Raw genomic sequence first — 72,089 nt, forward strand, 5'->3', positions numbered from 1 at the left:
CTTTTTCATCTTTACGTTCCTTACGACCGGATGTTCTGTGTTTTGAGAATTAGGTGACAGAATTTCCTGAATTCCAGTCGAAGGTTTCACACATTGCTCCTTCTCTCGTTTGCCTTAACATGGAATTTATTTTCTGTATACAAAATGGATCTACCTCGCGAGTAAAGAATATCTATCGTGAAATTCAGCTGCTTGTAAGAGAAGTCTTCAAAAGACTACAAGTTGGCAAAACACCTTGCTCAGATCTCCTTTTGAAAATTTTGCGAAATCCAAAACTCTTTCTTTCCTCGTATTTTAGTAACTTGCAATTCTTCGACGCCTTTATCATCTTTTGATTACAATCTACACTGCCAGGAACACAGGGCCGCCGGAGCCAGGGGGGCCACGGGGGCACAGGCCCCCCCCCTGTTTGCAAAAAGTACAAAAAGTGCCCCTTTTTGATAAATAAATTGCGTGTTTTTTCAATGCCAGATATTCTGCCTTAAGAAACTAAGTAAAATAACGTAATTCTGGGCGTTGTTGGAGGACCATTCACTGAATTTCCTTGAATTTTTATTTGGTCTTGATGCAAAAAACTCAAGCTCCTGTGACGAATGATATCAACTGTGAAGGACACTGCCGTTTTCGCGAAAAAATGTCCTTAGTATCTCTTCAGCAACAAACGTATTTGTGAAAGTTATGCATCAAGCCCCCGGTGGACACAGTCAGTTGGTGCAATGTATATCGTGTGTGTTCCTGAAGGTAGAAACTGGACCCCTACCTCTGATTCTGGGTTAAGTAAAATGTACCCTATTCTGCGACTTTGTCAAAAATTGTGAAACTCTTTTCACTGAGTTTTTTAAAGCTTAAGCAGGAATTTTTTATACCAATTCATGTTAGAACCATTCCTTTTCTTAAACTTATGTCTAGGCAAGTTAAAAGCAGAGTTCACTAAATTTGATTTTAACAACAATCCCTTATGATTCTTTATATATATTAACAAAATCAGACAGCTGTAAAGCTATAACTGCAACATATTGCTTACTTCACAAAATTGTGTTAGATGTTTTTATGAAAACATGAGAAAGTTGTGTCCCTGCAACGAGTAAATGCTAGCAGTAAAGGGTTTTTAAACAAAGACCTAAATTTTTTATCTAGGATTAGAACAACATACAAGACTAGATGCTGAATTTGTTGTACTTCAATATAATTCCTGCCCTTTTGTGTTTTCCCAGACTGATTAAAAAAGCAATCCTATTTTCAAGATTCTATGTTCCAGAATTCTAGTTTACAGACCACACTTTCTCAGAGTTTTTTCGGAACTCACATGTACTACGTTTGACCAACTGACTGAGCCCACCGGGATCAAGTCTAAGGAGAATTGAAAACTTGTTTTGTTCATAAGACTGATGAGATGAACCTAATCAATGTTGCAAATTGAATTTTCTATGGCAGTGAAAAATATGTCCGCACCTTCAGCCGATTGCGTAAAGATCACTTAAACATAAAAATTTGTAGCTTTTAAAAAATATTCCATGGAGACGAATAAATGTATGTGTTTAAGTGGCGATGGGAAGGCGCGAATACCAAGGGGGACTAGATTGTATATGAAAGTAAATAATTTAAAATCATTATTGGAATGGGCTTTCGATTATCAAAGAGACTGAAACTTTGCTTTGAAAGGAAGAGGGACTGGAATTGGCTTTGAAGTATGACTAAGAATTCGAAAATTTCATTCAGTTCATAATTTGGATTGGATTCGTTGGTATTTGTTGAGTATAATTCGATGAGAAAGAACGATGTGTGCCTGCTACTTACCCGGGGCCAAATTCACCTACAATGAATATTATAAGGGAAACAAGTACAGCTTATTGTAATAAAGGTATAAATCATAGATGGAAGAAGATTTACACTCTAAAAAAAACTTGAAGGCCATGGGATTGGAAGCTATACAAATAATCATGATCAAGAGTGCGTGGTCCCTAAATGGAGTAAATAGCCATGTCTGCTTTCAGCGAAGATAGTTCTCACTATGTCCAGAATGTGTCATTATTTTTATAAATTTCTAAATTACCATGAAATCTGTACCATTTTTGGTACTTACCAATGTTTTGGAAAAATATATTCGTGCCCTTTTTTTCGTTTTGGCCCTCCATTTCTGGACTGTAAATACAAAGTTTCTGTTATAATTCTTACTGTATCAATTTCTTTTTTTTTCTTGCTTCTCAATTTTGCCAATGAATGAAATAACTGTGATGATAAGCATTGTGAACAAACAGAGATTAACATGAAGCCAAGTTTGAAGTTTCAAATCTAACTTTGATAGCACAAAGCTGCATTTTCTCAAGAATGTCCTCAACCGTTGGCATTGGGAAATTTCTCTTAAAACTGCTTGGCTTGCACATCTCATGTCAAAAAGTTTTCATTTTGGCTTTAGTGCAAAAACTTCCAATAATGGCCAAATTACCTAGTTTTAAACTTTCCATATAGACTCTGTCCTTTACTTACAAACCATTTGCGTGTTTGTAACTAAGATAAAGCAAGAATAGGTAAAAAAACATCCAGACCGTTGCGACCGTTGCAGTTGCGACCGTTGCAGTTGCGACCGTTGCAGTTGCGACCGTTGCAGTTGCCACTGTTGCAGTTGCGATCGTTGCAGTTGCCACCGTTGCAGTTGCCACCGTTACAGTTGCGACTTTCAGAATTAGGAGAAGTGTTTTTGTCAGATTTTTGTAATTTTCACACCTCAGTTTTATAATCACTTTCAATGCTTACGGAATATTCAGCTTGTTATTTCTGACATCTGTCAAAGGTTTAGCAATGCAGTTTTATCTTCTGCAACTTCTGTTTGGTTAAATCAATGGTCAATAGCGATCGACATTCATTGCGAGGGACCTCAGAGGGGGGAGGTGTTGAGGAGGACGGGGTAATTAATTTTTGACGGGGACGTGCCATTTTGATTAAAAAAATTTGACCCATAATTTTGCACATGTCCCCGTACCTTCAAACAAGGCAACCTCCAAGGGAGGGACAGCGGGGATCAGCAAATTGAAGAAATCTTTTCAATTTCAGCCATTGAAACAAGCAATTTTAAAACGGACGAGACAGTGGCTAATATACAATATGGCTTAATATACAATATGGCTAATAAACATGGCTAATAAACAATATGGCTAATATACAATATGGCTTAATATACAATATGGCTAATAAACAATATGGCTAATAAACAATATGGCTAATATACAATATGGCTAATAAACAATATGGCTAATAAACAATATGGCTAATATACAATATGGCTTAATATACAATATGGCTAATATACAATATGGCTAATATACAATATGGCTAATATACAATATGGCTTAATATACAATATGGCTAATAAACAATATGGCTAATATACAATATGGCTAATAAACAATATGGCTAATAAACAATATGGCTAATATACAATATGGCTTAATATACAATATGGCTAATATACAATATGGCTAATATACAATATGGCTAATATACAATATGGCTAATAAACAATATGGGTAATATACAATATGTCTTATTATACAATACGGCTAATATACAATATGGCTAATATAAAATATGGCTAATATACAATATGGCTTAATATACAATATGGCTAATAAACAATATGGCTAATATACAATATGGCTAATAAACAATATGGCTAATAAACAATATGGCTAATATACAATATGGCTTAATATACAATATGGCTAATATACAATATGGCTAATATACAATATGGCTAATAAACAATATGGCTAATATACAATATGGCTTAATATACAATATGGCTAATATACAATATGGCTAATATACAATATGGCTAATATACAATATGGCTTAATATACAATATGGCTAATATACAATATGGCTAATATACAATATGGCTAATATACAATATGGCTTAATATACAATATGGCTAATAAACAATATGGCTAATATACAATATGGCTTAATATACAATATGGCTAATATACAATATGGCTAATATACAATATGGCTAATATACAATATTACTAATATACAATATGGCTAATAAACAATATAGCTAATATACAATATGGCTAATATACAATATTACTAATATACAATATGGCTAATATACAATATTACTAATATACAATATGGCTAATAAACAATATGGCTAATATACAATATGGCTAATATACAATATTACTAATATACAATATGGCTAATATACAATATGGCTTAATATACAATATGGCTAATAAACAATATAGCTAATATACAATATGGCTTAATATACAATATGGCTAATATACAATATGGCTAATATACAATATGGCTAATATACAATATTACTAATATACAATATGGCTAATAAACAATATAGCTAATATACAATATGGCTAATATACAATATTACTAATATACAATATGGCTAATATACAATATGGCTTAATATACAATATGGCTAATAAACAATATAGCTAATATACAATATGGCTAATATACAATATTACTAATATACAATATGGCTAATATACAATATTACTAATATACAATCCTAAAAAAATGTCCAACTGAAACCATAATAAGCACAAAATGTTCTTATAGGTAGAAAGCATCCCTATCTCCATATGGTTAAATATGGAAGTCACTTTTCCTTGTACTTAGGCCTGTATTCCCTGCTATTTACTTTATTTTGGTTTGGTTACATTTAAGTAATAGTTTATGCTTGCTATATTTAAATTCAATTTGTATTACTTATAAAGTCACCATCTTGAAAATCCTAAAGCTTTCTACGTTAGCGGGCATGAAACGGGATTAATGCCCAAAATAGCTGGAGGCGTTCCCTAAGCAAGGCAATTTTGTCTAATTGCAGAGAATATCGTAATCATTCTCATTGTTTTGGTAAATTGGAAGTTTAGACGGATAAACTGCAAATCATATCATTCAAAGCAATCGGTTCCGGGAGAGAAGGCGGCGAGAACGGTAATAGACAAAATGATAAAAAAGAATCCTGATGTCACTGACATCAATTCACTAAGATCAGAAGCAAGTTTGCAAGACCGACTCAAGGTAAGTTATTTCAATGGATTTGTTTTTTACACCTGCAACAAAGATAAGGAAAAGACGCAAAGCAATTTTTCTAGATTATTAGATCAGTGAATAATTGCAGACTATCTGAGAATTTCAAAACATTATTCCTGCTTCTTCCTTCTCTTTTAGCAGAGATGTTTTGTAACAACAATCCTTTTTATAAATTGGAAAACCAAAAAGTAAAAAAAATTTTTCAACCTCTTTTCAGTCCGTCCCTTCTTTTTCATTCTATGGCATTTCTATAAGTCTCAAGCAGGGACGCCGGAGAAGGGGCACGAGAGCTCAACCACCCCTGTTGCCTTCTGAAAGAAGGGGCAAGGGGGCCAGAGTGCCCTTTTCATTAATGTGCCCATGAAACCGGTAAATTTCAATAACCTGAGAGATTCACATGAATTTTTGATTGCAGTGCTTAATTCATGACGACATTTCTCAAAACTTGTAAAAAATATTTTTATGCCAAAAGTTAGCCAATTTTTAAGATACCTACAGAAGATCAAAATAAAATGGCAGTTACGAAAGAATTATTAGAAGCTGACAGCTATCTTTCAAATGCCCTTTTATTCAAGCTTGCCCCCTTGCCTTTCGGTCGTTCCAACGTCCCTGGCCCAAAGGGCTCTCCTTTATTCAAAAACCAATTGAACAGCATCAATTTGTTTCTTTGACATCCTATAATTTCTAAACCAGCTCTTCCCGCACTTGCCCGTTGTTGATTAATTGAAAATACAATTACAATTTTATTAGACAGTTTTTTTTAATGGCATGTGCATTGAAAAGGTCAAGTGTTTATATTGCAAATCCATTTGCGTAATAATCGTTGTGGCTTGATCTTTAAACCTCAATTTCATTGCATGTAAGCATCCCAAAAATCGCGAGTATTCGCTATCATGCTATTTTTAGCAAGCAAATTGCAGCATTGTGTTTACCGTTTCCGCTGCCTCAGATTTCTGGTAATTGGCCACTGATAGCAGAAGTGCCTCTATTTGTTTATATCTCTATTACTTATTATATTCTATTTCAGATTAGATCAGTTGAGTTTATTATTCTAAAATTCACACAACATACAATTTATGCTTCATTGATATACTTCAGTGGCGGCTCCAGCCCAGGATAAGAGGAAGGGACAAAAGGGGGTCAACGACCACGCCCTTCTCCTGTGAGAAGCATTTTCTTCCTTGGGAAACATCCCTTGTCTCCCAAAAACTGTCATTTAATTTACCGTTGGAAATGAACACTATTGCCTGACATTTAACTTCAGAGTTTTGAAATTAGAAATTTCACGTGTGTAAAAACGATGAAAAGTCCTCTAATGAAGTGCTACTGGTAAAAACTTTCAAAAGCTACATTGTCATGAGATCTAATACAACAAACTGTTCCAGGTACAAATATTTTGCAAATGCTTTTGAGGAGATACAAAGTTCTTATCGATAGACCAGGTTTAATATTATGGACAATAAGATCAGCTTCCTCGATTTGATGGCAAAGTGTTTTCGAAGAGTTGATAAGTCAATTCTGTTGGAAGGAAATATCTCTATCGTTGCCTGCGTGCAGACTTGACTTTCCGTTGCGAAGGAAAACCAATATGGAACTTGTAATATAGCTCTCCTTCGAAACGGAAAGTAAAGTCTACACGCAGGCTATCTTTATGGCTGCTTATTAAAAAAGGTTTTATAGCACTGTAGACAGGATCAATAAACTAAGGACGGTAATCTACAAAATTACTGAAAACTGATAATGATACTTGGAAAAAAAGGTTATGGCTTCACACCAAAATCAGGTTCTGATGATCTAGATTAAGTACACATCCCCGAAATTTTCTCATCGGTTTTGCAAGAACCTCAAGGACCAACTTTCTGAAAAAGTGGGGGGACTAGTCTTGCCAATTACCCCACTCCTCCTCCATGTGGCTGTGCCACAGTTACATTTATTTAATACTATTTTATGTATTTACAACAGTTAAAGATATAAATGTATTAAAAACAATAACATAACAAAATGATAAAAATTGTGTGGAAACTGGTAAATTTTCGAAAATTTAATTTATGTAGTGATAAAAAATAGCCCCTTCAAAATAAAAAGCCTCTTTGAACCTACCCTGGATAACAGCAACAAAAAATCAGAACTAACGGCAACAAAAAAAATTATTTTCGGTTCATATATTTCTGTTCCTTCGGCTTTTAGTCTTCAACAACCTTGCTTTGATTTTCGCATCTGTTGCTTCATTTATCATTGCTTCAAACAATTTCTCTCTTTCTTTTTCTCGAACTTTATCTACTCACAAAGGGAAAGATAGGCCATTTGGATCCATTGCACAATTCAGTTCAACTACGCTCAACCCGGTCAGAACCCGATGAAACCTTAAAAGCAAAAAAATTAAGAAATTATTAAATCGTTATAAAACTGAGGGCAACGAAAATTTTTAAAATCCAAGAATATGATTGCCCTGTTGGCTTAGAACTTAAGACACAAGCGATAAAATAAATATAAATCTAAATACTGTTATACTACACTTTAACTACAGTGCAACCAAGTATATATAAAATAACTCACGGCCCTTTTCAACTCGACTTGTCGCAGAAAGGAGCAGAGAGACAACGACTTCTTTCGTCAGCACTTTGAACAAACAACAAGATGCTTCTCCCAAAAATCCTTCCTCTTAAAACTACAACAGCGTATTTATAGATACAAGCATTTTACAAGTATTAATAACATCCAATCAGCTAAATACACACAAGATCTACAACCAAAAGAAACATAGATCATTAACAGCGAAGTTATCCGAAAATAAAGTGTTTGTCAAATATTTAAATTATAGCCTACAATAGTTCGAGTTCAAAATGTCAAAGTTCAGAAATTAACATTTTTCGATTTGGTGTACAACAATACAGCATCAGACCGGATTCGAATCTCTTGACGTGATAAAAAAGGTCACGAACATTTCATAACATAGCATAATTTCGTAACAGTAGAAACATCTTCTGTAATAGTTCCTAACGTTAACTAAAATTTCTTCCTAGCATGAAAATTAAATATAAAGAACCCCAAATTTGAAATTTATGACATCATAATTAAGAAACTCTTAAGAAACAATGAGTATTGAGATTTCCAGAACATTAAGAAACTGGAGTATTCAACATCGACCTTTGTTTCCTATAAAAAACTAATTGTATTGATTTTCCAGCATTAGACATAGCACCATATCATGAGGAAATTTTTGCTAAAATTTTCCTGCATATCCGTAATCTCAGTTTCACTTCTTCGCTTTCACAGGTCCTTTCCTTAATATAATTTAAAATTTCTGGTTCCAAAGGAAATATGTCCAAACAAGAACTCACTGAATAGGTTTATGAATAAAAGAGGAGAATCTCGGTGTATTGCATAAACAAACTTTATGCAAACATTCTAAAGCAATATTCGACAGTTTTCATTGCCAGAGGCTACTTCAAAAAATATAAGTATAAGTAAAATTTTAATAAATTATACTTCAATTGTTTATTATTGATTTATTATGCGAGTTTTCTTTATGATCGGCTTAAGTTCGGCTTGGTTACGCGAATGCAAACGTAATTGCATGACCCACCTTTGCGATTGTTTCAGTACTTTTGTACTGTTAATATTCTTGGGAAACGACAACTGGTGAAATGTGAAAAAGATGCTTTTAATGTACCTGCTTTTAAGAAGTCGTATAGATTTCATGTTCTAGAGATAATTTCTAGAGGACTGTATATATTTTGACATAAATGTGAGATGAATAGTTAAATAGTTTCATCACTCTTGACATACAACGGGCTGACAAAATCACCTTCGATTGAAGTGAATGGTAAGGAGTCTCCCACTCTAAAGCTTGGTAAGTCCGCAGTTTTAGGATTTCCATAGAAAATAATTACTTTTGCAAAGAGTACACTTGCCGATAACTTTCTTGACAACTTTACGTCCCTTTACTTCCAAGAAGTGACTACATAGTTCTAAAGAGTTTCATTATTCTACAGTGAAAGAAATGCTTGTGACAATCATGTATCAGTAACTTTGTAAGGTGACTTTTTTAAGAAGTAGTGCGGGGAATTTGCTTTTGAAAGGTATATCTGCGTTATCAAGACGACCTTGGCAAACGAATAATTCCGACTTCACCTTTGTAAATGCCCAGTTGCCGCTCAAACTGCTTGTTCTCTAGTTTAAAAAATTTGCTTTAAACTTCTTCGACCCAAAACGATTATGCCTTCACCATGTCTTCAGTTGATAGCTCTCTATCGGATTTCTGACATTTCTGTCAGCAGTTATGAAGGAAACGAATTACATACGTAGTAACGCGATTAAGACGTATAATGAAGCTGGAATTTTCCAACTTGATTTAATTTCTCAAAGAATATTTTTTGTTCTGATCAGCTAGCAAAAAGGTGTTTAACTGCTCATTTGAGACGTTATTATTGCGTTTTTCTTCTTCCCATTCCTTCAGCATCTCACCTTGAAGACCAATGTAAGGCCAATTTTCGAGATCTTCATTTAACCATTCTGCACCTGACCACCAAAGATCATTCGTTTGTGACATCGTGTTTGCGAGTAGGAACGTCTACAGGATTCCCCCGGGGCAGTGTGACCAGAAGTTAGGATTGACTGATTTTCTAATGTCTTGCACACGGTTTTCAACAAGCATGTTCCTTCTCCCAAACTGTGGTTATGAAGCATTTGTATGTGAAAACCGCGACCAAGATGGCGGAAAATGAACAAACTGAAATTAGTTCTGCAAAAAATTTAATGACTGGAATAGGTGAAGACGAAGAACTTCAGCTATTCTGCAAAATTTACCGAATTAATAGCGACCATTAAAGGAACAGTTGACGATTGGAGAAAGAAAGATGATTTAGGGAGGAAGTCGAATTGTTTTTCCCAAATCCATGCAAATGAAAGCGGTAGTGTTGAAAAGAAGAGTTGGGAGACAGGAAATCAACAGGTTCCTTCCAAAGACCGGATACAACTTTTGTTTGGGGAGGGCAGCCCTGAAAAGTCAGTGTAGCAACAGCCATATTTTACAAAATAAAAGTATATTACTCAAGCAACTCAAGTTTTTGGGGGAGCAAAGGCCCCCCGGCCCCTCCCCCCCGGTATCTCGGTCCTTGGTTCCTTCTACAATATCGAATGACTGCACGCTGTACAACGAAAGTAACAGCACCCTGTTAATAGCTCTTCAAACGAAAAATCGAAACAAATTCGCAAATCTATAGAAAGGAAGAAAACAGTCAATAGACATCGTTTTGCAATATAAAATGAAAAGAATAATCAAGGGTAGCCTAAACGTTATGCAGATAAACGACGAAATAAGAAGCAAAGTACAATTCAAGTTGGCGATACTTTTTTTGTACGACAGCCAAGAAGATAGCCTCGCTCTCCAACAGAACACCATACGTCGCTATTAGCAGATATGGTAGTAAAGTTGTTGCGGAAAATAACAGGAAGCACATTATAACAAGAAATGTTTCTCATTCCAAATGGTTTACTGGTGAGAATAATTATGAAGATACGTTTGTAACAATCAGTGATTCGGACATAGATGGAAGCCAGATCCACAGAAAAGATGCAGAGCAAAGACCAAGTGTAAAGAAATGATGCAAGAGATATAAACAGAGGGAGGCTGGTTAGACTAAGGCGACCCCCAGATCGTTACGGAGCCTTCGAACATTATTGGAAAAACGGACCAATTCCTTCAAAAAGGGGAAGAAGTTTCAATATTCATCACACGCTTCAACCTATTGTTTTGTTAAATTACGTAAAATCATGCTGTTATGTTTCGGTTATGTTTTAAGATTGCATCCGCTGTGTATAGGTCGTATCTATTTTCAGGTATTTCTTCGATCCGACATAAAAACGTATCGCTTACGTTCTCAAAACTTCATATTTACCTACCATGAATCCGGTATGATACAATATTTTTGACATGGGTGCATAACACACGCTCAGGCTATCATTTTCAAGGTTTTTTATTCGTTCGTCTCCGCCATATTGCGTCTGTGATATTATTTCCTTCATTATATTTGTTACTAAGAGCAACGCATTTGAATATGAGAAGTTTGATCAAAGTGAGCGATGTCAGAAATGTTTGCTATAATTCAGGAGCCATAAATGTGCCAATATTGCTAAATAAAGCAGCCATTGATTTAGAACATTAATTTTGAGAATTTTCTGTCATTTTGGTGCGGTTTTGAGAAGCTTAAGTTTGAGCTGAATAAAAAACTGATAATATTTTTCACACAGTTTCAAAGAACATTTTAACTATTTAAAATGTAAGCTGGTTGAGCAGCTAATGCCGATGCAAACCCCCTCTAAAACCTCTTTTTTTTACAAAAAAACAAACGCGTAGAGCCATGGAATGGCATGAGCCTAAAGGCCGGTGCTAAAAACAAGTAACAGTTCACTTCCATTTTGGCATACGCTACAACGCTGTGGTGATTATTGATCAAGGAGCAGCTTTCATTGAATCGAAACAGACAATTCTGGTGAATAATTCTGGAATCTGGTTCCTTCACAGCAGCCATCCATAAACACATTCTTCATCTCTCTTTATCTTTAAAGTTGTCAGTGTTTGTTCCCAACTGCTTCACCAATCCAGTGCTTTTTAATAATAAACACATTGTCAGTTTTTGCAGCAGGTGAAAATGTTCAAAAACAGAACATAAAGCTTTGCTAGTTGCCTTCTTTCTTCAGTAGCAGAAGCCAAGCCAACGAGTCACTGCTTCTCCGACAATTGGTTCTGCATTAACAGTATCTTTCAAAAGAATTATTGGGCAAGTGTGTGCTGAATATCAGGTATGTCTCTTAATTGTGTATGACATTTTATCGTTTGTTCTTGATTCATTGAAGTTAACTGCTTAACAGAAACTCGCAAGTTCGCTATCGACAGTCTGCCGACAAAAAATAGATAAATCATTTAATATTTTTTGTATTTGATAAATACATTTTATTTCCTCTATGCATTCGATCAAAAACGTTTGAGAACTTAATCAGACCGTATTTGCTTTGCTAAAGATTTTCAACCCGCGCTGTGATTTTTTGAGTAATTTTCTAATGACCATGAGATTCATTGGTAATCGGATAAGGGACCTTGATTTAGTTGAAAGTTTGAGTCTTTCTTCTCATGCGTAAAATTTTGTAACCAAATGTCCCGTATGCCGGGGCCAAATCTCTAGATCCCGTTGACACAATTCTACACCGTTATGGTTTATCACTGGAGGTCTTTCGAGAAACGATTGCAAAAAAGTACGAAAAAAGGACTTCAACCAGTTTTTCTAATATTTCTCTGCTAAGCAAAGATGACGCAATATCAACTCCTGTGTGGCAGTCATTTTGCCCAGGTAGTCACTTGGTAATACGAATGCATCTAGTTGGATGATCCGTCAAATTGTGCTTTTGTTGCAGTGGGATCGATCCGCGCACAGCGTTCTTTGTATATACTTAACTCCGTTGCTGGGTCCTTAGACTACGGCAGACGGAAAGTTGTGGCTTCATCTTCTCTAGCACCTAAGATTAGACTGGTAGATTCTTTAATCCGGGATCATACAACTTCTTGCTGTTCATTTCAGTAAGACCCCGTTTACACTGTCCCGGGACAATTTTTTACCGTTACGGTTCGCAAGTGTTTACACTGTCGCGGTTCCAAATTGTTCCGTTTAGCCGTTCCGTTTACACTGTACCGGTACGACCTTAATTTAATGGTAGAACATTGTTTAGAAGAAGCTGTATTTAGTCAACCAAGGCTTTTATTTTGCCGCTGAAGTCAACAATCGAATTTTCATTGTGAGTTAAAATGGAGCGGAAGGCCGATTAAAACTTTACTTGGACGAAATAAAAGGTGGCTTTAATTTTCAGTGTTATTTTAGACTACAAAACTGCCAAGTCCAATCAAGGCTTGGACTGGGAAACACTACAAGCCTTTTCTGTGGTCGTCTTTTCTTCAGAATTTCCTTTTCTTCAGAATTTGAGAACGTAGTTACGCCACAATCAAAGCCTCGATTACCTGAAACAGCCATACAAAAGACCTCTTTGTGAATCCGTGACAAAATCGTCTCGGATAGGTGTTTACACTGTCCCGTTCAAAAACGGAACCGTGACGGTACAAAATTCGTTCGCTTTCAAAGCAGGGTCCAAACTGTTCCGGATAGCAGAGCAAAATCGTCACGGTTCCACAGTGCTAGTGTAAACGCAAGGGCGAACCGCGACAGTTTTGTCACGGTTCCAAACTTGCACGGGACAGTGTAAACGGGGTCTATATCTCTTTTTTCTCAAATTCATGCTGTTTAAGTGCATTTGCGGCGCGCTTAGAAGGCAAAATTTAAATACAATACGGACATTGGCAGATTGCATATCCTGACCTACTGTGTTCAAAGGCTTATGAAAACTAGTTTGAATATGAAGTTTTTACTCAAGATTTATCCAGACATGTAAGCAACTACTTTGTGTGGGACAGTCTGCGTGTAAGAGGGATTTTTTTGCTCGTCAAAACGATGTGTCTGAAAAAATGGTAGGCCGTGGAATCTTGTTGTTTCCAGAAATGCTGCCAGGTCTGAATCATTCTTAAATCATCGCTTTCTTATTAACAATATTTACTGTTCATAAATCTGGGCTTCCACAGACATGTCTCTGTGTTGTTCCTTAGGTTAACGGGCCTCTCCAGCCAAAAAAAATTTTTTTTATTGACTTAAAGGTTAGCATCTGGTGCGTGCATTATGGCAAAGTTTAGAAGTTTATATCTCTTCAGATATTCGTGTTTATTGCTAGTAAAGGAAGATTATCAAAACCCATTACTGTTATGGAATCCCTATAGACGCTATGGTTTTATTATATAGGATAGTATACCGGACTAGCCGAGGTGAAGGTTGATGTTATGTTCAAGAAATATACAAAGAGTTTCTTTCCCGATTTTTACACTTACCTTGCGGGCCTGGCCCACGGTAAATTCACCAAGTTACATCAATCACTTGTTGAAGCAGCACAAGAAAGTTTTTAAAGGTGTCGGAAATTTGAAAAATTTTAAGTTTTTTATCATTATTATAATAAATCCTGCAATCAACACCAGTCATCCAGGCACAACGTCGTATCCCTTTCCACATACGAAAAAAAAGTCGAGGAAGAACTAAAGCGACTCGAGGAAGTTGACATAATCGAAAAAGTGGAAGGAGCCACACAATGGGTAAGTCCTTTGGTGATTACCCCGAAGAAAAACAGCGAAGAAATAAAAATATGCGTGGACATGCGTTTACCCAACACCTCAATTTTACGCACAAGACACCCTATGCCAACGACAGATGAACTGATTGCTGATTTAAACGGTGCGTGTAATTTTTCTAAACTTGATTTGAAACAAGGATACCATCAGCTGACACTGGCAGAAGAGTCGAGAAATCTAACAACATTCACAACACACAAGGGACTCAGGAGATACAAAAGACTTTGTTTTGGAGTAAACTCAGCTGCAGAAATTTTCCAGAATACCATTTCTCACACTATTCAAGATGTCAGCAATACCAAAAACATGTTTGATGATGTAATTATCTGGGGAAAGACCCTTGAGGAGCACAATACTGCATTAGAAAAAGTATTGCAACGATTCGAGGAAAAGGGAATCACCCTCAATGAAGGGAAATGCCGTTTCAACAAAACACGTCTTCAATTCTACGGCCTAGTCTACAGCAAAAAAGGAGTTAGTCCTAATCCAAGTCTTGTACAAGATTTTGCCAATACACAACCACCAAAGAATGTTAGTGAAGTCTGTAGTCTACTAGGAATGTCTCAATACTGCGCAAAATTTATTCAAGACTATGCATCAATCACAGAGCCCCTGCGAAGTCTGACACAGAAAATTGCACAATTTCAATGGGGGAAAGACCAACAAGAAGCATTCGAGAAAATAAGGAAAGCTCCATTATCGGATCCAGTTATGGCCTACTTTGATATTGCCAAGCACACAGCAGTCACTACAGATGCCAGTCCATACGGAATTAGTGCAATACTGTCTCAAACATCGACACCGGAAGCGACAGATCACAAAATCGTAGCATATGTATCAAGATCGTTGACACCTGTCGAACAGCGTTATTCTCAGACTGAACGAGAAGCACTAGGACGAACGTCTACGTCATACAACAGACACTACGTCGCAAAGCTATAGAACTTGCTCATAAACCAGGACATTCAGGGACACATAAGACGAAAATGTTACTGCGTGAGAAAGTATGGTTCCCATATATCGATAAAACACATGGGCTCCGACAAAGGTTGAAAAGTGGGGGGGGGGGGGGCAAGGGAAAATCTAACACCCATAACAAAAGATTTTGAAAAAAACTTTATTGTTTTGCAAAAAAGTGGGGGGGGCCAAGGCCCCCCGGCCCCCCCTTCGACGGAGGCCCTGAAATAGTGAAAGTATTCGTAGATCAATGCACTGCTTGCCAAGCAACGGGACATGAAAACAGCAAGGAACCGATGCAGTCAACAGACCTACCACCAGCACCATGGCACACGGTCAAAGCGAATTTCTTTGGACCAGTACCATCCAAAGAATACTTGCTGTGTGTCATTGACACATGAAAACTGTGGGAATTGAATTCAAACCAAGAACACTACTATGGCAGGGGCGCAGTGGCTGGGGGGCAGGGGGTGGCAGCCGCCCTCCCCTGGCAAAAGTTTTGTCGGATAGTCGGGAAATCCAACGTTTGTCGGAAAATTTGAAATATCAGGAATTTAAAATGACAAAACGTAATTTTTCCATCGATCCTGTCTAAAAGGTCGCATATTTGCTCAACCCTTCTTACTTATTTTCATTAGAGTATATATCGGAATCTTCGCATTGCTGAAATTTGTAAAGGAAATTAACGCTTCGTCTCAGTTATTTTATAAACTACCATTTCCGACAGCTAAAGTTCAACTCAGTGCATTTCAAAATGAATTCGCTGGTGTTGTAGAAGACGCAAAATGTTATTATTTTCAAATTTTGTCGAGCGATGAATACGTAGAAAGAAAAGGATGCCAGGGGAAAATTGCATGGATGAATTAGAGGGAAATAGGGAATCCGTATACCATCGTGATAGTAGATACAGCTATCAGCTCAATGAATACAAGATTCACGTCTCATAAGGCAATTTTGACAGATTTTGCCTTGCTCAACCCTGAATATTTTCAAAAACAATTGAAAGGCAGTTGTATGCAGTGTCATTCAAAAAGGTTGCGAAGAATTACGGCCTGGATTACGAAAAATTGAGAGATGAATACAGCTCTTTTGTCAATAATTACCGTAAATTTAGGAAAGTTAGAGAGAAGAGCAGCCCTCAGCCGGCTGCAGGAGATTCAGTTCTTCAGTTGATGATAAGTACAACCTGCAAAGTGCCTTTCCACAGCTGGTCCTTCTTTACAAAGTTCTCGTCACTTTGCCAATAAGTTCAACAAATTATGAAAGAGCTTTTTCAAAGCTGAGGATTGTAAAAAATCGGCTACGGTCAACAATGGAACAAGACCGCCTTTCCTCTCTGATGACAATCAACGTCGAAAGTGATATTTTACAGTCGATAGACTATGGTGACATCATCGATTTGTATGCTGCCACACCTCTTTTGAGAAAGATGCTGTTTGAGTAACAGTTTATAGAAGTATCATTTAAGGGAAAACTAATCTTTTGGCCGCGTTATATCTATTTAAGGTTAAGCATAAATAAATGCAAAGTAATTATGATGCGATTTAAAATTTGCCAAAAAAAACTTTTTGCTATAAACAGCTATAAACACCAACGTGATAGTTTATTGTCTAGTATCGCGAGAAGACTTGTAGGGTGTAAATTTATAACTAGCTGCAGTTTTGTTCATAGCGATATATATTTGGTAAGTTTTGTTAGAATAAAGGCTATTGTTGAACTTGAAGGTGTATAACGAACGATCCATTCGTTAACGATTTCCAGATCCATTCGTGATATTGTAGTATCAAGTGTTGCAGTATATGCAGCAAGGGTAGTCAAGGAATGTATTGAGAAAAAATTTGTCGGAAAAATCATAGTTTTATCGGAAAATTTTCAGCTTCCACCCCCCCTCCCCCCCAAAAAAAAGTTAACTCCCACTGCGCCCCTGCACTATGGCCTAGACAGAATGCAGAAGTAGAATCTTTCAATCGACCTCACAAGAAACTACTTCAAACGTCTAAAATTGAAGGAAACAATTGGAGAAAGGAACTGCACTTATTTCTGTTAAAATATAGGTCAACACCACACTGCACAACCCAAGTTGCACCCGCTGAACTTCTGTTCAATCGTGTGATCAGAACGAAAATTCCTGCCATAGGAATCACGTCAAAAAACCATCCAACAAACACAAGCGTGTCAAACAAAATGATAGAGATAGCAAGGCAAAAGCCAAAGTCTACTATGACAAACGTCAGCACATAAAACCGTCCGGCATCAAAGAAGGAGATCTCGTACTCGTCAAACAAGCGAGAAAGAACAAACTGACAAGTAAATTCGATCCGAAACCATATCGCGTCATTGACATCAGAGGAACTAAAGTAATCGCTGAAAGATCTGACCATAGGATAACTCGAAACATTTCATTTTTCAAAAAGTTTTATAACTCCTTTGAGTCACAAATCGATTCAGAAACTGATGATGATGATGATGATACAGTTCAAACAGACACTGAACCTGAAGCCGATATTGTACGTCGATATCCAAGGAGACCAAGCATGATGCCTATGTACTATGGTCAAGTTATCACACATTGAAAACTACTTTATTAATAAACTGCTGAATATATAACCGATGTTAGTAATTTTGATTTCCGAAGAAGAGGAGAGATGTTGTGGACTCCCTATGGACGCTATTGTTTTATTATATAGGATAGTATACCGGACTAGCCGAGGTGAAGGTTGATGTTATGTTCAAGAGATATACAAAAAGATTCTTTCCCGATTTTTACACTTACCTTGCGGGCCAACATAAGATATAATAAATTACATTGCAAAAATTCTTCATCTGGTTCATTCCTATACCTTATTTTTTTAACATTTGATTTACTTACTTTTTGAGTATTTTCTTTGATAACTTGGCCTCCGACGAATGGGACGGCCGAGTGGCCATGCCCTCCCACTTCCCTCCAAAACAATAGAGCTTTGTTCAAAACCTCCTGCCAGGGCTGTTAAAGTTTCCGTTAGCTCCCCCTCCTCTCCTTTTTCAACCTGTGTCGATGCCCATGGGTAATTTATTTAAATAGAATTTGCAAACAATCTTTTGGTGGCACAAAACTTACATTTTTGACCTATGTTCTAACATTTTATGCTCTGAAGAGTAGTTGACTAGAATCTTTAGTATGACCCAAAATGTTTGCTTTTTTCAAACCCATTTTGAAATAGAATCGGCAATTTTTCAATAATCAGTAACACGCCCACACTTCAACATCAAATATAGTTAGGAAAATATTTTTACAGCCCGTTGTAGACCATCTATTGTTTGATACTGAAGTCATTAGCATGTATAACTGCCTTTAAGAAAATTCCACTTTACCAATAGACTTCAAGGTAAAAGACAATTTGTTGGAAAACATGCCTTCGTGTCAGGTCATTTTCTTTCGCAAGTGATGTTCCATGAAACCACTTTTATGCTTCAAAAAAGGTTAAAACAAAAGCTTTGCGGAAAGTCACTCATTAAAAAAGCAACAGATAAACCAGGCATTAATAATTAACAAATCATTGAATAGTAATAACCTCCAAGAGCGCATGGGGTCATTCAAAAAGTAGGTTTCTCAGAGAGAGGGAGGTGTCAGCTATAAACAGACAAAGGGGTTTGAGTGGCTATCAATCTTAATTGTTACTTTCACTCCAAAGTAACCAATTATCTATATCAGGGAAATCACTCATAAATACATGGAATGTAAAAAGGAGCTTTGGGTGAGCTGTAAGCATGGAAATGTTTGTAATGCTTTTTGAAGATGCCATGGGCAATATGGAGTATGGGAATAAAAGCTTCATTAGGTCTGGGCAAACTAATTCTTAGAATGACCCCAAGTGACATTGCTACTTAAAATAGCTTAAACAGTTAACAAGTGAATGGCAAAACTAAATGCTTTAGATGACTGTTTTAGTGTTTTATCGTTTCTTTAAAGGTTGGTTATCAACAATGTACCATGAAGGCTTGCGTTTTTGTTGTTGTGCTCCTACAGTGTTGCCTGTAACAGGAACTACTGATCTCTGCATTCGTATAATGTTGTCATTGTACCCAAATTGATATAATGAAGGGTTATCATTTCTTCTGCCCAAACCTCTTTGTCTACCAAAATACTCCTCAAGTATTCTAAGCATTGCAAAGTGCCGATTTTGAGATATCATCGTAGTTTCAGCTCCTAATCAGTTGAGTTTAAAAGTGCTGTAGAACGCCGTGCTAACTTCGCACAATTTAATTTTTCAGCCCCCGTAAAAGATCACTTGTAGCCTTGAAGGGAATATTTTCCCACTTACAAGCATACAAGCATTGTCATCGTGACCAATTCACATTGCCTTAATTTAAATATCTAAGCATTGTAAAGTGCCGATTTTGAGATATCATCGTAGTTTCAGCTCCTAATCAACTGTGTTTGCATTTGCCTTGGAACGCTGCGCTATCTTCGCACAATTTAGTTTTGCACTGTGTATGACAAAAATGTTATGGCTAGTGGATATAATTCAGGAACTATTTATGTCTCACCTTGTAAATTTCATTAACATTGTTCACAGAGTATTATTTTATTCCTGTTTACTGGCACTGACAGTTTCATCTTTGCCTCCCAGATTTTACTGGGCACGTGTTAGGTATTGAAGAACCTGTAAATGTGCACATAAGCCCGCGATACTGTGACCAGCGGCAGACATTTTTCCTATCTGTTCTCCTCAAGGACATCTTGATTAAATTTCTCTGTCAACACAAATTCAAAACCACTTTGCAGCAGAAATTGTGTAGCTTTAATGACAGAATGAACAGTTGTTAAGCAGTTTGGCAAATCCTCTCCTTCGATGGTTCAGGAAACGTGTCCCATGAATTTTGGAAAATTCATAGTGAGTTATGTTAAGTGCATTACAAGATTTTTTATTTCTGCTTTTAGCTCACCAGAATTCTTTAACAGTGACCACATGTTTTTATAAAAATCATCAACTTTTTTGAAAGGCTTAAAGCCTTTTACAACATCCTTTAAGGCAAGCTCAAGTCGGTGGTTAGCACAGTGGGTGGTTACAAGCCATTCCCTCTCATTTTTCATTTGGGTCAGAACTCCGGAATATACCCCAACATTGACATTTGCGCCATCTGCAGTTGCACACATAACCTTGGTCCTGTTGTCCGCCAGTGGTACAGGACCATCTTGAACTTTACCACCATCACCCTCACAAAAAATGCCATCAATGGCAGCTTTAATGGAATCAGCGTTTGCTCCACCCAAATCTGACATTTCGAGCAACGACATCACAAAATACACTGGGATGCCATTCTTTGCTGTCCTGACAAGAACAAGTTCCTTTTCATCCTTTGTTTTTCTTGCTTGTGAGCCATCCGAAAGTATGGACATAAAATGGCTGCTTGCAATGATTGCTGCGCATTTTTCTTTTATCGCTCCGGCAATGCAGTGAATAAATTCACGGGCAGCATGTCCTCCATCTTTGCCTTTAACCAACCTGACTCCATTTGAACGTTGGTATTTTACAAGCACTTTGAAATGCTTGTGCGGCATTGAAGGTGTTACATTTCATATGCAGTCCTCATCATTTTTGTGAAAGCTTTTCTCCCAGAGTCATTCAACGACTCTCGAATGTCAGGCTGAACAGGTCGCTTGGATGTGTCCAGCCGTTGCTCTGGGTTTTGGCGATTGTCAAGCATCAATGCAACTTATGTGCTTCTCCAAGGAAATGGCGATCCACCTGTAGAAAAGTTTTATTACATTTATTTAAAAATATTTTTATTAGAAACTAATTAAACTTTTGGAACTTTTGGAACTAAAATAAGGTCAGAATCAAGAAACTTCTGCTCTGAGATAACATAGATACTAAACACAAGAAACTCGTTTATAATAAACACATTGATAGAAACTCGTTTATAAAAATATGATAAAATATCGTTATGATAAAACTCGCAGACATCAAACAACAATAAAATCGAAATAAAGTCTTTAGAACGATTATCAAATGTGTCAAACCTATCGATTATGAGTGCCAACTAGCTGTTTTGAAACAATTCGATCCCCAAAACAGCTTGATCCTTAGCGCAGTCTTGAATTTATTTGTATTTACCTGATACTTTGTCATAACTTCGGTACCATCCGCAAAAGCTCTAACGGCCGAAACAGCTGCCCCTTTGATTGTTGGATGACTGACAATCTGATCTCTGTACTTCGAGCACAATTTACACCATATCCGTGTCTCATTTTGCTTGGAGTCGAAAATCTCAATCTTATGTCCGATGATTTCGCTTTTTCCCCATTTTAAGAAAGTGTGCAGTTCCTTGATGGTTTCCTTACTTTTCTTCACTGTCGAAGCCATATTGGTACGGTAAGATACACTGTTCTTGAAGAAATCAACTCAAAAATGATAACGGCATCAGAATACACAATAGTTATGAACTGAATTCAAAGCTGTAAGGAAACTGACTCACGGAAAAAGGAAACTGCAAAATCACAATATTTGTGAAGTTCAGTGAACTTAGTTCACACTTGTCGTGATTTGCATTAACAATCGGAAAGGCGGCGACTATCCTGCTTCTTAAGCCAATAGGCTCTTTGCAGCTAGGCGTCGCGTGCTTGGTTACCGCATAGAAACGCCTTACTGGAAAGCATGAGATCCAGTGGCCTTTACGTAAACAATACGATCACACGTTTTCTTCGTGAATATTCTTAGTTTATTCGTAGTTTTTGAAGATGTACCAGCACATTTTATCCATTTTAAAATATAACATAGTCTTTTTAGGCTTTTTACTGCTTTTTTGGCGTTTTCCCGTTGAATTTTTTTCGTCACTGAGTAATAGGTAAATCACCACAAGCTTCAATAGAAGGTTATGGAACAAACCAAGGGCGGACTGGCCGGTCGGGCTACCGGGCGATTGCCCGGTGGGCCCTCCCAAAATTATTGTAACTTTTCTTCATTTTACTATGAAATGGCAACTTGTATTGTTTGCTAGGGGTCCTCTTTTCTTGCCATGAGACGTAGACTCTCTCAAGATAGGTGGATGCCCTACGTAAACACGAGTATTTTTTCTTGGCCCAGAGCTTACTGTTCCTAATACTTAATGGTACGATACTTAATGGAAGTTCCAAAATCGGAAAAAACTTCTCTTCGGGACCTCAGTTTCAATATTTGCACAGACATGACAGATTTTTGACTCAATTTCTTGAAAGGTAGATTACTTTGATGCTAACCAGTAAGATTTGAGAATACACATCAAAAACGCGGAGGGCTCAGTCCCCTTCCTTGTTTGTGCTTCGATCAGACAGCTGAGACAAAATGTTTGCTCCATTACATGTCTGCCATTGTAAACTGAACAAGAACAGGAGACGAGATGCAGCTGGAACACTGCGATGCATTACAAGCTTTACACTCATAAAAAATGTAGACGTGGAGTTTAAATGTAGATTTTGACATCTAAACAAAGAATGGAATGACTCTCTACTTTTGAAGAATTCCTACTGAGAACATTTAGTTAATGTCTTCTATAGACAAGACAGTGTTTTTTAGTTGTTGCATTTAGAAATTTGTTTAAAGACGTGTGCCGGAAATGTTGCGCTTGTCGCTAAAAGTTGAGATTATGATTTTGGTTTGTCGGTAATTGTGAAAAAAAGTTTGAGGAGAATGGCTTTACTCGAACACATTTCACCGGTCAAAAACAGTCAAAACTGCCACAAATAAGGGTGCAAGGAAGATTTCCTGCTCATTCGTGAAGGAAATCTTCGCAGAACATTCTTAAGACGTTGCTTGTTTTTGTTGGAATTCAAGCTTTTTTCCATTTCTTTCTATTTTTGCCCGACTTTGTTTTTTTCAGTCCAGATTCTAAGGTTTACAGAACAATCTCTACACTACCTTTCTTTCCTAGAAAAAGAGCTGTATAGAACCACGGCAGAGCCCTATTCAGTTACTGCCGCAGGGAAAGCATAATGGGGGATCGGGTGGGTAACAACCTCACCTGCCAATTCCTAAGAGGGACAAAGGGAGCAAATATGCCCTTTTCAAAAAAGTGCCCTTGACATTAGCCCTTTCTAATCACTAAAGAAATAAATATGAAAGCCCTATTAATGACAAAATTTCTCAAAACCTGTAAAAACATCTCTTATAAGAGCAGTTAACTCATTTACAAGATACCTATACGAACCAAAATGAAAATACAGTTACAACCGAATCAATAGAAGCTGGGAATTTTTCAGAAGCCTTTTTACTGAAGCCTGCCCCCTTGCCCTTTGGCCATTCTGGGGTCCATTTACTGCTGCCTGATTTTTGCGGGTTTTGGTTAGACTGTAACTTTTCTGCTATTTAATTTTTTCACTGATGTAATTTCTACTAGATTTGGTCTAACTTTTGAGCAGTTTTTTTATTTGTATTTTTATATATTATTGCATGGTAACTGTTAACTAGCTCTTAATTGAAAATAAAATGAAGAATAATTGAAAAACACCATTGTCAATAGAAAAATCTTTTCATCATTTTCAAGGACCCAGAGTGATTAATTTGCAATAATCTTTAGTTGAGGACATTCTCCTGAATCAAAAAGGTTATTGGAATAATGATTTCCGGCAAAAAAAACAAAACGGATTTGATAATGCAAAATTCAACTGCTTCCCTATTTGACCCCGAAACTGCGAAGGAGAGCTCTCTGTAAACAAGGGCCTAAATTTATGAGATGCATTGACTTGATATGAGTTTATTAAGTGATATACCTTGATTTCTAACATGCTAAATGGTGTTAACAATAGATTGGATGATTTTACGTGCTGAAATGAGGTTAGTTCCCTGTTTCATTTGACCCCAAACGGCAATTTCCCTATTTGACCCCGAGCGCGTCGATCACTCAGCTTATTTATTTTGAGAAATCTTGTAACCTTGGTGCAGGGTGTTTGAAATTTGGATTGATATGAAGAGAGTGTGTATTTTTCTTTGCGATTACTACCTTTTGCTTTGTCTATCTATCTCCCGTAGCTACGGAGGAGCCAAGCCTCAAGCTAACGTAGAAGCAAAACATTGTGATTTATACTGCTAAAATTACCGTAGTTGAATTGAAAAAGCATCTAAAAGGTAGTTTAAAGCATGCCGAATCCGATTTTGAGATATCGGTCCAATTTTTGGAGTTATTAACCATTTCCCTATACGACCCCGATTGCCCTATTTGACCCCGTTCCCTATTTGACCCCGAGCGCTACCAACACGATTGAAATTTAAAGTTAACATTGATTTATTGACTCAATAGTAAGCTCAATATCTTCTTTCTGGTAATGTTTCTCAAAATGTAAATATTCCCAGATTCGATTTGAAGTTTGAAATCGCTGTCGACTGCTTTGTACTTCTTGACAATGTTCAAAGTCTCGCTTCTCCAATTTATGAAATCTTGCGATTTTCGCTGTGAAACTCGAAAAAGTCCAACTCCTCCGTAGGAATGTCGACAAGAATTCCACAACCTGGGATTGCACAATTTGAACCGACCATAGTTCTCAAAATATCACCAACATCTTCGCAATACGCTCAAAACTCAACAACAATCCCTCTATTCCAATTTTGCCGCGTCCCCTTCCTTAGATCACGTGAATGCAATAAACACGAACAAAGAGTTTGAACAATAGGCTTCCAGACCAGAGTTTTTTCTACTGACTATGTTACAATCATACAGATGTACTGACATATGGAACTCAGTTACAAACGAAATAAAATGCTCAACAACTTTAGAAATATTCAAGAAAAATATCGGAATTTTCATCGTTCAATGGTACTTGTGATATTTGCAAGGAATACGTGTGCAACATCAGTTATACTTGATTTTCATTATATTTAGCATTGGTAATTTAAATTAGTTGGATTTAACTAGCACTCAAAACACTTTGCCCCCCTCCCTAAAGGTGGTAGAGAGGGGGGCAAAGTGTTTTATGATAAACTTTCAAGCGTCAGAATAGGAAGAACGTTTAACAACGAGGAGTGAGTTTGAGAAGGTGTAAGCGATGCGAAGAAGCTGACTCTAGGATAATCTTAACTGAAAAAAAAGAAAGCTGTGTAAAAATAGAAGAAAACAAGCAACGTCTTAAAATTTCCTGCAAAGATTTCCTTCTCGAATGAGCATGTAGAAAAGGCTACAGCTTTAGCTTTCTTTCCTTGCACCCTTATTTGTGGCTAAAGATGACAGTTTTTGACCGGTGAAATGTGTTCGAGTAAAGCCAATTGCCTCAAACTTTCCCAGTAATTCTATGAAATGACGTCCCTGATGATAAATTTTTCACAACTACCAGCAAACCAAGACCATAATCTCAAATTTGCCCCTAAATGTTATTTTTAGAATGGGGTGTGTTAAACAACTAGTTTTGTCTGTCGTGCATCGTGTTTGTGGTTCGTTATTGTTAATGAGAATGTCTTTCGATGTCTGAGTCAGTCATTTTGTTTTTCATCGTGCCATCTCTATTTTAGTTGTTATTAGTCCATTTGCCGTTAATTTGTGTCATTAGGGTTTTGTGTGCGTCACTCATGTTGTTAAAATCGTATGTTCTTTCAGTGCAAGTCCAGTCGAGTCGTAGTTGTCGTTTAATTCAGTCGGTAGAGTGTAGACGTGATTTTAGATGTTCGTATAGCCGTTGTTATTTCGATAAGTTTGAAACATACCAGTTTTGCCGAAGTGAGCCGTTTAGTCGTTGTGGAATTAGATAACACTATTAGAACCGACGAGCCAAAAAATCAGAACACGCTTATCAAATTTTGTACTTTCTTTTACCAGTGGCGGATTTAGGGGGCAACAAGGGGCAGTTGCCCCTCCCTCGACGAGTTGAAGCAAGTATGGCACCCCTTTTTTGGAAATTGTGCGCCCCTTTTGAAGAATGAGAATCAGGTGAAAAAGTTTCTGAGACCAGTAAGTTAATTTGCTTCAAGGATTACTTCAAAGTTATCTTGTTTTTTCCGAAAATGGATCTGAAATTGTTGTATACAGCGTTATCGCGTCTTAAATTTTTGAACATTTTTCAGCGCCCCCACAACCAACTGCCCCTCCTTCAAGTTTGCTCTGGATCCGCCCCTGTCTTTTACTGCCGAATCTGCGAACACAAGCCTGTAAAACCCTCGTAAATTCAGTGGTTTTACAGGTGTTTGGAACCAGTCCATTTAAGGAGCATTCATCATAACTCAACACAAAAAAAGATACAGAGCTAAAAGTTGGTAGAAATGAATTTCTAATAAAAATAAAGATTTGGGAATTTTTCGCAGATGCTCTTAGTTTTATGCCGCGTCATAAAATTTTCGATGTTTTTGCTTACCCTTGGAAGTAAAATGAGCCTTAATACAAAAATTTAATACGCATGTGCCATGGCCCCAAAACGGGGGTACTCATTTCACACTCAAGAACTTGCTGCATCTAATCTCCCCAACAAGAACGCAATTGATCAAGAAAAATCGCAGCAGATCGTTGCAGCAGTGATTCTGCGATTGCAGATCATTCCCGATCAGAAGAAACATTTTTTTTAGAAATAGATTGAAAACGATCCTTGGCCCCCTTAGAATTTCAAAGCGCATTTTTTCAAAGAGTCATGATTAATTGTATTAAAAAGCCAGCATTGTTGCGTGTGAAAATTTGTAAAAATATCTGTTATTGGCCATATTGCACCCTAGATTGACTTTCGCTTCTGCCTTTTGTTATTGCAACTGGCATTTTCCCAAGCTACGATGTCTACTATTTTTGGCTTCAGATAAAGACAAATGCCGAAAGTGGAGCCCCAACTGTTTGATCGATTTGGGATGAACTTTAACGTTCAGTCTTGTCGGTTATAGAAGAAGCTTTGATGCAAAACAAACAACCTACCTGCAAAACATTAAGCCTGCATAATACGAGAATTAACTGATTTATCCCTCTTTAAACGATAGAAAAATAGGAGTAAATACAATGCCGATTCTTATTTGCCTGGCTGACGGCAGCCTCGCTCCGCATTGAGAAAAATCGTAGATTTTGAAAGAAAAGCATCAACGCATAATAATGAAAGTTTTTTCTTGGCTATATCTATCGAAAAATTATTGGGGTATAACCGGATATTTCACTTGCTGGATTTACCGTCATCAAACCGGGAAAAAAACAATTTTAGCCAGGCTACACTGGTTGCTAGGAATCTGGATCGCAAGGACTTAAGCATTTGGCCATAAAGATCTACCATCTATTGCCTTTAGTAAACCAAAGCCTAGAAAAAAACAGGTAATATTCATGAATTGATTCAACTTAATATTTTCTTATATATCTGACACTTTGTATCCTTGATTGGGTCTGATTTAAGTGTTCGATTTAACTGACTCAAGTCATTGTCAATAGCCTGCTTGTAAACTGGTTTGCAATTGCCTGGGTTATTTCCAGCATCCTAAATCTAAATAGCTTTTTCTTTGGATAACTTTTGAAGCATTTTTGTATCAAGTGGCTACTGCACAAAAAGTTAGCTGAAAATGGATTCTAGGTTAATTGCAGAAAATCTATGGCACACATCCCAGACGGTTTTGACCGTTGCAGTTGCAACTGTCAGATTTAGGGGGAGTGGTTTATTTCAGATTCTTGTAATTTCCATAATAACATTTGATGATTCAGTTCCATTTTTTCGGAATATTCAAATTGTATTTTTTCCCATCGGTGAAATTTTAAGCAACGACTGCCTAATTTTCTGCATTTTCTGCCCCCTGAAAACGATGTTCAATAGCGATAATCCTGGCTGGGTGACAGATGCGATGAGCCCGTAACTCTTTCGGTGCATATTCAAATTGTTCTGTCGAAAGTAGATGACCCAAACTATTGTACACGTGCATTTGTCTAAATGTCTCTTACAAGGTGTTCAACAACTCTTTGTTCTTTTTTCCTCAAGCTGTTGTCTCCCTTGCATCCATGATGTAGAAAAACTACCATATTGATTTTATATTTTGCTACTGTTCTGAAAAGATAATTCTGTTTTTTTGTGATATCTAGCCTTTGCTAATTGCATCAAGGTAGGGCGTAGTGCTGATTACAGGCCACACCCTTTACCACCGCCATTTTTCTTTTGCGAATCTGCAACAGTCAGGTGTTTTCTGGATCGTCTCTGCATTAGACATGATTTATTTTCTTAATGTTGACTAAAGATTTCGCTTCCAGCTCTCATTTTCACTCAGTTTACGGCTTTTTGCCACCATTTCCAAATACGTGCCCATAACCGACTTATTGTGATGCTAGCAATTAGACTTCCTTTATTTTTACATATATCCATGTCAACAAGACAATATAGGATTGGGGCGAGTGAAATGATTCAAATGCTTTTCTTTAAACTCACTAATCTTGTTTTTGATTACCATTGAAAACTTAACAGCCGCTGTGCGGTCATCAGCGAGTTTACTGGGGGCCAGCGAGTTTATTTGGGGCAAGCAAGGCAATAGATGAACAACGGGTTAATATTTACACTTGCTAAATGTAGAATAACTGAACTCAGAAAAGTAATCTGGTCTGCAAGCTTCTAGTTAGAATTAAAAAAATTTACCGTCTTCTTTACTCTTGATCTTCCACCGAAATTCCTTATTTCAACCACTACCACATCAGCAAGATACCTGATCTGATCATTTCAAGATTTGTTCTGTTTCTCAAAATGAGGGCAGGTCCGAAAATATTTTTAGAGGGTGCAGATTCCCAAATTTGCCGACAAAATGGCCTTCCAAAGGTGTGACTGTTGGCAATAAGACAATGCGACCGATTAAAAATATACAGACAATCTTTTAGGCAGGAATTGAGTCATTTCATTAAATTTGCCGACAAGCCCAAAGTAGGGGAAAAAAGTGTAGCAATGGGCTTTAAAAATTTTTTTTGATCAAAATTAATAGCATGTTTTGCCCTCTTTCATTGGGCCCTCTTTTACACGGTCCTGGTTTAACAAATATTGTCTTTACTTTTGTGGCAACCTTTTCGTAGCGAACTTAATTCATCGCTATCTTTGGGAACGTCTTTGAATAAAGCCCTGGTAGGTTCTTTTTAAGAATTATTTCTGGGCTAAATTTGATTAGATCTTCGTAAAACTCGTCATAAAATTCTGCATCGCCATTTATGACAGAACAGCCCCAAAATGCTTTGCTCGCCATCAGAAACTTGTTTGATCAATACAATCAACAAATTGATCGCTCTTCAGAAATCTGAACAATTGACAGGAGGCGATTGAGGCGATTCCAACAAAATGCAGGTGACCAGGAATAGAAAAGTCTGGCGGCGTGCCTCTGTTCTATTTATGAATACATACTTAGCAATACAAATTAACAAAAAAAACAATGCTATTGCAGGTAATAGGAACGCACATGTTTGTTGTTATGCGTGCCTTTTGAAGGCTACCAAAACTTGCGTGGCCTTAATCTTGAAAACTTGCAAAAGTCGGACAGCTGATTCCTGACTAGTCTACTTAAATTGGCATGTACAGAAGATCAATGTTTGGTGGTGAAAATCTTCGACATAGGTATTGGTCCATTTATAATCATCTATAGGCTTTATTATGATATTGAGACTTAGAGTATAACAACGTGGGACAGATACATTGCATCTTTTCCTATTTGCAGATTGGTCGTTGTTTGACTTAAACCAATCATTTCTGTACAGAAAGCATACAAAAGGTACTTGTTTTTAAACGATGCCAAAGTATGACATTAAAGATGGTTCTATAGTTGTTGAAACAGCTTTATAGTTTAGTTATTGCCTCATACTATTTCAGTGATATCACCATGAGCCTTATCACTGTCCAAAACTCATCTTTTTGGCTGAACGTTTTAAAAAGATAATTGTCCAAATGGAAAATTTCTTTTAGCCCAGTGAAAACAAAAACGTTCATTTTGTGCCTATGTTTTCTTATCACAATATGTAAATGTGCCAGTCTCAAGCTCTCAAACCTTCTAAAGATCCAATAAAAGCTAGTCTAGTATAATACGGCAATCCTGGTTTCCCTGTAACCTCTTTTCATTAGTAGAATAGCCAATCACCATCGTTAAATCAATTTAGTAGGTACACTGGGTACCAGAGGCTAAGTGAGAGAGTGGATCTATGAAAGGAATTCACTGAGACTCTGGTACCCACGAAATTTACAGGGAAGTCATCCTTATAAGACAAATTTTTTTTGTTTAATGAAAGAAAATGTGTTTTCATCACCGTCTTAAACAGCGCATTTGAAGTTATATATACCTCAATCAAAGAATCTTTTCTTGGTTCTACTCCAAATTGCTATAGCGGAGCGACAATTTTTTCGAGATTTTGCAAAAATTTTCCGGAAAGATTTTCTTTTAAAAACTAGTGAGACCCTGATCATCGTAAAAGAAGTGATTTTTGTAACGAATAGTCAATTTTGTTGCTTTAAAGTTTGAAGTCACAAATTATTACAAAATTATATATTAATCACAAAACACATCCCATGCGTAATCTCTCTGCACCCGTACCTTTTCTAATTAATGGTGTACATCTACAATCACTGCCAAAAGTCTTGGAACACTAACGTAGGTTTTCAAAGGCAAATTCAGCCATCCCCCTCTCCCCCTAGGAACAATGTTGATTTACTATAGAAAAAAGAAAGGGGTTATGGAGTACGCTTTTTCTTGTGGATTGTTTGATATTTTTCTATACTTTCAACATTGTTTTGGGGGGAAAGGGGGGCGGAAGTGGTAGTATTCAAGAAAACAAATGAAAAATAGAAAAGCACAGCCCAAAGTGTTAGGTGTTCCAAGTAATTTTGGCAGTGATTGTACATTAATCAAGTGATTAATCAAGGTGTCAGTCCATGTGAAATGTACACTTTTTGAACTTCATATTCCCAAGTTCAGATTAATCATGGTACACGAAACTCTTTCAATCAGTGGTGTGCAATGATATGTCTCTCTTATATCCCCCCCCCCCCCCCCCCTCTTAACATTTTTTATGCTAATCTACGAGCTTTGTAGGCCATTTAGCAACTTTTGCTATACGAACTAAGATAATTGCTATACGCTTTTAAGTGCTGGTTATGCCTACCAAAGCTTGCTAATAAAATATGTTATTGCTTTCACCAGCATGTAACTTATTTACTATTCAGGCAAACTCAAAATTGGTATTTTCTGCAAGAAACAGCTGACTATAGAGTTGTTAATAAAATATTTTGTTATCTTTTAATCACGATTTTTTACATATCCTCAACCGAATTTTGCCACTTGCAAGTAAATTACAGAAATGTACATTAGGACGATACTAGAAGCTTAAATATCGCTCATCTTTGAAATCAAACATATCTAGTTGAATCTGCTCTTTTACCAAAAAAATAGGATGATTCCGATAATAAATGCTCTACCAGAAATGACGCTCCAATTTGAGATATAACCTCGTGTTAATGTAATGAAGAAAACCCATATAACGAAGAAACAACGCAACGCTTTTTCACCTGCCCTTCCGCTAAATGAAAGAATTAAACTGATCTTGAGGCCTTCTTTCAAGCTGTATTCATTTAATTAAAAAAATTCATCTTGTTGCAAAATTGAGCTTTATTTCAAAACACCTTTAAGTGAGCATAATTTTATTAAACTTGTGATTTTTTTCTATTTTGCAGGAAGGACGTATTAGTGCATGTGATCGAGTCTTTTAACGAAGACTGGAAAGGCTGGGAGAATAACAAAGACTGGATGGAAAGGCTGGGAGAATAACTTTTACATCTGGTTCGCTCAAATTGAAGCTGAGCTAGATTTCATATTGAAACAAACTCATTGACCTTATGCACGCCGTTTTCAAATATGAACCTTGCTGATGTAGACATACGTGTCACTCTTTGCTGCTTGCACTATGCTCACACACTGATCAAGAAGCACAACATCACAAGCGATAAGTACTTTATGGTAACCAAAGCCTGCTTCATTCAAAATACGACAACGCCAAATGGCATAGCAACATTTACAACTAACTATAACCAACACATTAACGCTAAAATATGCTCATCGTTACTTTCCATCCAGCCTGATATTTGCAACGTCCCTACGTCAAGAGGCAATGCTATTTATACTGTGTTCCTGTTTCTCTTAATGGCTCTCATCCTGGCAACAAACATTTTCTATTGCTTAGCAATGTTTCACTCAAGAAATCTCCTTCGTCATCCAAGCCATCGGTTTATTCTGTCTCTTGCAGTCAGTGACTTACTAGTGGCCTTAGTTGCAATGCCAATTATAATCGACTTTACATTACACAACCAAGCGTTCTGTTCCAGTATAGAGCTGTGTCATCTAGCTTACTTTGTTGATCACCTCGTATTCATATCACTAATTTTGACCCTGCTGGCCATCGGGGTCGACAGATTTATTACTGTCGCAAAACCTTATAGATATGGACAGCTAATGAGCCCTGCTCGATCGAAATTCATCATTGTCTCAGTTTGGATCCTTTCTTGTTCGTTTGGTATCACGGCAAATGTCGATTGGGGCAGCATGACTTTCCAAGGTGTAGAGATCAACCAAGATAAAATATGCTTTACTCGCAATCCTAGATTCACAGGTGCAATATTGGTGACCTGCTTCTTTGTGCCTGTTGTCATAATGGGGTTCCTGTACTATAGGATATTCCGAGAAACTCTAAAACATGCCAAGCCTATAGCTACTATTGGAAAAATCTATGACGAAGATGACATTGATGCAGACGAGAGCTCAACTGATACAAGCTCGAAGAGAGCATCTGGCATGCTGACATTTACTATTGGTAAGAATCGTGCTGAAAGGCCACGTCAGCAGTATTTTTCATGTTTTTCTAGCGCTAAACTGCGTGTGTTGAGGGTAGTCATCATCATCTATGGTACCTTCGTTCTCTGCTGGTTGCCCGGAATAATGATAACTCTTCTCAACCTATTCTCCCCTGGCCTCATCACCTTGGATCTATGGTTATATCATCTGTTGAATGAAATCCTTCCACTGAGCAACTCTGCCATCAATGTGTTTATATATGCTGTAATGAACGAGGACTGCAAACGTGCAATGCAAAAACTGTTGACCTGTGGTCCAATCCAAAGGCACATTGAGCGCAAGAGATTCGAACGAGAAAAGAAAAGGCGAGAGTCTGAAAAGTCTGTTGTATTGACTTCACGCTATACAGAAGTGTAAAGTAAAGAGAAGATAAAATCCTAAGGCATATTAACACAAGTAGATGCATTCAATCCGCAAAAATTTACTTTAATAGCAAAAATCCTTACACTGTCGATCTCCAAATCACGGGCTTACAAATTTGGGATGATTTTGATTAGGGGTATATATGAGGGTAGGGCTAATGAAAACAAGAAGATAAAAATATCGCAAACTTAGCATCTTAAATGTAATGATGACTTCGTACCATGTTCATGATCTTTGAGTAAAGGACAGAGGGTTGCTTCACTCTCTTGTTCGATTCCCAACAAAAAACTATAATCGAAATATTATCTGTGGAATCTCCGTACGTTTCATATCCCAATTCGACGAGAAAAACATCTATTTAGTTGGTTATGTTAGGGAAAAGCCTAAGTGCCTAATGCTAAGCCATTTAGCCGTTTTCCTGCAACACCAAATGGAATGCTGCTATTTCTAATAAATTCTAATTTATTTCTAATATAGATAATTAATGACAAATTACTCAAGGCTCGTATATTTACCACTTACAACATAAACAAATTCTTTTTCTTGTGTTAAATGTATAATGAACAATGCTAACATTGCTTAAAGGCAACTGATGGAGAAACAAGCTTTTTTTATTCAGTGGCAAATTATAAGAAGCTGCGAACGAAGTCTCCACAATTCTGTTTCATGTTATTCGTCATTTTCATCGTATTGATTTGTTCCTCTAATTTTTAAACATTAATTATGATTTGCTTGTTTCAGCTAACTAGAACAAAAACGATCCATTATACGTAAAATCAATTGAACATCAAATTTATGTATGCATTACAAAAGGCGAAATCTTCGAAGGCTTTTTGCAATAAGGATTTTGGCTAAACATCACTTGCCTACGCTAGTTTTAGGACAAGACAATGAAATTGTCACACAAATTTACAAGTTTTAGTATATGAAAATCAGTCAGCCATTATTACCAAATGTCTTGACAAAATTTGAAGCTCATTCGATGTGAATTTTGTCCAGTGGGATAGTATAATCTAGGACTCCCACACCTGACTATAGACAAAACGCCATTTAGCGTTGTGGAAACCTTTAGGGGTTTGTTAAGGCCGACCTCCACTTGCCCGCGATCAAATTGGCACATTTATGCAAAAAAACTGCCGAACAAAATTTGGTTGGACTATTGTTTGGAATAACAAATAGGAAATATGTACTTGCCATGCGTAAAGTAGCCACAGGGCACCGAGTGACACTGACACAGGGACTTTATTTGACATGAGTAAAAAAGAGATTTTCAGCCCTGCAGATTAGGCCTTACTTTAAAAGGTATTGCACGCATGCAGGTAGGAGGTATGTTGTAAAATGGTCAATTTCTCCGACTTAAAACTGTCCCTTTCTGGGTATTTTTTAACATAATTGATGTTCTACATCTTCGAAATCGAAGAGGCCTTCTTTCTAGAAAACAAGTAACAACAGTTTTAGTCGCCGATATACTGCTTTGCCTGGGTTTTCGAAGATCTTTTCATGAAACTAGCGGTCATGCTATCGCCGAATGAACGTATACACCGTGTTTTGGTATCTCAAATCATTTGTACGCACGACCAAGTGGAGGTCGACCTGTGCTTTAACTTTCACGTGAACGAACAATGAAAATTCGTTAAGAAAATTTTAAGTTTTCAACTGTTCTTTTAATTTGCATACTACCTGTATATAAAATAAAGGTGGGAATAGGGTACTATTGTGTATATAATAAAAACATATATAAATAAGGGCAAATTTGAGTAAGCAGTTATTTGTTTCTTTATTGGTGAGGAATAAAATAGCGACATTGTTGCTCTTTTTTGTTCATTTGCCATTTTAATTGGCGAATTAGGGGGTTGGGTATTTGCTGTATAGTTAATGGAGAGATAGTTGTAAACAATGTATAGATAACATAGTAAATTTAGTGTAGTATTCGTATTGGTGATTGTGACAAGTAAATTGAGACTTAACGGGAACCCACGGTGATGGATGTATTGGAATTATGAAGTGAATGTGATTGTACTCCTTACTGACTCATTCCTATGCAAACAGGAGAAAAGCAAAGTGCGTGAGCCATCAAATTCTGATACTTCTTTTCGTCTGTCTGGTGTCAAAGACACCCCAAGGCAAAAGCTGAATTTCTCAAAATTTCTCATCCGTTGAAATGTGTTCCACAATTACCATCTTTGAATGGAAACTGATGAAATTCCTGCATAATAAGCATACTTCCCGGAGAACGAGACTTAAAAAGACCAGCAATTTTTTAACATTTCAACATGTTTATCTATCGATTTATCTATAATATTTTCTTTGCATGTAGCTGATGGGCTTCTGTCTTAAAACATGACAAATTAAGTGAAAATGAGATGTTTACTTCAATTTATCATGTTGTGAACAAAAAGATCAGTGACGTACTGACATCGGCTTTAACTGCTGAAATTTTAATTAGCCAAATCCTGGTTCACCTACCCAATTAAAGAATTACATAAAATGAAGCCAAAACATTAATTTAGCCTTGATAATAAAAATAAACACATTTCAATGACGATATGTTTTGTATCCCATATCATAGCGATTATAGTTTGACCATATATATTATGTTGCTAGTCTGCATATTGTTAGAGAGACTTGTCTAAGTTCCTATTGTTTATATCAATTATTCAATCCATTTGTCTGAACCAATGAGAAAGTCATATGGGCAAAGGCAAAATTTACATCCAAGGGTGGTTCACAGCATTTTAATGCATTTTGTGGACAATCTTTATGACCTAGATAATTTCTGTGAAAAAATAATGACTTCGTGTGAGCTGTTACTTCAGAACGTTCAAACAGTTGAGCTATATATAACAACTTGGCTTTACGCCCATAGTGAGTCTTCAATAGCGCGCAGCATAGGAGCCGAAAATGTGATGCGCTGAAACCTATGATGTTTTAATCATTAAGACAATTAACGACAAAAAAAAGAAACAAAGTTCGACGGGAGCGAATTCTTTTAGCGATAAATATGACATGTTCTGTTTTGAAACCATACCAAGCATGATAATTACAGTGAAGTCCCGATATAACGAACTCTAAAGGGAACCAGAAAATAGTTCGTGATATCCCGAGTTCGTTATACCGAGAGATATCTCCAACCTCTGTGTACATTTATCTCCAAAAAACCAAGCTGAATTCAATTAATACAACTGGCTTGTCATTGAAAATGACAATCTTAATGTTCCTCTTATAATTTGGGACCAAGAGATTGGCAAAGTTGGTATCACTTTGCTCTTTGTTGGTGCCTGAATGATGTCTTCTATCTGGGTCTGAGTCTCTCAATAAAGTTTTGTCATCGCTCATTGCCAATGTCTCATATGTAAGAAGACATTCGTTAGTGTAAATATACTCATTCGCATTAATTTCTGAGGCAATCAAACGTTCATCTCGTGCTCTGAGTCTATCAGCCAGTGCTTGAATTTTATCATCGGCATGTTTTTCTGATGACAATAATGGTTTCCCAAGTAATGAAGTATAAAAAGCGGATGAAGAGTTTATGAAAAGTTCGTTATATCGAGGGTAATTATGACGAAGGGACCCAATATTTGGTTCGTAATAACGAGAGATCGTTATATCCAGGGCTCGTTTTACCGAGAGAATTTGTAAGGAGTTTGTTAGGCAGAATCTAAGGACCGGACATTTAGTTCGTTATACTGGGACCTTACCGACCTAGCACCAAGTTCACTTGAAACTTTGCTGTCGACTTATCGTGATGCTTCAAAAGTTTCCAAATTTTACCCCAATGTGCATCTATTTCTCTCAGTGGAGAAGGCCCATCGTCTTTTTACCTAATTTTCTCACTACATTGCTGTCTTCTTTAAAACGTTTATTTTTTCGAACGAAATTCCCTTTCTGATCTCTCTTTACCCTGCACTTATGCTCGAAATTACATGCACTATTTCAAATCGCTCAATTACATGCAGATCCTGATTCAGAAAAAAGAAGCAAAACACACTTTTAAACAAACTTGAAGCTTCTGTAGATAAAGAAATAGCCACCTTTGCTGTCATGAAGTCGATAACCACTTGAATTAAAAGTGCAGTCTTTTCGTTAGTCCACGTGAAATTGGTGTCCTTGTCAGCTTTCCCAGCTTTGTTTGCCATTTCTGCGACTTTTTGCTTCAAACAAAGAATTATTAAAACTATCTAGGTCTCATGTGCTTTAACAATTTTCTCGGACTTCGTCTGAACGAGAAACAGTTGATTCGGAAAGGTGAATAAAAAGTCTTTGCACAGTCGGCATTTTGGCGGCACTTTGTCTTGCGCGTTAGGTGCATGATTCAGGTCACGTGACTGTAGTTATCCGGCACTGTGCAAACGGGAGGGCAATGTGAACAAAATTTGTTCGGCATAGTGTTCGGCAAATTTGTTCGGCATAGAATAAACTTTATGCGGATAAAATTCATCCGGCACAGTGTGAGCAGGGCCTTACTGGTTATCTTATTCGTTGGCATCCTGCAGTCTTCAGCAAAGGAAACTATGCTGATCTGCACCTTGGCCTACAGGGCAAAGACTTATTCCACTAAGGTAAACTTGATTCTGAGCTGGAAAAAATGAAATACATTTTTCTAGCTAATGGATAAGAAGAAGACACTATTTCAGCAGGTTTTAGAGATAAAAAGCAAACTCTCTGAAAATGTTTGGTGAAAAAACAAGGTAGAATCACAAAGAAAATTGCAGTAAAAAATAAATATCGAAGAAGACCCTGGTCTAAATGATCAGAAATTGCACAGAACAAATAAAGAATACATTATGATATAGAAAAAGGTTTTTTTGTAGATTTGTCTATAGTCAAACAGAGCTTATATAGAACATAACAGCTGCCTGACAGCATAAGGTGTTAATGAACCTTGGATGTTGCAAGGCGTAAACGAAGCTTTCAAACAATGAAAGACTGCTCAACCTTCTTATTTTTTACATGCTCGCTTGAAGAATGCTTCTTTCGTTGTTTATTCAACTAAATTCGGGGTTAAATTCATTTCCCTTTTTACCCAACACAGTCGATGGTGAATTAGCGGGCAATCTGACCCGAATTTCTTAAAAAATCAATAAGAAAGCAAGGAGCCAATCAAACAGGTTGTTCTTCTGCTCGCGTGACTTTCGATCTGCATCTACAGTCCCGGACAATGTTAGCTGAGACGTCTCCCAGCAATTTTATGCTTGGATACATCAAGAAACAATCATCAGTTGAACGAAGTAGTCATAGAATAATTATAACTTGACAATATTTCAAAGATATCTTATCCCAACTATACAGAATAATACAAAATGATATTACGCTTTTAAGAAAGTGATCGCTTTAGCTTTCGAATGCTTTTGTTTCTTCGTAATATCTGGAGACAAAGAGGGGTCTTTCCTAACAGTAGGGTTCGTTAGCTTAGTTTTGTTAGCCCATGTCGGTAGTTCTATGGCAAGAAGCCCCTGCCCTTTGACACGTGGTCCGGTGAAGGCTAAACTCTGTCTTGAATGTATCACACTCTCAACCAAATCATTGACCTACAGGTAAAAAAGTTTGAATTAATTTAAAAACTCAAAGCCAAATTATGATCACCATTTAAATGTATATCTTAAGAAGAATAATCGTTTCCTCGCGCAAAAGAACTCGCACCAGCTGGCGTCCATTGGAGCTGCTATATTTGCTCAAGTAAGTGAAATGGTAGCATCTGCCTTCCTGTAAAATTTCAATGCTTCAAATTCAAAATATTGTGAAATTTTGATCGAGCTGTAGGTTAGAAGAAACGTCAAAAATGAGTCAATCCATTAGAGCGTCTTGATTGCAACAGGCAAGGATAAAAATACAGTGATTTACGCTGTTAGTGGGACAAAGTAATGCCGTAGTTTATTTTTTCTTTATGGAGATATTTTCACGACAGATCTATCATAGGAAACCACTTGCTCGAGGTAACCGCTTTATACTAGATTCTTACACTGCATTTTCAATAGGAAATGGCGGAGACCCGACAAAGGTTTTCGCTGAGACAGGTATCATATTTCCTCGAATAAATAATTTCTGAACCTTTTTAGGGGTGCCTTTTCGAGTGTGGTTTAGGGGAGGGGGGGGGATTTATTTGACAAATTTAAAAAATAAACTGAATAATCAACAAGGAATTCTGCACAAGAAACTGTTATTCAAAAATAGGTCTGCCAACACTTGACTGAAAAAAGTTCACTTTTACTGAATTAATTCATTTTTGGCTTGAAAGTACGTAATTCACATTTTTTTCGACTAAGGCTAACATCTTATAGCCAGGTTTTCATGATTTCGACAAGTCTAACAGCCACGATAAACATAATCCCTTCCAAAGGTCCATGAAACGACCTGTCGTTCGTGTGCTGTTTTTAAAAAATTCCCTCCCGGTCCTTTTCCCTCGGCCCCCGCGCTCCCCGCAGACCGAACTTTTTAGTACTAAATATAGCAACATAGTTTGAAGGGGAAATGTGGCGCTATGAAAAATGTGTGGAAACTTATTGCAGTGTACCAAAAATTCTAGTAAGAAATAACAAGTCGCGAAAGATGCTACACAAACATAAAAATAAAAATTTCATTAAAAGTAAAAAGCAGCTGTATCGAAAATTTCTTATCATACCTTTTTCTTCCCTTTAATAACATTTGAAGTTATTTCATTTTCGCTCATGCAGGATTTTATCAATTCATTAGAATCATTGACTGAAAGTTTTCTTATGCCAGGCAAAACACTTTTTGGTGAAAAAGTTCGGGATGGACTTTGATTGAACTCAACTGTATGAAAAAGATAACATTTTTCATCACACTGCTAAATGGAAAGTATTAAAAGAAAGGGCTTCCTTAAGAACGCAGACTTTTCATAAACAGCGCATACACCTACTGTACAGTAAGTCTTTAATAAATGCATTGTTTCAGATTCAATTCTATTAGACAATAGTCGATTCTGGAGTAAAAACCAAGACACAACGGAATATAGCTTCCTGAGCAAAATAAAAGTGTTACAAAATGTCTAACAAATATCAGAAAGTTTAATTGATCAATTGCATGTGATACCTCACAAGCGAAAACAAGTCTGATTATGTACTCTGGAAAAAGACTAAGTAAAACGATTGATCTAAAACAGAATTTTACGTGTTGTTTTAACTGCACATGTTTATCTTAAAACTGCATTATCCGAAAACAAACAAACTTGTAACTTCTGAAGACGAAAGCTAATAAACCAAAAACTATGCAAGATCAAATGATAAAAAATGTATCTGCCCTTGTTATGCGACGTTATCACAGTAAGACCTGGAATAAATGGCTTGGCTTAAAAGAGCCAGGTTGAGCCCGTTTTAAATCAAATGATAGGTTACCTACAAATGAAGAGTGCTCGTCTCCAAACTCATAATGTTTTGTACATGTTGTTTTCCCGAGGAATATACTTTGAAAAGACAGGGTCAAAGTGAGTTCAAGTGTGATAAAAAGGAAATCGGGAGCTTTCGATCAAAGAAGGATAATCAATTTAAAACAGCGGACTTTAACACACCACTAGCTGTTTACAAGCACAGTCAAGCTAACCAACAGAGTTGCTCTCGCTGTCAGAGTCTGCGCGCAGGCTACAAAAATTGAATTTAACGGATCTCTCCTTACAATAAATTTGTTCTTCCTTCAAACTATTTTCATCTCTACAAAAATCTCTACAATGATACTGATCTATGCATATGCAAATGTCTGACACGAACTCCACCAAAACTGCTGCACCACTTGGGCTGAGCCTCAATAGCTCGGTTCCCCAAGGCCGAGTGGAAGGATAGCGGGTTTGATTTGTTTATTTCTTTTTGACCAGTTGCAGCCACTAATATTTTACCTAGTTAAAGAGTTCATGAGAGAAAACGAAATCTTATTGCCTAAACAAGTCGGGAGAGGAGAGGTTCAATGTAGACACATTTCAAAATACCTGAATGAAAAAGCGATCTGCTTACCTAATGATCTTAACGTTTTCGTCACTATATGTTTTGGCGCACTCTTGATTCTAAAGCTAATGTTGATCAATAGCCGAATTGCAGTTTATTTGAGCATTCTGTTTTTTACAGAAACGTCGTGACTGTTTTTTTCAAAACCCTTGACCTTAGTACTATAGACTAACGAGGCTTCACAGTGGAAAAACAATTGCTTATGGCCGTTTTAATTTTACTTTCAAATTAAGTTGAAAGGTTGCCAATCCGGATAATATTGAGATATAGAGGACACTTTTCAGGACAAACTTTTTTTCTGCGGAAAAGCTAGTGACTATTTGCTTAAAATAGGTTGAAATAACATTTTCAAGGTAGCCATTACCCAAAAAAATTATTCTTGATTTGGTCAAACTTTGGGTCCAATTTAGTAATGCATCTTAATCCTGATAGATGTAGAAAGGTTGAAGAATGTAAACTTGCATATAAATTCTAACAAATAACCATATTCAAAAAAATGTGATTAAAATTATGATGATCGAAAAAAAACTTTGAACTTTCAAAACATAGCGGAGAAGCTGTTTCCAACCACTCACCTGATTGGTCAAGATTTAACAATAGAGAATACTTTATTATGAAACTTAATTAAAATAATCACCTGAACTGTCCTCAATTATATCAGATATTACTGATGTTAGTGCGATTCCAACCATCTCTCCAAGCCTTGTATTCAAAGCCTCTGTGGTAGTGTTTCCAGGAAACAACCTGGTGAACAGTGAAATTACTTCCTTGTTGTTAATGTCGATATGCAAGGCCGATAGGACATCAATTTGTGCATTCTCATGCGTCTGAAAAAGCAAATTAAAACCTATAGCTGACTGGTATAAAGGCAATGGAAAAATATACGGCTTCAACATTCTGTGATGCTGTGATAAAATGCATGCACTGAAGGGATAAATATGCAAAAATGAAAGATTGATGTTAGGAATTGTCATAATATCATATCAAAACATGCAACAAAATCAATACCTAGATCTTTATTGACGCCACCTCGACGATACGGTTAAAATACCTACCTGAAGAGTGATTATTCTAGGTCGATAATTTTTAAGTTTATGAAAATACGAGAAGGAACGTACCACTTGTTTGGCAGCAGTTACAATTCACTGCAGAATGTTAGTAACGGCTGACATACGTATGAAAATGTATTGAGCTATTCATAGGAGTTACACCGCACTAAAAATGCATTTAAAATAGATAGAGTCAGCTATGGCGCGAACAGCAAATGCGCATGAAATAGCATCAGCGGCTTACATGTGTGACCTACAAGTTATATGCGACCTACAGCGTACATGTGACCTACACCTTACATGTGTCCTACCGCTTTCATGTTACCTACCGCTTACATGTGACCTACAGCTTACATATGACCTATAGTTTAATGTGACCTACAGCTTGCTGACATGTGACTTACAGCTTACATGTGACTTACAGCTTACGTGTGACCTACAGCTCACATGTGACCTACAGCTTACACGTGACCTATAGTTTATTGTGACCTACAGCTTGCTGACATGTGACCTACAGCTCACGTCTGGCCTTTAGCGTAACAACTTCTCAGGTCCAAATGAAGGATAATTAGCGAGTTATAAAAACTGTTGACATTAATTTTTTTAAATATCTAATAGGTTTAAATAACAATTCCTGAATTGAATGATTGATAGAAAGAATCTGATATACCTTGACCTACATTCTTTTAATACAGCTGGCCGTTCATATATCTGCACGCTACAGAAATATATCATAGTTTGACACTCGACTCGCTAGAGTAACTCATAATTAAACACTTCGGTGCGTTAAGACACTTGCATCAATTTCTACTAACATCAAACCGACTATAAGCATAGGCAGAAGATTCTGATTTACAGATTACCACTGAGAGCGCTACGAACCTCGAGCATGTATCTCGTCCTCGCTCTGGACACGTAGTATGAAGATATACTCGGGTTATAGCTGATTGCGACGGAAAAGAATTCCTCTGCTTGCTGATAACGCCTTTCATGGTATTCGAGTATCCCCAAATCGTTATAGACAGCAGCTAACCGGGATTTAATAGTCGAATTGGATGGGTCAATCTCCAGGGCTTCCAAATAGTCGGACAAAGCAAAGTGTAGTTCCTTTGTTTTATAAAAGCAATCTAATAAAAGAGAAAGCTAAGTAAAACTATAGCAGGAAAAATGTTTCATTTGAAGAAGGAACAATAACTAGTAGACCATCGCCAAAAGTTAAAAGTTATTACTTGACAATAATAAAGTTATTATGGAATATATTTTCAACTAGATGGATAGAAGAACATTAAACGAATTCTGACGTTATTGCCGTTCACACAATCATATTTAGAAACGAATTGGTTCACATTTACTTTGTTATCGCAGACGACGAGAAAATATGGTAGTTGCAAACTGCCTTCTCGTGTTTTATTTCTTCCTCATCCATGTTAATCAATCATTCAGAAAAACTTAAGGTCGCTGATAACAAAATTTTTTAGCTAATTGAATCTAAAAGCGCCAATATTCTACACAGATTTCGTCGCTTGCTATTCGGCACTCAAAGCTTGTAATGAGATTCTGGCTCATTCATTCTGGTCTTGGCGGATTCACAAAGTGACCTTACATGATGAAATAAGCTTAAAAACACCCTTGCAGTAAAGCCAATATGTAGATAGATTTATGTATAAAATTTTAGCATTAACAGTGAAAATTTATTGCTGCAATTATGATATTTATTTTCTTATTTAGTATTGTAAGCAAAAAGGGTTTGGTGTAAAAATAGATTTAAAATGAAAAAAAACAAATTTTTGTAAAAAATCACATGAAAAATGCTTTTTTCCAATGAACAATCCCTCCCATTCTTACTGTTCTCAAACAATAATATTCCTGCTATTATTTTATTCTTTCCACTATATTGGCATCCCACTGATCTACGCACAGCTAAACACATTCTCTTTAAATGCCACTCTATTAAACAATAAATGGATTCAATCTGGCTTTAATTAGAAAAAAGTATTCGTTCCTTTAAAAAATGTTAGAATAATATATGAAACAAACACATGTTCTACTTTATCACATTTCCTATACAGCAGGGATAGCATTATTTATAAGGTTTTGGTATTTCTATGCTCGATACCTCTGTTCTACGGGGATTGACAGTCTTTCTATGGAGAGCATTTCAACATTGTTTGAAAGGGGAAACAGCTAACATAAATGGCAAAAATGCTGTTGATGTTCCCCAAGTTTGTTGGCAGGCCTTCTATTGGTGATTCACATATACAAAACGAGCATTCTTCAGAATTAATCTTTGGCATGCTGCAAATAAAACGGACTCCATATCTGAATCATCTTTTCTGGGAACACCTGTTATTGACGAAATTTAAATTCAGAACATGGGTTTATGCTGTGTGATTTTAGAGAGGCCTGGATAACCTAGGATTATGCTTAATTGCCTAAAAGGATATAGTGCGGTTGCCAAGGATTACTTTCGTCATGGATATCATCAATGGATAGAGTGGGCATTTTTGCGGAACAGTAGCATAATTTTCGAAATGCCTAGTTAAATGGCCTGCTCCTTTACAAACAAGGATTCTAGCACACTCCAAGGCAGGTAAAAATCCAGATTGAGCAGTTGTATACCCTAAAAATTTAAGTCTTGGCAAAAAAGTGTCTTCATTTTATCTTGCTTGCCTAAATATGAAGTTTTGATTTTGTTAAAGAAAAATTTAAAAGCACCTAAAAAAGAGCCATTCAACAATTTTCTAGTAGCCGTGTCTATTTAGAAGCGCTTTTGTGATGTCCAATGTAACGCAAAGTTCACGGCAATTTTAAATCTTACCTACATCCCTCCTATTTCGGCACTAGAAGTGAGCTAGGAAGACCAAAGAGAAAAGACGCTCTTCATGTCATCTACTTTTGGAAGTCAACAGTCAGCTATTGGTTAAGGCAAAGCAAAAAATTAATTCGCCTTTTGTTCACTACGAACAGAGCTAACAGAGAATCAATTTTTTAGAAATCTTGGCCTCGTCACATTATTCCACCACCTGCAAGTTCCCTTCAGTACATTTTTCTTTTCTTGGTTTTAGCCCATGGCATGTTAAAAAAACTTGCCGTTGCATTTCGTTTCTAAATCTCGTTCGACTGTTTAGTTTTGATGATAATACGCACGAGCGCAAAGGTTCTATGCTGCTTTTACTATGAGAACTTTTGAAGCGCTTTGAAACTTAAAACAGTAGGAGTTGGGCCTGGTGTCTGGCGAAAGCCCCTGTTTTCACAAGGATAAGAGTGAATGGAAGCTAAAAGGGCCTGATCTATTGTAAGATAGTTTCTGTAACTACTAGGGGTCTTGCCCCTTTCTGGTATATCCCTGGACAAAAATAAACCAAGTTACACTCTCCTACCTGCTTTGTCTTTGAAGATTTCTTTGTGAAATATAAGCGAGAGTTTCCTTTTGTTTTAGCAGTAAACGATCAAATAGCAAGATTTTGGTTTCAGTTTCTTCATAAACTTTGATTGCTGCATTTTTCACGAAAGTAACCAAGGGAAAAAGTACAAGAATGTATTTTAGGCATTCTATTTTGAATGTCACTCACCACCACGGTTCATGTAAAGTCGCTTTTCTGACTTTTCACACTTGATCGCTTTGTTGAGCAAGACTATTGCCTCCTCGTAAAAGCCTTTGCTGAAAAAAAAATGACAGGTCTTACTGCGAAAGTAATCGATCACGAATTTACAATAATTATAACTCCTTATCAATAATCATTACTAATGCAAACGTGAGAGAGAATGAATAAAAAATATCCGAATTGAATAAGAATAAGGAACGAAAAAATTAAGAACGAGAAAGAAATCAAGCAAAATGGAATTAAATGCCACACAATCCATTATTATCTCTTTTAAATTATAACCAGACCACTTACGTGAAGCAATCAACTGCAAAATCATTGTATGTCAGCAAAAGTTGCTTTTGTGCCTCTCTGTAGACAGGGTGGCCTTCGTCATGTTTCGTTTTGTCCATCGCCATTAGCAGATCATCTACAGCAGCAACAAACTCGTGATTTCGCCGAAGTAGAGCTGACCTGAAGAAGTTATAAATCTGAAGTGAAGATAACATAATGGTAGCAACAGACAATTAAATGTAATTTTAACCCGTTTACATGAAAACTATATACAAACTCTTCAAACACGAAAGGTATTACATTCAGAAGAGCTGCTTCGAAGGTCATTGCCAACAATCAAAGATAAGTTGATGCATCAAGTTGTAAAAGTTCACGAATACAACAATCAGGGTAATTATTTGATTAGCCAAGCAATTAATCTACAGTTTAGTGATTTAGTGCTGAAATTCACTCTTAAAAACGAAAAATAGTCAGGAAAAAAGCAATATGACGACGAGAATCCAACGTTTTTATTAAGAAACAAAAACTTATAATTCTTCTTTCTCGTAATTTCTCGTAAATTATAATTCTTTTTTATTTTATTTTGTAACATCATTTATGTATCAAAAAAGTATCATTTTGTAGTTATGTTTTAGATCCATGTTAAAAGCCAGGGGGTAGTCAAGATATTTGCTTCTCTTGGTACTGTCTTCGCAGTCTTGTATAGTAATTTCGTTAGTTAGTTATTCGTCATTGTAAACTTTTATATGGGATAAAAAAAGAATCCAATTTAATGAAATAGAATTTTAAAATGAATTGAATTTAATAAGTATTAATATTTCGCCCCGGAAAACAGGGCTTCAGTAATTCACTCTTGAATTTAATTCACAATCTAATCAGTCTGTCTCCATTTGTTTTCAAAAGAAAAAAGTAAGGCAACAAATTTTCGAACCTAAGTACATCAGCAAAAGCAAAATCAATGTGCAGAAAAGGTCTATATTCGACGAAGTCAGCTGTGCTAGCACAATTGGACGACTTTAGTTCCAATTTCAAATTTTTTAACCAACAAACCAACTAACTAGCCAAATAGCCAACTAAATTATTAAAAAGCTAAACAACTAAAAAAACAACTAACCAAAAATTTACTAAGTAAAACATGTAGGTACAATAAAAAAAACTGTAAGAATTCAAAACTACAACTCTGAAAAGCTCAAACATTGCTGTCCTTCAGAGAGTTGTGTTTTGAGAGTCTAGCTCTCCAGAAAACCCGGTTATCTCGAACAAAAAGTGACAACAATTTTCAACTATTAATCATCATAGCAATAATAATTCATTCTTTAAAATTGAAATTAAATTAGGTTGCAAGGGACTTGCACTCCTTTGCAATCTCAAAAGTTTACACGATTGCCATTTACCACAGCCACACATGAGTTAAATTCATATGCCCTGACAAAGAAGAAGATTGTCTTTGCAAATCTGTCTGTCTTTCCTTTTGGTGAATGATAACACCGATAGTCTCGTTTTCCTGTACACATACTGGGTATTGGTCGGCTATGTTATTTGGTTCCATCACGACCTTCAATTCCTTTCCAATCTGGGGCTGCCACATAGAATGACAAACGCGGTGCCCTTGAATGAAAGAATTCACTTCGAATTCATAATGGGAATCTTTTCTGTTACTGCTACTTGACACCAGCAATAGAAACAAAACCATTGTCGTTTGCTATTTTGCCATGAAGAAGCACTCAAAATACAAAATACATAACGGTAGAATTGTGTCTCTCTCGTGACACTGGGATGTGACGGGGACCCTTGCGATATTCCTGTCATTCTTCTTCTAATTTATAGATAAGATACCTATACAGTCTGCTCTCGATAAGTGGAACCCCGGATAAGTGGAACTTTCTTTTAGTGGAACCAATTTCTCCGGTTCCTTGTATTTGCATTAACAAACATCTCTTATTTCATTCGGATAAGTGCAACCCTCGATAAGTGGAACTTTTGAAAAGTGGGGTCCCATGAGCAATAGCTATTCACAAAAGTGGAACTTTTCCAAAAAAAATCATCTTAAGTACATTCGAATCATTTGAATCAATACATTCTTTATTTGAATATTCTTGCGAACATTCGATTGCCATCAAGTAGTGAAAACAAAAAAATATATATCAGCAGCCATATTTAAAAAATGGCAGCTGTGCAGTCTTCGGAACGAGGGCTTGCCTGTTTAACTATAGTCAGCAAGACAAGGCATTAAAAGAAATTGATACAGGCTGTATATTGCTGTATGGGAAGCTGTATAGCTACAGCAAAGAAATATGGTGTTGCTAAAAACACAGTTTCACACTGGGTAAAAAAGAAAGCTGAAATATTTGAAGCAGTTGAAGGAAACAATGCTTCTAAAAAAAGAGAAAGAATGAAGACTGCGATATACAAGGAACTGGACTCTGCCATTTAAAAATGGCTGAAAACAGCAAGATACAGCAATATTCCTATCAGCTGTAGTATATTTAAAGAAAAAGCTCTAGAGTTTGCAAAATCATTAGAACTCGAAGACTTTTATGCTTCTGATGGATGAGTGAGTCGATGAAAGAAACAATTCAATCCTTGCAATGGTACGTGAAGTAGAGGAGCCAATCGAAGTAGAGGATGATGAAGAAAATGGTGATGATACAATTGGAGATCAATGTTTGGAAAAGCCTACATCAACACAATTAAGAATTGAAAATGATCAGCTGCCTTGCATGGACTGGGCGCGTCATTAGTTGGGCATTACTGAGTGGATTGCAAGCTTAAAGTTTTACTTGGACTAAGAATTGATCAGTCTATGTCATGAACTGTGAGGTTATAGTTACGGATGCTAATGAAATAATGCATTTTATCAAATATTTATAAGACAATGAAGGAAAAAGCACAAATGGGAGGTGCATGCAGTATCCTTTCTCATCGACTATTAATGTAGTTCAAAATTGTATTTTTCTTAATTGCGATTTCATTTGCTAAGGCAAGGCGAAACAAGAAAACATTTTCCATCTCTATAGAGGTAACGTGGCGCAAACATCTGAAGCTTTGTAGATTCTTGATTGAAATATATACGACTACTCAAACTGCGCTTAGCAAAAAAAACGCAAAATAGCTCAATACATCGAAATGAACAGAATATGCCTAATCTTGTGTCAAAAAGAGAATTTAAGAAGAAAATGAAGACTAGGGACTTTCCTATCTGCTATCATTTTTGTCTAACAACGATTTCATCAGTTTTTGCATTTTTAATTGTATCAAATAATTAAAGTTCACTTCTTTATATGTACCTCTTGTTTAGTTGCGATGAATGGATTTTATTTATAAACGCAGGTTCAACAGAGGCAAGACAAACTTAACCGAACATAACGATAAATCTCACTCAAAAGTTACTACATGACTTCGACTTCGATTCGGCTAGAACGTTGTAAAATAATAATATATCAAACTGAATACTGGAATTCACATTACATAAGTCTGTTCAAACACAGGGGTACCAAATTAACTTAGATTAAAGGTCACGGCCCTACATATACACATTTCTGACCTCTTATCGTTATCTGAATCATCTATAGGCAGAGACAGGGTAATGATATTATAAGCAAATGCACAACAATTACTTTTGAGCTTTTGAGAAAAGGTGAGTACTTAAATTAAAAATGTACGTTGCGTCTGGTACTTGATTCCAAAGACGATAAAATAGTGAGCTAAAATGAGTACCCGATTGAAATGAATAAAGCCCTGGCAAAACGACTAAACATTTCACTAAACAATTCACTCAATTTTTGTTTAGTGAAGTTGAGCGAAGTTTAACGAGGGTGGCAAAACGTCACTAAACATTTCCCTAAACTTCACTCAACCTTTTTTGAACTGCGAGCTGTCTATGACGCTGTTGGGTTGTAGGGGATCTTGCATAGAAATTTGTTTTTGGTTTATTTTGTTAAATATACAAGCAGTGGATAAAAAAAAGAATTGGATGAAGCGACGGGGAAAGAAAAGACTTTTAGCACATTGACAACAAAGTTCATTGTTGAAGAAGATACAGTGGCGTACAACGAGATATTCAGATGTCTAATAAAGGCTTATTGGGTCACGTAGAGACAGGAAAACCAACAAAAACCGACGATAACCTTTGGATCTCCACAGCTAGAGCGTCTGCGCGATCACAACAAATGTTTAATTGGTGGCAAAACGACTAAACATTTGCTAAACAGCACTAAACAACGCTAAACATTTTTGACCATGATCAAACTTTGCTCAACAACACTCAACACGACTAAACAACACTAAACAGGGTGGCAAACGACAAAACTTTTCACTAAACTTTTTACTAAATAAAAGTTGAGTGAAATGTTTAGTCGTTTTGCAAGGGCTTTAGAATTGTTTTTGAAGGTTTCGAAATATGAACTGTAGTCAAACGTTTGCTGCCTTTAATTAGTTTGTTTAGAGAATCTCTGTAATATTCATAACGCTGGTACCAAAATTGGTCTTTTGACTTTAAGAACATTTTAAAAAGTTTGTTTTTAATGGAAATAGATTTTAAAATTCCATTTGTTATCCAGGGCTTTACGAGCTGTTCCCTCTTTTCATAGATGAAAGTTGTAAGGGAGCTTGTCCTGGATAGCCTTTAAAATGCAATTCTGAAAAAAATCATCCTAAACGGCTAAACAAAAGTTGAGTGAAATGTTTAGTCGTTTTGCCAGGGCTTAAGCTTAGATATTTTAAACTAATTCATTTCATTCGGTACTCAAGTTATTCGCTCGCTATATTAAAGTCAGCATTTGTCAGTATAAATTGTAGAATGTAGGTTGATATCTACAAGAATCACCTATAGGATTTCACATATGAGCATGCAAAGTAACAGAGTTTGATCAGCGGCAAATTAAAAATTTATGAATCGGTGAAATTATGGCCAAAGCCGAAAAACATATGATGTTATAGTTTACCGAACAATGAAAAGACGAGGATGAAATGAAGATAAATCAGCATTTCTAAGATGAATGAAGGGAAGAAGATTGGACTCAAAGTTGATAAACCAATCTAAACTCGAATGGGATCGTCCTAACGTAAAAAATATATAATCTGCTATCTACGCCTATCTATTGTGTTGCCGTCCATTTGAAAATAAATTTGTGATATGATGCAGAAATATTTTTCAAAAATTTTCAAACCTTCGTAAAACGACGTGCCTCTTTTCAGCATTAGATTAGTATTATTGCATTTTTTGACAAATATTCCTGACCACGACAAATAAAATTTTTTGCGGTCAGCAAAGATTCTTCGTAATAAGGAATATCTATACGCAAGCTCGTGTGAAACACAACTTCATAGGGTCGGTCTTACCGGCAATAGAGTTCAAGCTCATATCCCCAAGAAAAAATTGTTTCTTTGGACATGAAAAATGGAATGAATGCATCTGATCACTGAGAACTATTAAGCTTTCATACTGCGGAGTGCTCTGCGTTGTAGCACTAGGGGAATTACTTGCCTGTAGACGTGATACTGAGCAAACGATGGATCCACATCGATCGCAGAGGAAATTTTGACGATCGAATCATCAGTTTTTCCCATCAAATCGAGACGCATCGCCTACACAAAATAAAGCTCCTTTTATTATGAGCATTTCTTGACAACACAACAAGGCAAATATTAATTCATTTGAATTTTTTACTTAAAGTGCTTCTTAGGTAAAAAATTAACTTGGGTTTACAAGATACATTTTTCCAATCTGAAATCGCTGCAAAATACGGGGCCTGGTTCTACTTACTAAATTAGCTCGCTATTGAATAGTTTGGAAGAAATATCGTTAATGAAATAGTTTCTTTGCCACATCGAAAAATACATCCTTGATTCAAAATTACAGGTTCTTCGACATTTAACAGCCAACGTGAAGTCATTCTTGGACTAGCAAGAGTTAGGTGGAAACCTGGATGGCAACAAAATGTCAATCAAAAGTTTCAGCAAATCAAACGGCGAATGGCAAAATTTACAGTGTTTTGAGAATTGCTTGCCAATAGACAGTTGTGACAATGTAAAATGGCTTTTTTTAACTGTACCAGAGTCCAACAATATAATTCGTGAAAAATAGAATTGACGGGGATAACAATTTGTAAGATAATTTTATTGTTGATCAGTAACAAATCACAGCAACTCTAACCTGTGATTTGTACCCTTTTGATCTTGCCTCGATACCATCAAGCATCTCTTTGGCTTCTTTATGGCCTGGGTCCAACCTGAGAGCGTCCACTACATCAAAATAGTACAAAGAATCCTGAAAAACAAAGCATGAAATAAAGAAATGTTAAATAAGGATTTAGCTTATGTTAAGCTGACAGAAACAGACAGCATTTTTTAATCCTACGACGTTTTTGTGACATTGAAATCCTATGGCATGGAATTCTCTCGAATCATATTAAATTTTGGTCCTTTTATCTCAAAACTTCGATCGCTTATTGCAATTACTCTACCAAAAATGTTTACTTCGTAATTTAAATTTCGATCGAAGGATATTAGTTACAAGTATATGTTCCTGTTCCACATGTCAGCTACTGTTGAACTGCAACCCGGGGGAAGGGCGCTTCCATTAAGGCCTGGCAGGGGGTTCAGTCGATTTAAGGGTCTTACCAAATGGCTACCAAATGGCCCAGTTTCGATAATAATACAACGGCTTCGTTTAGATTGCGATTTACTTTAGACAATGAACAAGATTTTATCTTTTCCGAATGAACAACAGAAGGACCAGGCGCCCACAGAGAAATGGATGCTACCAAGGACATAATTCCCGTCTTTATACTACCATTTGAGGATTATTGTCAACAAAGACTACCACTTGAGGGTAATTTTTTACATTTTAGCTTTTCCCTCTCTGACCCTGACTGGACCCCCTGTTAGGCGAAAATTGGAGTCCCCACCCGGGAACTAAAATTCTTGAGCACAAGGAAATTAGAATGTATTCGTATCGAATGCGACCAGTAAAAAATATCATTTGCAAGGGCAAGTTGTCCTTGCCAACTCATCAATCATTTTCGAGAATGCTTGAAAAAGTATGATCCTAGATTTCTGGGTAAAAAATTACTGTCTCCCAAGATGCCCGAGCAGATTTAAATGTATTGGTCTGCTCCTAATGAGACAGGACTACCAGAAAAATCGGAACAAAAGATGATGGTAAAAAATTTTTACGACCAATGTACAGTCAACCCTGTGTAATCTAAACTGTACGGGGAAAAGAATTTCGAATTATAGAGGTTTTTGTAATGGTTTGTTAGAAGATTTTCAGGGGGCCTAAAAAATTGTTCGAAATAATACAAATTCGAATCAGACAGAGACAGTGTCAACTGTACTACTCTTGTCAGATAGTGATTGAGTGACAAATTGCAGTTCAATTGCTATTCTCTCAACCAAACATTCCAACTATAAAAAGTGTTTCGACAGCGCTGTAAAGTAGTGAATCTTTATTTCTATGTCAAGCAACATTATATGATATCCGAATGGAGATAGTAGACAAAAGAAAACTTACATTTCTAAATGTGTTGTGAATTCTTGCTCTCATCAAGTAGAGATCTGCGTTGTCTTTTTCGATTTCAATTCTCTTGTTGACCAATGCCAAGCATTCTCCGTGCCTCTGTAATGCAGCGAGGCATGCAATACTATTGACAAAAAATGAAAACATCAAAACTGAAATCATTAGAACGCATTGAACGTTGCGTCGCATTGAATGCCTGAGGTCACATAGAACGTTGAGCTGTATCTTGGGCCCGTCGTGTTGTTTACACGAAAGAGTACCTGAATGCATATCTATCTACATATAATAGAAATTTGTCTTTTGATACTTCCGTAGCACAGTGCTCAATACGTTAGCACGTAGAGCGTGATATATCATAGATTGAAGAAAGTAAAACTACATGGTTTATCTCTACAAGCCTGTTTCGTCCCTGTGTAATCTAAACAGGCTTGTAGAGATAAACCATGTAGTTTTACTTTCTTCAATCTATGATATATCTACATATAATATGTACATAGATATACATTCAGGTACAGATCCATAGTTATGGTGCAATGTTGAAGCCTATTCTTTTAATTCAATGTATAGTTTATTTTCACTACAGACTAAAGTTTTGATTGATCAACGGAGCTACCATGGCCGAATAAGTAAAAATATAAATGATTTTTGCTATCGTTACATCTAAATAGAGACTTAATTTTAACTGACAGAAAGAGACTTTTGCCGAATTGGTAATGGAAAGAGTACCGACGGGGTTAGTTAAGGCTATGACTTCACTCTAGATTAATTCATATCTGGGTAATATCATCATACCATTTTAAAACGAAATGATCCCAAGTAATAACAGTAGTAGATAACCCTGAGTATGAGGGTGTTATCGCGGTTACCCAGAAGGGAACTGAAGCTCTTCCAGATCCAGCAAGGAGTTAAATTAATAAATGCATGGGCCAAGTTCTCTACACGAGCAAGTTTTCAATTGACAATTTCTTACTTGACATGTCCATGCTGGCTGGGCACAAAAACATCAGAGGGGCCCTTGTTCTTTACAATTTCTATCTTTTGTCTTAGGTGTGGGGCCCCTTTTGGCTACACTAAGTGCAAGGCCTGGGGCCACGGCCCCCTAGACCCTCCTTAAAACCACCACTGATGCTGGCATGTCCATTTTTGAACAAGTATTCTTTTCAAATAAAAAATTGCTTATTTTTGTCAAGCTTGACTAAAACTACATGAGAAAGATTGTTCAGTAAAATTTTATAAGAAAAATTGCTTGTGTATATGAGACAACTGACAAGAATATTCAGCAATGTACAACTTGATTCAATCGAGTATATTAAGCAACTAAAACTACTGTATTTGTTCAAACTACTGTATTTGATAGAAATGCAATGCATATTTCGTTCACCTTCTTGTGTGAAATCCAAGAAAATTAGGCTGAAGCTCTATTGCTTTTGAGAAACATTCCAAAGCATCTTCATAATTTTCTTCATCAAAAAATGTTTGCCCTTTTAAATAGTACATGAATGCCAGTCTGGAAAAATACCGCTCACAGTCAGGCTGCAAAATGCATGCTTGCTTGTAGTTTAGAATTGCAGATTGGAAATCAGAGATCTGGAAATATGCTTCTCCTCTTTCTGTATATAAGTCACAATTTTCAGGATCAAGAACAACTGCTTTGTTTAAATAAGACAAAGCATTAATAAAATCTTCATTTTCCAGAGCTTGTGATGCCAGTTTGTGTCTGAAATGCAGCAATTAGATAAATAATAAAATTATATGTTAATTTTTATCATTACATACACAACAGATTTGCATTTTATACAACTAGAGTCTATCTTTTAAATATTTGAAATAAATTAAACAGGTTATAAAAAAAATCAATATTAAAGAAAGTTTCTATCAATGACAAATACAATATATTATTAAATCATTAAAAACAGCTTGTGATCTGAGATGCAAGAAGACAAGCTTTGTGCCCAGGCACACTTGTATCCAAGTTAAATGGGACTTGAAAATAATATCCATCTTTATCAAACTTGAAAATAAAGGAAAGCTTTTTTCACCAGAACAAACAGCAGGAGCATTTCTGTTGCTGTGAGCTTCAAGGCAGGATGATGGAACCTTTAATGGACTAGGCAAAGTTAACAAATCTAGCAAAAACGGGTTCACTAGAAAGCTTACATAGCAGATAAACATCTATTGTTGGAAAACAATAACTAAGGATAAAATTTGTCATGATTTTCTCATATTTCAAGTGCTAGTGTGCCCGAGCCCTTAGCAGAGTCAAGGGCTGCCCTGCAATTTAAGCTTAAGGTTTAAGAAATTAAGTAACATTAGGGAAACATTTCATATTTGACAAAAGATGCTAACAGGCTTTTTAAGATTAAATATCATCATAGCTGTGATCATAACTTAGCCACTTTTGAATGCAGATAATGATTTCATTATACCAGAAATGCTACTTTTTATAAAATTGAATGACATTTTAATGATTTCTTCTTAGATCATTGGCATTTTTTGTTTTGCAACAATCTCTATCAAATGCTATCAAAACAAATTGGAGCAATGTATACTTTTTAATCCTAATCGAAACCTAATTGTGAAATCCTAGCACCCAAATTACCCCCCCCCCCCCCCCATAAACTAGCATGCATAGGAATTGTCTGTCAAAAGGAAAGGTAGAGGTTCTGTTGTTAATAGTAAATTATGCTCACTGGGATTACAATTGTTTGTCTATAACCCTTTGCACTCGATAAACAAAGGGAAAGATATAATGGGAAATAGCACTACCCAAGCCCTAGATTATCAGATATTGAAAAAAACTGAATCTTATTCTTAACAGCATGTGAATATGATCTTTTGAAAAGGGGGCCTGTATTATTAATAATAAGAACAAGGATTTTAAGTACTTTTGACACTGTAAATACTTTTAACTATTTTAATCCCTTTTTTAATTTTCTATCTATAAAAAGGTAATCAAGCTTATTCTTGTTTGTAGCTGCCGGTCCAGATCAACGTTAGTTGCCTTTAGGTAAACCTGCATTACCAAATAATTAATGTATGTATGTTTGTATGCATGTATGTATGTATATATGTATGACAAGCGAATCTTATAAAAATAGACACAGGTTCAAGTAATAATGGAGAAAACATACAATTCGTTGGCTCTTTCAAGTACTATTCGTTCGATCAAATGCGGAACTGGGGTCCGTCTCCGGTACCCCGAAGTGCTGGGCCTAGACCCTGGACTTGATGAACCAATTCTAAAAGAGTTCATGACTGTCATTCTTCTTTGCATGATGTCTTCAGTTGCAACCTTTTTTAACGAGCTTTCGCCATCACTGGTAGCACTAAAATTTGACACAATTGAGCTTGAAGAGTCTGCAGATTTCGGCGGCCTTTCTGTTCCATCAACAGACATTTTTGAAACAATCATACCCTCTACCTGACTTGGTGTACTGTTTTCAACTAGACTATCTCTCTGTTCTGTCATTTCTAAGATTTAACTTTATTCATCAAAGGCAGATAAAGATCCATGTATTCGAATAACAAGGACACTGAATTCACTGCTCTTTTTATTTCTGACTCAACTCTGTTATGAAAAGGCCTCCTTCTGAAGATACGACTGTAGTTACCATGGTTTCAAAGTATTGGCATTTTCATTTATATCAAGGGGTTAAGGCCGGGTTACACGATCACTTTTTACCATCACTTATTTCGATATTGGACCAACAAGTTGAAAAGTGATCATTTAACATACTAAAATTGTCGATTTTCGCTACAGAATTTAATGTGGTTATCAGGTGTTAACCCTCTATCATTGGAAATTTTACTTTGAACGAAAGCAGAGTGAAATCGAGTCCATCACATCACAGTTTTTCAAAGGCGCCGACAAATTCTTACGTCAGATAATGTTTTGATAAGAAGGGAACGGCCTAAAGTTTCGAGAAAAGAAGAAAAGGCGTGAAATGTGCTCAGAAACATAATTATTAGCAGAGAACGAATATGAATAATGATTTAGACTAAATCGAGTGGCAGAAAAATAAATGGAACTCAATAAAATACACTCATTTTTTATAAGAAACCATTCTCGACAGTGAGTACACCAGTTTCTTAAGGTTCGCGAAATTTTAGAACTTTAGTGCTTTAAGAATATTTCTATTTTTTTTCAAAAACAAGGGCCTCAATATTTTGCAATACTTATATAAATAATAAATTTGGTTTGCTAACCACGGTGTAGTTTCATTCTTTTTGTAAGTTTGTAGTGTATGTACACTCCCCTCACGAAATTAGCCGGACTGGTCGAAGATCGATTGCGCTATCAGACAAAAACAAAATTTGGCTGGCGAAAATAACCTTTAAACTTAGTGATAACATAGAGCAAGAATGTTTGCAGCCGCTGAGCAAAAAGCTTTTGCGCCTGCAAGCGACGCGCAAAATTTTTCCCGCCAACCGACCATGTGACACTTTGATTGCGATCCAGGCCTCGTGGGAGGTGCAATGTTATAGGGTTTTGTGTCACCACAACCACACAAAAGACACCACAAAAAACCTGAGCATGGCGGAGTGAGCTTGAAGCCTGATCGGCTCATTTTATATACAAAATTTTAAAATGTGAGTATGCCTGATATATTGTCAGTTCCACGGAGAAATAGTTCAAAATTTAAATTTATTTTATCTCAAAAACGGCACCAAACGGCATTTTTTTATTGATTCATCTTCGTGACCCAAAAAATAAGATTATGTTGGTCGGCATACCGTATTTACTCTTATTCCCGCTTCTCTTTTATTCCCGCCTCTCTAGTAATCCCGCTTGTATTTCATAGATTGTAAGAATGATCCCGCCTCCCCAGTAATCCCGCATGCGGGATTGAAACTTTCAATTGGAATTTGCTATTCTTTACACATTCTGTATCGGCTTCAAAATCAAAGACTGAAACTTATGCTTGGAGTGAATGGTTAAATCACGGGAGAGGGCAGAGAGCTGTCTTGTTTTGCAAGTTTATCAAACATCCAAGTCTTGCAGCATAAAAAGACATTTGATTCTTTGACTTCGTACTACTGTGTATAAAGCACAATTTCTGCTCTGTCTTGTCTGTGAAAAGAAATGTACCACCCCCATTTAATTTTAACCCCCATATATGGGTTTATTTTCTACTTTTCCCGTGGGTCATTTTTTAATAACCCCTTACTGTACGAAAATGTAGAAAAACGTCCACCCCCTGTTTATCCGAACCGTCCTACAATCCAAGCACAAAAGAGTACTGACTTGATATAAAACGTAGCATCAAGTAAAAGATGGCTGAACGTTCGACAGAACATCCTCAAACTAGACTTCCAGGCATTGATAAAATAATCCCGCCTCTCCAATATACCCGCCTCTCTAATAATCCCGCCTTTTTTGTTAGGTTGAAACGCTAATCCCGCAGCGGGAATATTAGAGTAGATACGGTATTCGGAAAATTGGGTCACGTTCATAATTTCCATTAGACTACGCCTCTAAGTCTAACAGTTTGTGAGTCAACGAAAAACTTCATATGACATCAGTCTCATATGTTCAATATAATGAATGTAGAAACACTAAGAATAACAATGATAACAAAGCACTCACGACCTTTAGCTTGCTTGCTTTAGTGTTGGCGACTTGTGGCGTCTTTGAACTAAACACTTCGAATGGCAACAGGACAACAGCGACGTCTTTCAAGCGACACACGCTTCGACTTTCTAACATCGGGAAACGGCGGCCACAATTCTTTTGGCAAGACGGGGACGTCCACACTGAAAAGCCGCCTACTCTAAAACAGGCAAGCTCCTTTATACCCTTTCTAAAATACAGCTAGCCAATAACAAAACAGAACATGATAACAGCCAATTAGATACTAGAACAGAACAATAGTTAAAAAGCATAAAAGTTGATAAAACGATGTTCACGCTGATACCCACGTGGACCAGCACGTGATAGAAGTTCGACCTTCGTACCGTAACATTTCACCGCAAAGATACCTGACTTTAGGATTGTCAAATTATGGGTGCGATTGACTGATAATTGAAAACCGCCATACTTTTTGGGATATGCAGTATATTCATGGAAGTTTTTCATTAAAATAGATTGGTCACGAATGTAAGTAACTGTTTTTAACGCGATTTTAAAATCGCTTCGGTATTTTTCTATAAGAGTAGGAAACCACACAAAAGCGAAATTTGGCAAGGTCAACGTGGGAAGTTTTGTTCGATATTTAAATTAACGATCGTGAAAAATTTCCACCATGCAGCATCCTGAATTTTTGTATACTGGTAGTCAAAAATTCAAATTTTTTGTATAATGTCTCCTTCAGTGGCAGGAAATTGGGTAACGCTTTAAAATTTTCTTTTTAAATTGTTCATGTTTCTCTACTTGCCTAATAACAGGCCTAGGCATAGGATACTTTAGTTTGGCAGTAAAGCATAGGCAACAAAGGGATTAATAAGGTTTTAAAGCCTTAATTTAATGATATAAATGTACCTTAAGTAGATAATTAATCTATTCGGCTCAATAAAAATAAAGCAATTGTAAGGTTAAAACTCAAGGTTTGTTTTCTCATATATTTTTATATCATTCGCATCCGGGACAGAACGACACAATTTTCGCGGGCAGGCAAATCACGTCAGCATGCGCGCGCATAAAAACATTTTTGCACTATGTTCTTAATGTTCTTAGTGATAATAATGTTTTGAGAAACCCTTCCAAAATAAACCAGAACATCAAAATGTTGCAAAATTCTGCACTTTTTATCAGTGGCGGCTCTTGCTAATGGGCATCTGGGGCAATGCCCCCTCAAGAAGATTCAAAGGAAATCTATGATATTCATATTTAATTTTGAAGATAGTGTCTTACTGTGGTTAATTATATAAGTTTGTATCTCTTCTAGAAAAAGCCCCTTGCTATCCCGTCTCGTCCTTAGCCTCGCTTCTGGCCCGCTAGTGCCTTGAGCGATGATGTCATTTTACGGGCAAAGTTTTTTTTGCCCCTAGCCGACATGCGCACAAGCTAATTTTCGACCTCGAGCATTGCGAAACGCGGCCTGTGATTGGCTTATTTGGAGGAATTCGGGGCAAGAAAAATTTTGCCCATAAAATTACATCATCGCTAAACAACAACCACATCTATATATGCTTTTTCTTCTGCGCTCCATGACGATCAACATCGAACCATGAATACAGTGAAAAATTTGCAAACTCGACCTTGATGGTCTGCCCTCCCAACTGTGAAAGTCACGAGCCGCCACTGCTTTTTATCCGTTATCATTTTTGTCAAAATGAGAAACCTTTGCGCTACAAGCCCTACACAAATCAACTGATATCAGGTAAGCGGAGAACAGCAAAGTCAGGTGACTTGGTCTCAGTTAAAATGGTCCAATAAAACCTGGTAATTTTTTACAAACTGGTTCTTGAGACAAAAATTTTTTCGAATAAAGAGAAATACAACATGTTTACTCTCAGTTAGGAAAAATGTTTGCATGGAGCTGCCACCGATCGATTATAAAACATGGATGACATTTGGTAACATTTTCTCAGATCAAAAATTTTCTTGGAAAGCAGACATTCAGTGCAGGGCCATAAGGCCATATTATTTCTTTACCGCTGGAAGTCTTGCTTAAATCGGTCGGTACGAGGGTACATTCACAATTCTTTATCGTTTTCCTTGCAATATTTATCGACATCTTTTAAAAGTTTAATTGTTTATGAACATTTTTTGCATTTTGCGTAATGATGCAAATCACTTGTTTTTTGTTTATTGGAGTTCCGCTTCTTCACCATTAGGTGTCGCTGCTTCTCCGCTCTTCAAGATCATTGCTCTTGTTAACTCCTACCATCCTTTCTATCTTGGGCCCATGTTAACAAATCTTCCAGATCTTCTTTGGTGTTGAGCTCTAACCAATGACAGTAGATATATTCAGCTGTAGTGTTCACGCAAATCAGTTTTGATGAAAATTTGATTAGAGCGGAACGCTCAGACGCTGGTGTCCCGAGAGCTCTTGCTCTTTTTGGCCGTGAAAAATTTTTAGACTTCCTATTTTTCAAATTTGTTTGCATATCTCAAAAGCGGCAGTCTTTGGGCATCCAATGATATTAGCAATTTAATGATAGCTTTTTCCCATCATAGTGACAAAACATTATTTCTAGACACTGCTCAGAAGACAATTCTACTGTTTCGGTCGCTACCATCTTGAGGAAAAACCCTCACAGAGTTTGCTTACAAATCGGTAAGATTATTTTATCAACGAATAAATAGATTAAAGCCCAAAAAATTCCAAAAAAATTCAGGGAAATTGATAAAAATGTTGTCATGAAAACTGCATTTGAAATTTGTAAACAAATTTCTCTAACAACAGTTTCGCAACAAAAACTCGAAACTGTTTGGATACTTTCGTGAGGGGAGTGCATGTGTAGATTGGTGTTGGTAAACATTGCAAAGAATATGCATTGAAGGGATTTGGAAAAGCACCACCGCTTTGCAGCCGAACTTGAGGCAGTATTTGTTTTTAGGTTGCCATTTTGGCGTTCAGTTTAATGCTGTCGCCATCCTCACTGGTCTATTGTGGGTTGAAATTTCTATATACTGCAAAATTTAGCAAGCGTGGTGCATCCCTTTTTTTCGATAGACCAATCAAAGTAAAAGCAAAAATTTTGAACTTACTGAAGCTTCTAACGTACTTTGAAGTGTGTCACACGAAAAGCTTAAGTATGATTCAAAATTTTGGTCACATATTTTGGGATTGTACATATGTTGGATGTGTGGGGTAAGGGACTTCATCCTGTGAATGATGCTTTTTCAAAGAGCATTGGCAAGGGGCAAGAAAGCTACAGATCTATCTCTATGCCTCGACGCAGTTTCAATTTTAAGAAGAACATCCAACGCCTGCAACTTTATTGGGAGCCTTTGGAGATCAGATAGAAGAGCCAAATTCAGAGATAAAAGAAGAACTATTGATTCAGTCAGGCCAAAAAAGTTTGGATGACGAAGATGATACTAAAATACTGAACAATTCAGTGACAGTGCAGATAAAGGAGAATTTTAACGACATGTCAACTTATTATCTTGAATAACAAGAGCACATTTTGTTCTAGACCAATCAGCGGGTTTGTTTACAAAATGTCATTAGCCAATCACCGGCTTCCATTTCGAGCTTGATTTTTCAATATTTCAAATCAATTTTAATTCTTTATTATTGTTTTTTAAACTTATTTGCATGTGGTGAAAGAAGTAACTTTTGTTCGTCCAGTGATTTTAGCAACTTAATTATTCTTTTTCCATCATTGTGAAAAATTATTATTTCTTGCCGCTGTTGTGAGTCGATTTTCGTTTCCTTCGCTACAAGCTTGACAAAAACCCTCACAACATTTACTTACACATGGATAAAATAATTTTTTTAGACAAATAAATAGTTCAAAGGTTCAAAGAAACTTACAGAAAAATTCAAAAAAATTCAGAAAACAATTTTGCAATTACAAATCTGTAAATTGTAAATTCGAAACTTTCCAGATACTTTCATGAGGGGAGTGAGTTACCAAAATTTTCGCTATTGGCAGTAGCGTGGCAAAAATGCCTTGAAAATAGCTTTGAAACGACCAAAGGCTGAGAACATATCACTTGCCACAAAATTCAAGGCCAATATGATCATATTGGTTCTGAAACAACCAAATATGATTTAGCAAAGATATTTCTAAAGTTATCATGCATTGTGCTAAAAACCTTTTAGCAGGTATCAGTAAGGTTTCAAGACTTTGAGACTGTCCTGTAAAAGTGGGTTTTTGTTACTTTTTAAAAAGATGATTTCTTTCAAAAATTGAATTGAAAGTATTGCCAATATTTTGGTATTTTTGGCTTCAAACTATAGACTGATGGCTTCACAAAAGTGGTTTGAGTTTCATGGACTGTGGTGACCAGGAGGGAGGTTCGGAAAGGGCCTAGGCATCCCGTGCGGTAGTGTAGAGGAGGGAATAGGCAATTATAAAGCCTAGTTTTTTTAAGAAAATACATTATTCCCAGGTGATAGCTGGGTGATTTGTTTGCGCAAACTATCAGGTAACTAAAATCTTAAAATGTTTCCTTGTTTAATTAACAAAAGCTTCATATAGAGTAAATTAGGGGCCAGGCATTTTTGGCGGTAGGGCCGAGGTGGAAAATAGGTAATGTTTCACTGCAGACATTTTACCAACCGTTTGTGTTCCTGCTTAGGGCTCCTAGATTTGTACCAAAAAATTACTCTAGAATGTAAGTTTAAAAAATCTTCTTCGTAGAAAAACGTAAATTTTTTTCCCGGGCAAAAGTATGAGGGTAGGTTTTGCTTCACAGCAACTGTGTTTTGATTTGAAATATTGAAAAATCAAGCTCGAAATGGAAGCCGGTGATTGGCTAATGACATTTTGTAAACAAACTCGCTGATTGGTCTAGAACAAAATGTGCTCTTGTTATCTTGAATATACAATATGTACAGTAGATGCTAATTAGCATAAGTCTGTTATGGCTTCAGCTTAGAACGTTGTGAGACAAATCAAATATCAAATTGATTATCTATTTCCTTTCTCTAAACACAATGACTCTACATTTCATCCCTCTCCCTATCTCAGTTGCCCTAGTGCTGGCAGCAGTGTGACTCTCGTTCCATTGGAGATGATATTTTTGCTAAACATGGATTAGAAATATAACTTGATCTATTCATAGGATATTCAGAGGCTTTATTCCAGTATTTGGATAAAGCCCCTCCCCCGTATCTCGGAAAAGCATCACATCCCACCAGATCAAGATTTAGTTTTTAATTCTACACTAGGAAAAGGTTGGTTTAGTAAAGTTCCTTGTCGGGTGGCAATGCTCTCCTTGTGCCTCTGGACTATATCCAATATAGCTATCTGCAAGAGTTTATTCAAGAATCTAAGCTAGAAAGTTAAGGAAATACAAATTGAAATAATAATTAGGCACGTCAGACAGTTTGACTAATATCTTTTGAAAGTATAAATTAGAAATGAGAAGCAATTCAAAACTTCCAGATGTTTAAAACTATTTCCTATTGAAAACAAATTCATGTACGCTTTAATTTGATTGAAAACCATAGCTGTTGACACGCCTAAAACTGTTGACAATTTAGTTTTTTCACAAAGAAAAGCTGACAACGACAAATTTTGCCAGAAAGTTAATAGAAAATTTGGTATATTATAATTAAATGCTAATTGCTGCACATTTTCAAAGTTTAAAATGCGCAGCTTCAAATGATAAAAGGAAAAATAAGGACGTAAAGAATTTAAAATGATGGGAAAGTTTTTCGCAGCAAACAAATGGGTGCCGACAACAGAGGCAGAACAGGCTGATTGATTTAAAATGAAAAAAAACAGCATGTTTTGAGCTTCCCCTTTTCCCCTTGCGTCGAATTGCGGTACTTTCTTAATGTGCTTTTGTTTTTATATCGTTGCATTTTTTGTGGTCTAAGTTCATTGTTACACCTCTCAGTGCTTGATTCTCATTGCGCTGGTGCCACAATGTGCATTGTTGCAATTTTTCGTTTTTCTGCTTTCTTATTGCGTATTGTGTTGCGTGCACATCGTGTTGCGTGCACATCGTGTTGCGTGCACATTGTGTCGTATCGCTATTGTGTTGTATGCGAAACGGTGAGAGCGAAATGATTTTACACGCATTATAAACGAGGAAAGCATCATTCCTGATAGCATAACTCTTGACCTTAACTCACTGAAAATACTGAAAACAATGAAAATCAATAAAATTTCGTATGCAGTATGCAAACCATTACCTTCATAAAATGAAATATGAATCATTAGCTAAGTTGCTATTAGAGAATTTCTACGTAGCTCACAAAGAAATATATAATATACAAAAAATTATTCAAAACTTTAACAAAACGAAAAACATTTAGACCGGTTTCTTTGTGAGGTGAGAACTTACTGAACAGTAACTGTTGTGAAGGACAAGTTCTTTTTGAAAGCAGAAATGCAACACTTCGTTTGCAACAACATTCGTTAAATAGGAATTTCAAATCCTTTTACCAAGATTGTAAAGACTATAAATGTTTTAAATGCAACTGCTTTCCAACCATGAAAGCTAAAACGTGATCTTTGTGATGTCATAAAAAGCAATTGGCAGTTCAGAATCTAATTTTCTAATTTGAGACTTGAAACTTCACTGCTTGTCGCTACTCCATGTTGTGGTAAGTAACCTATATAGAAGACATGGAGTAAATGTTATCAACAAAAGCCAAACAAAAGAAAGTAGCAAAAGATGCTAAAAGGGAAACACTTCTGGCGGTATGAGCATCTTGGGTCCTAAAATATGAAGTGCTTCCAATATCCAAACAAGCCTCAAATCGTCAAAAAACATCAAGCAAATCCGAGTTTTTAAAGTCGCCATGCCATTCAATGTAATTCCTTTTAGGCATATCTTTGTTTCTCTCAACGCAGAGAATTCTAGCCTGCGTGCAGACCTTACAAATAAGGAAAATTTTCATTGTTTTGCAAATTCTCATGCAGGCTAAGAGGCTTTCTACATGAAAAGGAAAATATTGTAAACACTACTCAAATTTTACTTTTTCACAACATTTACTTAACAGTTTACTTTTCTTAACGAATTTAAAAAGCTACAGTTTGGCTAGTTTCCCTGCAAAGAAAACATGAACGATAAAGAAATACTAAAACTGACCTTGAGGGATGTGGTAGATTCTGTCGGCTGTAAGGCTTGGCTGTTTCACAGGGAGGCATCAACGCTCCAAAATTCAAAGCAGTAAAATCTGGAAAGCACATAAAACAATCAACAGAAAGCGATTATCAGCTGCCAGATCATTGGCAGATGATGCCAAAATAAAATTATATGATCAGCATACCAATTAGAATCAAAAGAACAATGACATTCTTGACGAGATATCAAACGCTACATCATTGTCATGACCGTGATTGGAATACCTGGAAGCTGGTATGAGCACCAAGCCATAATGGCAAGGAAACTGCATCGCAAAGTAAAACGTCCCCTTATAGTATTGCCTCCATTTCGATAAGATTCTGTGAAAGTACGCCGAGTTACATCAGAGAAACACAATGCAATCTTCAATTATAATCTTGTCGTCCCTTCTCCTTTATAATGTTGCAGGCTTACATGGCATAAGCTAGGATCGAATCTTGTCTGTTAATAAATACTACAAGGATAGATTAGGTAATGCAGTGTAGCTTATAAAAAAAGTAAAAGCAAACCTTCTAAGTGTGTCGATCGATATAATAATACCATTTTTCTGGCAAGCTTCTAGTACCTTTGTGCACTCGTCACTGATTTTTTGCTCTTCCTGGTAGAAAAATATTTAAAATAATCACAATAAATTTCTAGTCACATAAAATAAAATCTATCAGAAAATACAGCAAAGATAACTTGAAAATTCAATTAGTCGCAAAAATTGAACAATAGGATCACTGAATAAATGTAGCACATCTGAAATAGAAATCTAAGGTATTCCTTTCATTCGAAATGTGCGATATCTTTTGCTGTTGATGTTGAGGTACTTCAATTTATATTTAGAAGTTGATGCTTTGCTTTACTTCTGTTTTTAAACCATAGAAACAATAAATAATCAATACAATGAATGTAGTATATGTTATCGTATCTAGAGATACTCTACAGTATGATATAGTAGATATACTGTACAGTATTAATATAGAAGAGATACTGTATAGTGTTAATATAGTAGAGAAACTATATAGTGTTAATATAGAAGAGATACTGTATAGTGTTAATATAGTAGAGATACTGTATAGTGTTAATAAAGTAGATATACTGTATAGTGTTAATATAGTAGAGATACTGTATAGTGTTAATAAAGTAGAGATATTGTATAGTGTTAATATAGAAAAGATACTATATAGTGTTAATAAAGTAGAGATACTGTATAGTGTTAATATAGTAGAGATACTGTATAGTGTTAATATAGTAGCGATACTGTATAGTGTTAATATAGTAGAGATACTATATAGTGTTAATATAGAAGAGATATTGTATAGTGTTAATATAGAAAAGATACTATATAGTGTTAATATAGTAGAGATACTGTATAGTGTTAATATAGTAGCGATACTGTATAGTGTTAATATAGTAGCGATACTGTATAGTGTTAATATAGTAGAGATACTGTATAGTGTTAATATAGTAGAGATACTGTATAGTGTTAATATAGTAGAGATACTGTATAGTGTTAATATAGTAGAGATACTGTATAGTGTTAATATAGAAGAGATATTGTATAGTGTTAATATAGAAAAGATACTATATAGTGTTAATATAGTAGAGATACTGTATAGTGTTAATATAGTAGCGATACTGTATAGTGTTAATATAGTTGCGATACTGTATAGTGTTAATATAGTAGAGATACTGTATAGTGTTAATATAGTAGAGATACTGTATAGTGTTAATATAGTAGAGATACTGTATAGTGTTAATATAGTAGAGATACTGTATAGTGTTAATATAGAAGAGATACTGTATAGTGTTAATATAGTAGAGATACTGTATAGTGTTAATAAAGTAGATATACTGTATAGTGTTAATATAGTAGAGATACTGTATAGTGTTAATATAGTAGAGATACTGTATAGTGTTAATATAGAAGAGATACTGTATAGTGTTAATATAGTAGAGATACTGTACAGTGTTAATATAGTAGAGATACTATATAGTGTTAATATAGTAGAGATACTGTATAGTGTTAATATAGTAGAGATACTGTATAGTGTTAATATAGAAAAGATACTATATAGTGTTAATATAGTAGAGATACTGTATAGTATTAATATAGTAGAGATACTGTATAGCAACATTGCAGAACTAATTGATTTCAAATCATTCGTGTAGTCAGACACCCTTTCCGTTCATTCATTCAAAAAAGGTCTTTCCTGTCCAGTTTTAACATAGCTCATCGATATGGTCCAGAAATTGCCTGATCATAGCTCAACAAAAATCAACTGATATCAGATAAGCGGAGAACAGCAAAGTCAGGTGACTTGGTCTCAGTTAAAATGGGCCAATAAAACCTGGTAATTTTTTACAAGCTGGTTCTTGAGACACAAATATTTTCGAATAAAGAGAAATACAACATGTTTACTTTCAATGGGGAAAATGTTTGCATGGAGATACCACCGATCGATTTATAAAACATGGATGACATTTGGTAACATTTTCTCAGATCAAAAATTTTCTTGGAAAGCAGACATTCAGTGCAGGGCCATAAAGCCACATTATTTCTTTACCGCTGCAAGTCTTGCTTAAATCGGTCGGTACGAGGGTACATTCACAATTCTTTATCGTTTTCCTTGCAATATTTATCGACAGCTTTTAAAAGTTTAATTGTTTATTAACATTTTTTTCAATTTTGCGTAATGATGCAAATCAGTTGTTGTATTTTGTTTATTAGAGTTCCGCTCCTTTACCATTAGGTGTCGCTGCTTCTCCGCTCTTCAAAATCATTGCTTTTTTTCATTTTATAATATCTATACAGGTTAAAGGTTCATATATATGTTTTTCAACCTGACCTGTTTAAAAGATCAAAATAAGAGCTAATAACTATGTTAAAATACTAGTAACAAAAGAAATTTACCAATCAAACCTATTTTACAATATTTAATAATATTAAGGCTATAAAAAGTGAACGTAAAGATGAAATAAAAGTTGTCCCCGACTATAGTTGTTCTCTGAAGGTTTTCAGGGAGTGGGCCAATTTGGTAGCCCTTTCTAGACTGTTCCACAGTTTTGGACCGCGATAAGAAAAAGCCTTTTGGCCATTTATTGTTTTTAGCAGCGGTATCTTAAGATCAGTTTCTGATGAACGCAGAAACCGTTCTCTATCATCCGAACATTTTGCGAATAATTTTCTCAAGTAGTCTGGTGCAAGCATATTTAGAGATTTGTAAGTTAGCGTGGCTGTCTCCTTTCTTACAAGATTTCTGATGGTTAACCAGCCAAGATTCTGAATAATCGGAGCAGCAGACGCATCGTATGGGCTGCTAGTTACAATTCTGGCAGCTCTATTTTGGATTTTTTGCAACACGTCAAGCTTTGATTCATTACAGCAGCCCCAAACGGAACAACAGTAGCTCAAATGGGGCTCAACAATTCCTCTATAAATTTTGTTGAGGATGTCAGATGGAAGATATTTCTTAGAATACTTAATAAGTCCAAGGGCTCGATTAGCCTTGGTCTTAATAGTATCGATATGCTTGTCCCAGTTGAGCTTACTGTCTATCTGAACACCTAAGTATCTTGTGTTGGTGATCATTTCAATGTTCTGATCACCTATTGAAAAAGAAAAAGATGGTGGAGCATCAGGCTGGCTTTCGATCTTACGGATGTTTGGACCAGAGCCTATAGCAATTGACTGCGTTTTCACTACGTTCAGGGAAAGTTTATTTGCATGCAGCCAATCCTGTAGTTTCAAAAGATCTACGTTTAGGTCATTTTGAAGGTCACCAATACTTTTTGAAGAGAGGGAAATGGCCGTGTCAACAGCATACATAAAATGAGATTTTTGCAAGGAAAAAGGCAAATCATTGATGTAAATCAGGAACAAGAGTGGACCAAGACAAGAGCCTTGGGGAACTCCACAATTTATTCCCCTCACATCAGAGGAGGTGCCATCCACCCTGCAGAATTGTTTACGATTTTCCAAGTATGATGTGAACCAGTCATGTTCCAGGCCGGTCACTCCGTACATATTCATTTTTTCCAGTAGGATTTTATGATCGACCGTGTCGAAAGCCTTCTTCAAGTCTATAAAGACTAGACCAGTGTATTTTCCTTTATCTATATTCAGGTACCAATCATTGGTGCTAGCCAGAAGGGCTGTGGCTACCGAGTGTAAGAGTCGAAAACCCGACTGATGCTCATATAGTGATTTATTCGTATCCAGGTATCCATAAAACTGATTGAAAATTTTTTTTTAATGCTCTTGTTAACTCTTTCCATCCCTTTCTATCTTGGGCCCATGTTAACAATTCTTCCAGATCTTCTTTGGTGTTGAGCTCTAACCAATGACAGTAGATATATTCAGCTGTAGTAGTTATGTACAGCTGTAGTGTTCATGCAAATCAGTTTTGATGAAAATTTGATTAGAGCGGAACGCTCAGACGCTGGTGTCCCGAGAGCTCTTGCTCTTTTTGGCCGTGAAAAAGTTTTAGACTTCGTATTTTTCAAATTTGTTTGCATATCTCAAAAGCGGCAGTCTTTGGGCATCCAATGATATTAGCAATTTAATGATAGCTCTTTCCCATCATTGTGACAAAACATTATTTCTAGATACTGCTCAGAAGACAATTCTACTGTTTCGGTCGCTACCATCTTGAGGAAAAACCCTCACAGAGTTTGCTTACAAATCGGTAAGATTATTTTATCAACGAATAAATAGATTGAAGCCTAAAAAATTCCAAAAAAATTCAGGGAAATTGATAAAAATGTTGTCATGAAAACTGCATTTGAAATTTGTAAACAAATTTCTCTAACAACAGTTTCGCAACAAAAACTCGAAACTGTTTGGATACTTTCGTGAGGGGAGTGCATGTGTAGATTGGTGTTGGTAAACATTGCAAAGAATATGCATTGAAGGGATTTGGAAAAGCACCACCGCTTTGCAGCCGAACTTGAGGCAGTATTTGTTTTTAGGTTGCCATTTTGGCGTTCAGTTTAATGCTGTCGCCATCCTCACTGGTCTATTGTGGGTTGAAATTTCTATATACTGCAAAATTTAGCAAGCGTGGTGCATCCCTTCTTTTCGGTAGACCAATCAAAGTAAAAGCAAAAATTTTGAACTTTCTGAAGCTTCTAACGTACTTTGAAGTGTGTCACACGAAAAGCTTAAGTATGATTCAAAATTTTGGTCACATATTTTGGGATTGTACATACGTTGGATGTGTGGGGTAAGGGACTTCATCCTGTGAATGATGCTTTTTCAAAGAGCATTGGCAAGGGGCAAGAAAGCTACAGATCTATCTCTATGCCTCGACGCAGTTTCAATTTTAAGAAGAACATCCAACGCCTGCAACTTTATTGGGAGCCTTTGGAGATCAGATAGAAGAGCCAAATTCAGAGATAAAAGAAGAACTATTGATTTAGTCAGGCCAAAAAAGTTTGGATGACGAAGATGATACTAAAATACTGAACAATTCAGTGACAGTGCAGATAAAGGACAATTTTAACGACATGTCAACTTATTATCTTGAATATACAATATGTACAGTAGATGCTAATTAGCATAAGTCTGTTATGGCTTCAGCTTAGAACGTTGTGAGACAAATCAAATATCAAATTGATTATCTATTTCCTTTCTCTAAACACAATGACTCTA

General features: G+C 36.3%; 2 protein-coding genes and 1 pseudogene across 10 annotated transcripts; 1 reads left to right on the top strand and 2 right to left on the bottom strand.

The window, feature by feature from the left end:
- Positions 1–4,434: 4,434 nt before the first annotated feature.
- LOC135693726 (adenosine receptor A2b) lies at positions 4,435–33,960 on the top strand. 4 transcript variants are annotated; one of them, XM_089111090.1, is made up of 3 exons: positions 4,435–5,054; positions 11,772–11,870; positions 31,820–32,003. In XM_089111090.1, exons 1-3 carry the CDS (start codon positions 4,980–4,982, stop codon positions 31,853–31,855), a joined length of 210 nt encoding a protein of 69 aa, XP_088967216.1. In that variant the 5' UTR covers positions 4,435–4,979; the 3' UTR covers positions 31,856–32,003. The 4 variants fall into 4 exon arrangements, with proteins under 4 accessions (XP_088967216.1, XP_065068351.1, XP_065068350.1 ...); XM_065212279.2 differs by having other exon boundaries at positions 4,681–5,054; positions 31,820–33,960; XM_065212278.2 differs by lacking the exons at positions 4,435–5,054; positions 11,772–11,870 and adding an exon at positions 27,154–27,462 and having other exon boundaries at positions 31,820–33,960.
- LOC148959055 (uncharacterized) lies at positions 20,025–21,768 on the bottom strand (annotated as a pseudogene). Its single transcript, XR_016144205.1, has 2 exons — positions 21,342–21,768; positions 20,025–20,972 (listed from the first exon to the last, which is right to left on the bottom strand). The product of XR_016144205.1 is annotated as an uncharacterized LOC148959055 (transcript).
- Positions 33,961–35,473: 1,513 nt separating the features above from the next.
- LOC135693723 (tetratricopeptide repeat protein 16) lies at positions 35,474–59,522 on the bottom strand. Of its 5 annotated transcripts, none has more exons than XM_089111088.1 (11): positions 59,345–59,522; positions 55,136–55,471; positions 53,749–53,878; positions 52,390–52,503; positions 51,721–51,821; positions 46,257–46,415; positions 45,930–46,018; positions 43,240–43,484; positions 41,946–42,135; positions 39,976–40,127; positions 35,474–38,884 (listed from the first exon to the last, which is right to left on the bottom strand). In XM_089111088.1, exons 2-11 carry the CDS (start codon positions 55,249–55,251, stop codon positions 38,663–38,665), a joined length of 1,518 nt encoding a protein of 505 aa, XP_088967214.1. In that variant the 5' UTR covers positions 55,252–55,471; positions 59,345–59,522; the 3' UTR covers positions 35,474–38,662. The 5 variants fall into 5 exon arrangements, with proteins under 5 accessions (XP_088967214.1, XP_088967215.1, XP_065068345.2 ...); XM_089111089.1 differs by having other exon boundaries at positions 59,342–59,522; XM_065212273.2 differs by lacking the exon at positions 59,345–59,522 and adding an exon at positions 56,886–59,321.
- Positions 59,523–72,089: the final 12,567 nt, after the last annotated feature.

Source organism: Rhopilema esculentum, chromosome 11, assembly GCF_057945365.1.
Source record: "Rhopilema esculentum isolate cy_ngs chromosome 11, ASM5794536v1, whole genome shotgun sequence".
In the NCBI taxonomy this organism is placed as follows: Eukaryota; Metazoa; Cnidaria; class Scyphozoa; order Rhizostomeae; family Rhizostomatidae; genus Rhopilema; species Rhopilema esculentum.

Coding starts and splice junctions, on each gene's coding strand:
- LOC135693726 (XM_065212279.2), top strand. CDS start 32,001: ATGAACCTTGCTGATGTAGACATACGTGTCACTCTTTGCTGCTTGCAC.
- LOC135693723 (XM_065212273.2), bottom strand. CDS start 57,223: ATGACAGAACAGAGAGATAGTCTAGTTGAAAACAGTACACCAAGTCAG. Junction 46,019..46,256: donor TTTGCAGTTGATTGCTTCAC/GTAAGTGGTCTG, acceptor TTTTTTTTTCAG/CAAAGGCTTTTACGAGGAGG. Junction 42,136..43,239: donor GGACGAGATACATGCTCGAG/GTTCGTAGCGCT, acceptor TTGCTTTTTCAG/ACGCATGAGAATGCACAAAT.